The sequence below is a fragment of the Harpia harpyja genome, chromosome Z (assembly GCF_026419915.1).
Source record: "Harpia harpyja isolate bHarHar1 chromosome Z, bHarHar1 primary haplotype, whole genome shotgun sequence".
Lineage (NCBI taxonomy): Eukaryota > Metazoa > Chordata > Aves > Accipitriformes > Accipitridae > Harpia > Harpia harpyja.
The window spans coordinates 106,420,596-106,489,859 of record NC_068969.1 but is presented as its reverse complement, the minus strand read 5'-3'; the positions used below and the strand labels follow the sequence as shown (position 1 = coordinate 106,489,859).

At 57.1% G+C, this 69,264-nt stretch overlaps 2 protein-coding genes across 3 annotated transcripts in view; one reads left to right on the top strand and one right to left on the bottom strand.

Moving 5' to 3' along the window:
* The first annotated feature begins 10,418 nt into the window (after positions 1 to 10,418).
* Positions 10,419 to 37,933, top strand: IL11RA (interleukin 11 receptor subunit alpha). 2 transcript variants are annotated; one of them, XM_052778573.1, is made up of 13 exons: positions 10,419 to 10,607; positions 29,067 to 29,166; positions 29,533 to 29,593; positions 29,712 to 29,878; positions 30,067 to 30,181; positions 31,086 to 31,118; positions 31,505 to 31,668; positions 31,809 to 31,972; positions 32,088 to 32,229; positions 32,691 to 32,786; positions 32,999 to 33,098; positions 33,785 to 33,867; positions 33,964 to 37,933. In XM_052778573.1, exons 2-13 carry the CDS (start codon positions 29,067 to 29,069, stop codon positions 33,978 to 33,980), a joined length of 1,242 nt encoding a protein of 413 aa, XP_052634533.1. In that variant the 5' UTR covers positions 10,419 to 10,607; the 3' UTR covers positions 33,981 to 37,933. The 2 variants fall into 2 exon arrangements, with proteins under 2 accessions (XP_052634533.1, XP_052634534.1); XM_052778574.1 differs by lacking the exon at positions 10,419 to 10,607 and adding an exon at positions 23,732 to 23,811.
* Positions 37,934 to 68,035: 30,102 nt separating this feature from the next.
* LOC128137801 (C-C motif chemokine 21-like) overlaps positions 68,036 to 69,264 on the bottom strand; it is a 3,111-nt gene continuing 1,882 nt past the window's right edge. The window contains exon 4 of the mRNA XM_052778998.1: positions 68,036 to 69,264. This exon is cut by the window's right edge and continues 407 nt beyond it. The gene's annotated coding sequence lies outside the window, so the exon portion shown is untranslated.

Sequence of the window (69,264 nt, the reverse complement as noted above, 5' to 3'; positions counted from 1 at the left end):
AGCAGATGGATCCGCTAAGTGTTTCTTTGTTGCACATTATCTCATACAGTTTGGGTGCAATAAAACTTCCAGGCAGAACAAATCTTCAAGCTTGTGCCGTGCCTTATTTTTAGCTGCGAAGTACGTCTGGTTTAGTGCTCCTAATCCCTAGCTTGGTAGTAATTTATGGAGCAAGCTCTTGGCTCACTTGGGCCAGAAGATTTGTAGTAAAACTTTTATAAGTTGCAGACATAAATCCCATGGACTCTTGCAGTCTCAGGGGACTCTCCTCCAGAAGTGTGTTTTGCTGAGCACTCCCTCGACGTGGGAGCACGTTCGGGTAAGAAAGCATCAGATGGCTGAGAATAAACTGTCCTGGGTGTCGTCATGATCTGCAAATCGCCTGGAAGGAGAAATCAGGGGAGGCCATGGATTCCTTGGCCTCAGACATGCCAGAGTTATGAGAGTCCCTGCTCAGCAGGAGCTGTTTGCCACAGGTCGAGGTCCTTTGCGTGGTGCCTGGCCAGCCCTAGGGTTGAACCACGTATCGGGCTATGCCAGGCAGCGAGATGCCTGAGTGGGAGCATGGTGGCTCCAGCTTTGATGGGATTATTGGAATGACCAACCGCTTGCTCGTGCAGGGAAACCTGCACGCATATCACTTTGGAGCTTTTAGCCCAGACAAGGCTATGGCTTAAGAACATAGTAGCAAATGTCTTTTCCTCCATTGCCTTGGGCTCCCTTAGGGAAGGGGTTGTGCAGGATGGAGCACAAGTTTACATTTCAGTGAAGCAGGGAGATGAGAAAAGTCAAGGAGCAGAGGAGGGGATGGGGACCAAGACATGGGACCCAGCAACAATCCCTTCCAGATCCCAGTGGAAACACAGGCCCATAGCTGTGCTCCCAGCCCACCCATCCAAGGGTGGTCTGCAGCATCAGACCTGCCTTTCTTGGAGCCCTGATGCTTTCTGAAGCTGGCAGGCAGCTCTCAGAGACGCCTCGTGCCCCGTCCCTGAGCCTCGTGCCTCTGACAAGTGGGAGGCACTTGCGTTTGGTCCAACAGCTGGGGTGGGAGCTGCTGTGTAATTGTTGTGGCACATCCCAGCAGGGAGGCTGGTGATTCGCCATCTGCACGCTGTGCTGTGATGGGGTGATACACGCTTTGCCACTGCGTTTAGACTCACACAGACCCATATCCCCGAGTACTTCAAATTCCCAAGAGCACTTTTGCTGAAGAGAGGGAATGTTTCCAGCAACCATAAAGGAAGGAAGGTCAAATCCAGAGAGGAGATGCTGCAGTTCTACATAACTTTATAACCTGAGCAGGTATCAAGCTTAGCTGCAGCTGATGGGTAGATGTTCTCCCTGTGTGCTAGCTCCTCCAAAGATGGAGGAACCTTCTCTGTTTTTGGCATAGGGGTAGCTCTTGGATAGGAAAACCTGATGGTACCATTGCCTGCTGTTACAGTGGGAAGGATGGATGTTCCTCAAATGTTTCCAGGTAATTTAGTCAAGCAGAAAGTTGACTAATGCCCAAATTTAGTGTCTTTGCTTCTTTTTGTGTCTTTTAGCAAATGCAGAGAGCAGAGTCCATCCCATCACAACCTGCTGGGAACTGAGTGGGCTGGGCTGGGTAAGGGGGATAGCCCTGAGAGGTATCATCCTCACACAGTCCTGGCTCTCCTCCCAGAAATGCAGAGTTAGCCCAGTCCCAGTGTCCACCAGGGATATTCTCCCTAGAGGAAAGTCCTCCAGACACTGTCTGGAGCTGGGAAATGTTGGAAAATCCCCTGTGCCTTCCTGTCTCTAACAAACAGTGTCTGCAGTGAGGGTTGCCTACCAGATTAGCAGCAGGATCCTGCACAAACCATGCCTTACCTGCCCACCCTCCTGACTGCCAGCTGGTCCCAAAAGCCTGCTGCTCCCTCTGGCAGCTCACAGCCCACACACTTTCTGCCCTGCCACCTTCCCCAGCCCCGGCCACTATCCCCATCCATTGTAGGAGCAATGCTGCTCTCCTGTCATACCGGAGAGGCTCCTGTCGCCCTGAGCATCCTCCCCTCTGGCCCCCATGGGACTCTGTGGGGGCAGCGGGCTGGGCAGACCCCCCTCCCAGCCCCCAAAAAGTGCTGCCAGCATGGGCACGCTGCTGGCATGGACACATTTCCAGTCCCTGTCCCCAGCATGGTGAGAAAAGGTGGCCTGTGGGTGCACGGGGCAAATTGGTGCTGTTGGTGCACAGCAAAGGGAGCTGTTAGTGCACAACTCCCCATGCAGCTTCCAAAACGTTTAACTTCTTTCAACTTCTCTCATGTCTTATACCCCAATTTTTCCCAGTGAATGAGCAGGATTCCCAAAAGCCTGAGGCAGGTGACATACAGCTGGAGCCACGTGTGCCCAACCAGGCTGGTCACCGCATCTTTCTCCACCACGGGGAAAGGAGCTAAAAAGTTTCCTGAGCCAGCAGCGGGCATTACAGCAGCTCCACTCGACCCAAGCAAGCAAGCAGTGGCCTGCTGCAGGGGGGAGAGCCGGCCAAGGGTCCCCCAAGGAACCTGTGCAGCGAGTCCTCAGCAAGCAAGTGTGCAGGCTCTGGTCTGCTCCTGGTCCTGCTGCTGCTCCTGCTCCTGCTCCTGCTCCTGCTCCAGCTCCTGCTCCTGCTGCTGCCGCTCCAGCTCCGGCGCGGCCGGCGGTCTGTGCTGCCCTCGCACGGCTGCGCTGCGCTGCAGGCTGGGCCGGCTGCCTGCGTCCCGCCGGGCTCCGCAGCCCTCCGGCCCGGCTCGTCCCGTCGCTCCCCGGGGCTGGGGTGTGTGCGTGGGGGGGGGGGTCCGTGCTGCAGCCGCGGCTCCCAGCACACCCGACCTTCAGCATCTGGCTGAAGGTCCTGGTTTGAAATACATCTCCACCCTCCTCAGCAGAAGTCAAGTCCTCACGGTCCAAAGGTAGCCCTGGATGCAGGCTGTGCTGCAGGACTATTGCAAAGCCTGCAGGACCACCCTCTCCCCTCCCCCAAACAGCCATGGATTTACTAACACGTGCCACCCCGCTGGTGATAGGTCTGGCGGGGACCCCCACCTCGGTGACACTGCCTGGGCGCTGCAGTAGGTGCTTTGTGGGGGGGGGGCTCATACAACCCCTCGATGAGGGACAGAGACAGCCCCTAAGAGGGGTTATTTCCCACTCTCCCACACCACCCTCTCATCCAGACCCCAAGAAAGAGGCCCAGACCAGCTTCCAGCAATGAGCTATAACCCATTCAGACAGGGAATCCCAGGGACTTACTGGAGATAGTGGTTTTATGGTACGCGGCATGAATCCCTCTTTTCTGCTCACAGACCTCTCCATCTTCCCCACTGCTTCTCTCCTCCCCGTGCACACACCTGCCATGCTGCTCATGCTCCTGTGAATGGCACCTGCTGCTCCACAGGTGTCATTTCTCATGGGGCAGTGGTTAATGAATCCAGCCATGCTCAGGGAAACATTAGCTTTTCCTGACGTCTCACCTAAATCTCCAGCCCACAGCATCTCCTTCAGGCACAGGGGTGGCTGTTGCTCCCTCCCTTTCTATATGGATGGGCTGTTCTCCATCAAGACCTGCCCCGGCTCAAGGGATTCTTGCTATTAATTGCCAGGTCCTCCTTTTCCCTGGTGCCTCTTAGCTAAAGGTCCATCTTCTCATGACCCTGTGCCATAGAGGCAGATGCCCTGGATCATGCTGCTCCTTCTCTGCCAGGTGCCCCACTCTACTTGGAGCAGCATGGAGCAGCGCCAGCTCAGAAACGCTGGCCAAACAGGATGCTTTTGCCTTTTTCCAGATAGGAAAACTGTTGCCCAAAGCATCATCCTTGGAGGATGTGCCTGCAAAATACAAAACCCTGGGGGAGTTTTGAATAGGGATGGGTTATGGCTTGGCCCCTCTCAGGAAATCTCTGTTTCACAGAGACATCCTCTGTGATGCCTGCCGGTCCCTGAACCCAGGCATGTCCCTGTCCTGCCTGGGATGAGGGCTGCCACCTGCCATGGCCCACACAACACTGCTGCCCTTCCCACCATGGTTTTTCTGACTTTTTTTCTTCCAAAACTTGGCTTCTCAGAGTATTCTTTTGCTCAGAGGAAACTCCAGACGGGTATCCCCAAAGCTCTAAGTGGTTCAGGATCCCACTGCAACAGGCAAGGACATTGAGCACCAGGGACCCAGGAGACCTGGAGCATGGAGGAGACGTGTCCCTGACGCCTGCTGTAGAACAAGCTACCACAACATCCCTGGCATTAGGTATCACAGTGCTCTTTGTCACCAAGGGGGAAGGAGCAGCTTTTGGATATTTGAAGCCTGATGCCGTCCTCACGCCTGCCGTGACTTTCTCAGCACTGAAAGAGGGGTCACACATTGCCCAGGAAAGCTCCAGTCTGATGGGCCGGAGTTACTGGGAGCTCCTGATGCTGTGGAGAGGGAGAAGGGGACAGAAGGGTGCGAGGCGGATGCCGCCCGGGAAGCGAAGCTGAGCCCTGGTCCGCAGCCGGGAGAGGGCAGCCGCAGCCCGAGCAGCAGCGCTGGGAAGGCTGCCTGCAGCCTGGGCCTCCTCGGGGACTATTCCTGCTCCCCCCCCCCCCGCCCCGCAGGTTCCCAGCCCTTGCTGAGCACCTCCTGGTCCAGCATGGGGGCTGCTGCTCTCCCCCGGACTGTTCACACACCAGCCCCATGCCTGTCCCTGGGGTAAACTGCCCCTCCTCCAGCAACGCCACTCCACGATGGAGCAGAGGATCCGTCAGGATGCATCAGGGGTTTGAGCACCGGGCTCTGAGCCTCCCCACCTTGCCCCTATTTCCCAGCTCTGCTCCATGCTGCAGCATCACCCAGAGCCCAAAGGCATGGATCCAGGCTCACAGGGGCAGGAGCAACGGGGCTTTTCACGTCAGCATGAAGACCTTTCCCATCCCATGTGGGCCACAACTAGGAGCAGGCTCCAGGAGCACAAGCATAAGAAAAGATCCCATCCTGCCCTGACACGCAGCCAGTAGCAGGTCCCAGAAATGGCTCCCCTCTGATTTTACACTGGTCTGGGGGGGGCCAAGGAGGCCACTCTGGAGGCAACCTGCCAACAGCCAGAAGCAGGGCTGGTCCAGGAGGCACAGCGGAAGCATCTCCAGCTGGAAAAGGCAGGTGTCCCAGGAACAGCAGCGTCACTTCAGCTCTGCTGAGATTTGCTGGGGCGCTGGGAGAGTTATTCTGCCAAGGGACCAAGGAGCAGGTATGGGAGTGATATATCCCTGGGTCTGAATAACCACAAGCCAGCCAATAGTCAGTAGTGGCTTTGCGAAACAGTTGACCCTCATCCATGGGCAGAGTCTCCTTGTGCAGCACCAAAGGAGTGGCTCCACGGGCAGCATCCAGCTGCTGAGGGCCAGCACCGGGGAGATGCTGCCCGGAGCCAGGAGAGAAATCCACCCTCCACAACAGAGGAGAGGTGGAGTCCAGCAGTGTCTGGAAGGAAACATTCCAGTTTTTCCTTTGTAAATAACTTCTCATGTTCCACTTCTCTGGGTTTTTTTGCTCACTATCTCACGCTATAAATTTCATGTCTTCAGAAAGTCAGACTCAAATATTTTCATGGTCCTTCAGTGAATCCCTGACTGGACTTTCCTTTGGTGGAAAACACAGAGATTTAAGATGCCTAAACACAACACAACTAATACTGAGCTCTGAAAGTCCTCCTTACAAACCCTTCTCACTTAACTCTCTGTGGCTCAAACCACCCTGTCGATTTCAGACCAAGTGCTTAGTCCCGCGTGGTGAGCTCCGGCACATGGCTGCCTGCTCTGGGAGCAGGGCTGCCAAATCACCCTGGGTTTCAGGAGCTGGTTGACCTCCCCCTCTTTATTGGCTCTAGCATTTTCTCCCTTTAATAGCAAGGCAGCCCAGTGAGCCACGTGACTCTGCAGGGACCAGGAGCCCTCCAAGCGCTGGGAGGTTTCATCTCATGTCCCCAGGTTGCTGGCTGGTGGTTTTGGACTGAGCTCCCTAAATGCCAGCCCAGCCCTTGCTGCTGCCAGTCAAGTCCTGGCAGAAGGGTAGCCCCTATAAATAGCCGTGTGTATAATGTCGCCTGTCTCTGCTTCCCTTTGTCAGCTGCGAGTTTGCCCGTGTTCTGCAGCATGCAGTGCTTTGCACGCTGTTGCCCGGGTGCTTGCAGTGCACGGTGGTGGGGAGCAGCTGGGTGGCCCAAGTCTCCATTCAGGCACCTGCCCCCAGCCCCACAGGGAGGGATCCACAGCCCTTAGCAGCGTCCAACCCTTACACCCCATACTTAAAGCAATCATGGTCACCACCATGGTATCCTCTCCAGGACAAGGACCTGACGGCAGCAGGGCTAGAACAAGCTGCATGGAGCTGCTGGCCACAGGCAGTTGGAGTCCCGCAAGCCCAGAGAGCTGGTGAGTCCCAGGCTCTGCACATTTGGGTGGCAGCTAGGTTGTCTCTTCTACACCTCCTTTCCAGGGATGACAGAGGTGGATGAAGAGAAAGCCCTGGAGCAGGGATGCACCTGTGGAGACCTAGAGCAATACTGTTTTGCAGAGCAGAGGTGAAGAGCCAGGGACGATGCGACCAGGCTGGGGCATCCAGGTGCTAGTGCAGGTAATGGCTGTGGTGTGGCATCAGGCTGGGCATCCATCAGCACCTTATCCTGGCATGCTGTGGCTGGACACATCTGGGATAAGCCACCCTGCTCTCCAACAGGATGAACATTGCATGGCACTGAGCATCCCGCCATCCCACTCCAGGAGAGGACTGCTGTCAGCTGCAGGATAGCAGTATGAATCAGAGCAAAGCAGGGCTGGCAGGGCAGGAGCCACACTGCAGCACTTGGGTTTTTTGCTACCTTCTTTTCACAGTGCGGGCAGCCCGAGCTGTGACCATAATAAATAAAGTGACAGCCAGGGAGCAGAACTCTCTGGTTTCCTGTACACCTCAAGCTGGCCAGTGTAAACACACAACAAGTCTGTACTTCAAATGGGGCCATGCCCACGGCACGTCAGCCACAGCCCAGCCACACGCCAAGCCAGCGCGAGCAAATCCACTGAACAGGAGGTTTCACAGGACAGGTCCTGCGTAAGGCAAAAAGGCTGGTGCTGACTGGCACAGCCTGATTGCCCCACAGTGCCCAGCACCCGGCAGGTACCTGCACCTCTGGAACAATCACCTGTGCCTCTGGGATGCCAAGGACAGGCACTGGAGCTGGCCTCTGGGGCATGTGTGAGCCTTGTAATTACCTCAGCCCCATCTATGCCGAGCCTGCATGGTCATGGACCACCCACAGACAGGCAGCGCTGTGATGGGCACTGGGGCAGGAGAGGCTCCATGCCACTGGCCAGCCCTGTACCGGAGGATATACACCGTGTGGCAGTGCCCTCTGCACAGAAACCTTGGGGGACACTGCAGCCTCCTGATGCACTCACCTCCAGTCCCCACAATCCTCTTCCATCCATCCGTCTGCTTCACTCGTGCCATCCAGGCAGCAATCCAGCAAGTGCTAACTCATCCAGCATGTCTGACGACCAGCGTCCCCGTCCCTTGGCACATCACCACGACACGGCACCTGACACATCTCACTTCAAATTTGGTCCCATCCCAGGTCTCGAGCTTCTGATCCCAAACCTCCCAGTCTCTTCACCCAGTCCAGCAAGTGGGAGCTTGGCTTGGATGTGGCTGCTTCTTCCCGGCAAAGAGCTCAGGGCATCTTTGAGCAGATACCGACAGTGAGTCAGGCAAAGCTGTGGACTGGGAGGGAGAGCAATGAACAGCTCGTATGGCCCCAGTTCAGCAGGTCCTGCGTGGGTTTGTGATAGTGTAATATAACCCCCAGCCATCTGCTCATGTGTCCAAGTGTTGACCTGCCTGGACAAGAGCCGGCAGCTCCCTCTCTGGCCTGGTCTCTGCTCAGAGGAGAGGGAGAGGGAAGAGAGACCCTACAGTTGCCAAATTCATTCCTTCTGGGGTCCTGAGAGGGGGACCAGCTGCTGGACGGGATGCTGCAGCCAGCCTGGGAGATGTCCTTTAATACACTCTTGTGCCACGGCAGAATGGAGGAGCTGGGAGGTACGTGGAGGTCATAACCCTCGTCAGAGCCTGAGGATGGAGCAAGGGAAGAGCTGCAATGTCAGAGTTGCCGAGTGTGCCAGTCTCACTCTCCCTGTGCCAGGGACGTGCAGAGGAGTCCTGCCCCGAGGACTCCAGGGTGCATGCAGCCCCACCGAGCACCTTGCTCACCCGGCAGACCCCACACCACCCCTGCCAAACCTACTCCTTCTTCACCCAACATTGCAGCTTGCTAGCTCTGCTCAGAGCTGGTGGCCCATCATACCCCAGAGCCCCACTGCATCCCTTGTCCCAACGCCTCAGTGGGGTTTCTGTCGGCTCCAACGCCCCCGCACGGAGACCCCTCCAAATCAAGCTCTGCTCTCGGCTTCCCAACCTCGAGGGTGGCCCCAGCACTGCAGAGCTGGGGGATTCCCCGGATCCGCAGCTTGGCTCGGCTCTCCGGTGCTGCAGCGGCAGAGAAAGCAGCGTGTGGCTCCCCGCCAGTGCTGGCGCCAAGCAGCCCTGCTCCCGGCGCCCAGCAAGCACCACGAACCACTGGGGAAAGCTCAGGGTCTGCTCCCGGGGGAGGACCCAGGGCCAAATGCTTGCTGCAGCCTGCCCAGCTCCGGTACTTCCAGAGGGGCTGATCCTGCAGGATGCTCAGCCTCCCTCAAGCTCAGGCAGACTGCAGAGCACAGAGTGGTGTGGGGAGGTGGGAAGGGGAAAGTGAGAAGCTGGATGGAGAAAACCTCTCTCTGCTCAGGACCAGCCCCTCCTACATCCCCAGGCTCCCCAAATCCGTGTGAGCCACTAGCTAAGGGCAGATGTGAGCAGGCTGGTGGGACCGGACCCCTCCTGCAAAGCACCTGAGAGGCCACGTGAGCTGACCCAGGGAGGCACATCCCCAGCCCTGGCATGGCCCCAGCTCTTGTAGCGCAGCCGGGACAGATCTGGCCACATGTGGCTGGCGAGGCAGCAGCCCAGGCCATGAGCAGATGTGCCGCACTGGGCTATTCCTCGGGTGATGTGGGCACTGAGCCTCAACCACAGCTGAGCACAACACCCGCAGCGTGGCCAGGAGCCGGTGCGGGTGCTGGGCTGGGCACGCTTACCCCACACGCGGCCTCCACCTCTCCCAAAGTCCGTTATTGCAGGGTTGCATGGGAGGGCTGGGATGAAGGAATACACCAGTTTATTACTGCAGGGTTACACAGGAGGTGAGATGACTCACGGGAGTGTTATTGTGGGGTTGCAGAGATAGGCTAGGACAGTAGCAGGTAGCCGGTTGTTACTGTGGGGTTGCAGAGGTGTGCCAGGACGCAGGTAAGGATCGGTTTGTTATTGTAGGATTGCAGAGGGGGGCTGTGTTTATTCCTGCCAGGCTGCAGAGCAGTCTGTTGTTGCAGGATTGTCAGAGTGGCCCTGCGTGGGTGTGGCACACACCTGAGGCACGTGGCCCTTATCTCCGCACGGGTGCTGTGCCCAGCGGAGAGGGAAACGCTGGGTCTGTCCCAGGGCTCCAGCAGTGCCAGCCCCGATGGCATCGCCCGGGGTCTCCAGCGTCTCCCAGGGGGACCCCAGACCACGCTTGGCCCCAGGTGCCAGGGGAAGAGAAAGTTCCCAATGGGTCTTCACCAGCCGGTTTCCCGTTGCAGACTTCCAACGTTATTTTCCTCCTGAAAATTTTCACTGTGATGAAACTGCAAAACAAACCCATTTCCAAGGGAAAGCAGATAGGGCAGTGGAGGGGTGCTGCAAAAGGGGCACACAAAAACACGCACCAAAAGCCGTGAGGAGGAACGAGGCTTTTCTTCAGCTCAGGGACACAAGCCCCGGGGCCAGATTTCACCCTACGCGTTCCCCATCAAATAAACCACTATAAAAACGAACCCCAAAGAAACGCCCCTCCCAGGGACAAGGGAAACTGAGTCACGGGCAGGACCTGCCTGCCTCGTCTCCGCCGAGATGCTGGGAGAGGGGCGGGCAGGGTTGGCGGAGGCGGGAGGTGCTGCCCCGCCAAGGCACCGGGGAGGGCTGTGCACCCTCGGGGCGGGGGGTGGTGGTGGTTGTGGTGGTGTCCCTGCGCCCCGGGGGGACCCCCACGCCCCGAGGGACACCGTGCACCAGTGCGTCCCGGCGGGGACCCCCCAGCCCCGCGCCCCGCACGAAGCGGGACGGCGAGCCCCCGGGGGGTGGGGGACACACGACACGACGCGGCACGACGCGGCACAGCACGGTGCACCCCGCAGGGGACCGCGCACCCCCCGGGGGTGCGGGGGGAGACGGTGCGGTGCCGCCCCGGCTCCGGGGGGCGGCTCGCAGACAGGAAGCGTCCCGGGGCGGTAGCGGTAGATTGGCAGCGCCCTGCTCCAATGGAACGGCGGCGGCGGCCGCGGCGGCTTCGCACCGCCCGCGCTACCGGCCCCAGCCAGCCCGGCGCGGGCGCCCCGCCGCCGGCCCCGCTCCCGGTTCCCGGTTCCCGGCTTCTTCCCGGCTTTTTCCCGGCTCCGCCGAGCGCCATGGAGAGATAGCCGCGGCACCACGCAGGAAGGTAGGAAACCGTTCCCCGTCCTCACCCCGAGACGAACGCGGCTTCGCCGCCGCCCCGACGCCGCGGTGAGGGGCGCCCGGCTGCGGGCGGGCTACCGGCGCCGCGCAGGCAAAGGCGGCTCCCCCCCCACACCGCGGCTGTTTGCGGCTCCTACGGGGAAAAGCTGGGGCGGGGGGCCGGGGGGGTGCGTGTGTGTGTGTGTCCGTGTGTCCCCGCGAAGTAGCTGGCAGGGATTTGCCCTCCCGCTTCCCCCCGCCTAGCCTGGGGGTACCCGGTACTGCTCCCCCTTCTCCGCCCAGCGCGCCTCCGCCTTGCCCGGAGATGCTCGGGGGATGGACGGTGTTCCCGGGGTGGGATCTCTGAGCCCCTTCCCCAGCCTCCACAGGCGCTCCCCCCACACACACACTCCCCCACCTCCTCCGAATTTGGACACCCCCCACCGTCTCCGGCGGGAGTTTTCTGGAGAAAGGCTGGAACACCACCAGGCAAAGCGCCTCCCTGGCAGGGCCCCCTCTTCTCCTGGGGGGTCCGGGGAGGGAAAAGCTGCTCCCAATTACAAGAGGCGCGGAAAGAGATGCTTTCCCATGCGCGGGCACTGGCAGGGCTCTCCGCCTGCCTTACCCCTCCTTGCCCCGGGATGCTGTCTCAATCACAACTTCTCCGTCCTCTGCCAGCCCCTGCGGGTGCCCAGCCCCGGGCTGTTCCCACTGCCACCCTCGCAGCCTGGCTGTGTCACCCCCCAGGTCCCCTCCAAGCTCCAGCTCCCGGCTGGTGAAGGGTGTCAAAGGGGGCCACGGGGCTGAGCTTGGCTCGGACATTGCTGTCAGCAAACCAAGACCCCGCTGTGACAAGGCCTGGGGGTGCCTTGGAAATCTTGTTTTCCTTGTGCCAGGTCTCCATGGGGAGAAACCCAGAGCTACAGCAACTCGTGGATGTTTGGGCATGGCAACACCAGTGTTGGACCGACCAGCATTGGTGGCGTAGCCAGTGCCGAGCTGCCTGGCGCTGGCCGAGCGCCTCGGGTGCCAGGGGGTGCCCACTCCTTGCAGGCTGCAGCCACGTCTGGCCGCCGCGTTTGCAGGAGGAGGTGGGGTGTTTGCACTCTGCCTGTTTATAGGAGGGCAGGTCGCAGCGTGGTTACACACAAGGCTGCACAGAGCCCAGCACAGAGCAGAGGACCTTCATGGGGAGCTGTGAGCTGGCCGAGGTCCCTCCCGGGGCAGAGATGGGGACAGGACGTGGCCACAATGTCCCTCCAGCCCCCACGCACTCTCTGCTCCACCACCTTTTTTTGGAGAGTGAAAGGGGCCGTATCTCCTCTCTGGAGAGCTTTGAACTGACCTTGGCAGCCAAAGTTGGACTGGAGTCGGGGGGCAGGGGCTGAGCAGTGACAGCGGGGTGGTGCGCAGGGCTGGACGTCACCCACGGTGGATGAACAGGGGATGTGGGGTGCAGTAGGGTGGTGGGGAGGGGTCCCCGGGGCGTACAGCTGAAGGCGGAGGCTGCCTGCAGGAAGGTGGGAGAAGAGCAGCTAGAGTTTTGCCCTGCCTCCTGCTCCATGAACAGGAACCTCGTGGGGAGGGGAAAACTTGACTTGATTATATCTGATAAGCCACTTTTTCCCCATCCCAGAGAGCAGTCCCAGCAGTGGGGGGAGGAGGATGCTTGGCCAAGTGCGGGCCCTGTTTGTGAAGGATGAATGAATGACTCACGGCACGACGAGTCTCCCCGCCGTCTTCATCGTGGCAGCAGCAGTGGTTCCCTTTTGCAGCTGCTGGGTTTATCAGAAGCCGTCATGCTGGGTGGGCACCCAGGCAGCCCACACCTGCATCTCCTACCCCGCAGGTATCCTGCCTCCCCTGCCCTTCTCCCCTTGCTCGCCTGGACCATCCCGAGTGGGGAAACCCCCACGGACGGTGACAGCGCGCGGCACCCTCACCTGCCATGAGCTAGCTGAGCGCTCGGTTCAAACCCTCTCTTTCCACTCTGCTCTTGTTCAAAGGCAACTCCAGACTCTTCCTGCTCATGCAGGGCTCAACCTCCCTCCAGTTTCCTGCCGAATGCGTTCCTGGAGAGCTTATTCCCCCGTGGGTTTGTGCCAACATTGTGCTTTTAGTTCAAGACCTCTTCTCCCTCTCCGGTGTTTACCCTGCTGTATTTATAACTTCCTCATTAGGTTAAACAAGTCAAAGGATTCTTGCCTCCTCTTCTCCCATGGGTTTGGCTCTGGAGGAAAACCCCTCACGAGATGCTTCCCGCAGGAGGGGGCAGGTGCCGGCTTGCGGCTCTGCTTTTCTCCCTTCGGAAAATTTCGGCACCTCTCCCAGCTTGTTTCCCCTCTTCTTGTTCAGGCGTGGGAGAAGGTGGCTCTGCCCCTGCTGAAGATGTAGCCAAGGATGGAGCGTGGATGGGACAGGAGCTCTTCCCTATGGGCGATGTGCTGGGGCCTTGCCAGCATTTGGGATGCTGACACAAAGCCAGCATCAGGAATTAGCCCTGGGATGTCTGAGGTGACTCGCTGGGATGTTTAGAGAGCTTTTGGTTTTTCTAAGTGTTCCTGTGGTTACAACAGCATCGCATGTGTGAAAATCACCAAATCTCTCCGGCTGGGGATGTTGTGACCTTACGACCCGAGTTCATACCAGCAAATCTCTCTGCACCTCCTGGTGATGGTTTTCTCCTCCCATCCAGGCTGTGAAGGTGGGGAAGGGTGCAGATGCCTCACAGTTGTGGTTGAGTTGTCTTCTCCAACAGCCAGATTCCCATGGACCATTTCCATGGAAAAAGGAAAATTCCTCTGGAAATTAGAAGCAGGTTTGTGGTGTCAGGGATCAGCGTGTTAATAGGAATTATCTCTCGAATCTGGCTGCTTCCCAGGTTTCTGAGTCACCCTGGCACGGGAGTAGGATGGGGTGAGCTTCAGGCTCTTTTGGACAGTCACAGCACCCACAGCCCCTGGAGCATGTGCTGGGCGCTCCGGTACAGGCGGAGGGCTGGGCTGAAAGGTGCAATTCTTCCTTCTCTCCAGTGGTATGAGTCTGGAACATGGAAAAAAACCCTGGCAAACATCTCCTTCTCCTCTGGTGTTTGGGGTGGGGGAGGTCCAGGAGAAGAGGGACAAGAAGCCTGTCAAGACCTGATTCACCTCCATCCTACTGAGACCGTGCGCTGTGGTCACCTCTGACCAGCAGAGCTTGGACTTGCTCCAGCGGGGATTGGTCTTTGCTGAAAAAGCTTACGAGGGATTTCAGAAGGGTTTGGCCAGGGGGAGGGTCACGTTTGCCGCTGCCCTGCTCGTACACATTTCCTGAAGGTGCTTTCGGAGAAGGCAAGCAGGCTGGAGGGACCTCGGGTGAGACCTGGCATGGTCGGAGGTGGGGCTGGTCCATACAAGTGGCAATGGCCAGGGGACCGCAGCTAAGACTATGCATCAACCAGGAGAGGGGAGCATGCTGAAAGCATTTTGGAAATCAACCCGGGGCTCTCCAGAGGCTGCTCGGCTCTGGTCCCCTCCTCTCAATACAGAGACGGCCAAAATAGAAACAGCCTAATAAAAACAGTTACAGACCCGCAGAGATTGCCTTATAGGGAAAGGTGGAAAAGTTTAGGGCTCCTTCATCTAATGAAATCCTGATGGTGGAAGAAGGTCGTTTGGGCATCTTCTGGTTTACCCCACCTCCTAAAGTGAAAATAGGGGATGCCAAGCCTTGTTGAAAAGCTAACACTGGAGACTCACTGAAGGGAAGAGGGGATGGGAGAAGCTGCCAGCTTCAGGGGAACATCATGTCTGCGGCAGTTTGGGGAGGGTCTCCTGACTTCAGCAGAAAGGGACTGCACCGGAGTCCTGTCCCACCTTGGGAAGCCCCGAACAGGGCTCAGGTCTGCTGCCAACCATCCTGCTGGCAGCCCTAAGGGGTGTGGATGTCCCCGCAGAAGAGCACGTGGGAGGCAATGGGGCTGGCACAGCGTCCCTGGAGCACGTCTCTGTGGGCTGGTGCGGCGATGCCCATCCAGCTGTTTCCTTCACCTTCCTGTGCTTTGACCAGTCCCTTCCTTTGGGACTGAAAACCCCGCGTGCTTCATTCTGGCCAGACCAATAGCTGCAGCTGTATCCAGGGACCTCACCAGCCCCTCCGATGAAGGTTGGCATGGGCATCAGTGCCTCTTGAATTCAATAACACTGTGAAAGGCGTGATTCAGCCCTTGCCTTCCTGCAAAAGTAGCTAGGAAAAAACAAAAAGTGCCGTCATGCGGGGTCTCCATCATGGGCCAGCCCAGCACTGTGCTGGTGTTGCAACAGAGCTCCCAACAGCTGTGCTGTAACAGCCTTGCAAGGGTCCTCGGGGCTGGCTCGGCCGTGGTGGCCCAGCTTGGCTTTGCGAAAGCTGCTGTCACGCAGGGTGCCCGGCCCAGCTGGCATCTCCCCAGACTTTCTTGCAGGGCCAGGGCCAGTCTCCAGCCCCTGGGGAGGTCTGCAGGAGCTTTTCCTTTGCTTTCCATGAGTTTTGCCCGAGGCCTCAAGGCTTAGGAGGAGCTGGTGGACCCGACAAGCTATTGCTCCATCCTTGTCTTGCAAGGGCCAACACGCAACCCCAGGGGGGTTCCTCGGTGCTTCAGCTGTTTTTGATTTTTTTTAGCTCCTGCGAGGCTCCCAAGGGGCTTTTTCGTAGCTCCCCAAGGCTGCTCCACGCCATCCTGGCTTTGAGTTTTTCAGCTTTACAGCTGGAGCATGGCTGCACCCAGGGAAGCATCCCTTTTTCCTGGCCTCCCTGATGCCGTGCCTGGCTCTGTTTCCCCTCTCCAGCTGGGACTGTGCCCACAGTCCTTGCACCCCAGCACCCAAAATACAGCTTGGTGCCTTGGGCTCCCTGGCTGCTATGTTCCCCCTCCCTGCAGTGCCAGGGCAGGCGGTGCACGCAGCAGGCAGGATGCAGCCCCCCCAGTGCCTGCGACTGCGCAGGGAGCAGCCAGTGTGAACTCTGGAGGGGCTGATCTCCCGGAGCATCCTGTTGACACAGCTCTCAGTCTGCTGCACATCCCCATCCCTCCTTCCTAACCAGAGGCTGCAGATATGCACTGGGCTCTCTGGCAACTCTGACAGCTGGGCGGTTTGCCCTGGAGATGCCTTGGAGGGCTCTGCTCAGCCAGCAAGGCGCTGAGGTTTGGGCTTAGAGTGGTCCGGGAGGAGGATGATGAGATGCCTGGGCTTGGATGGAGCGGCAGCGGTGCTTGTGCTGTGCCTGGGATGGGTGAAGGACATAAGCGAGGCAAGGTCCATGGGGAAGGTCAACTTGGTTTTCAGCCCTGGGGTGCAGCTGGAAGAATGAGACGGGTGCTGGGGCATTGTGTCCTAACTGCATCCCCAGATGATGTCCCCATGAGACATGTCCCCAGGAGGGTGGTTAATGGTGAGCAGGTCCGGCCATGCACAGAGGATTTTCTTCCTCCAGTGCCTGGAAAGTTCCCTGAGAGCTTTTTTTCACTTACTTTCCCCATCTACCAAGGGCGGAGGGACCCTGCATTAGCATTTAACCCTCCTGGGGTGCACAGGGGACCTCAGCAGTGCTGCCGGCGACGTGGCTGCTGCATCTCCACCAGCAGCAGCGTTTCAAGGATGGCAGCAAATGCCTGTCCACCATCCCTTGCCGCAACCAGAGGAGGGTGGAGCGGAGCCGGAGGCAGCATTTGCGGCCAGGTCTATGAATTTCCAATTACCAGCTCGCCTTGCCACCGTGTGAGAGGTTCCTGCACCTAATTTTTGGTGAAACGATCCATTTTTCTCAGTAATTTAATAGCGTGGGCAGGCTGCTTGCTGACGGAGAGCCAGCAGCCAGCACCGAGGAGTCTGTGTGCCGGGCTGCCGGCCGTAACCACCTTCCCTGGGCGACGCAGGAATGCTGACCTAATAGAAAAGACATTTAAAGAGGAGTTTTGGAGTGTGGCTGGGCTCAGATTCGGCTCACACACACAGCTGCCGGCTGCAGCGGGGTCTCTCTGTGCCCCAGCAGGTCCCAGGCACCGGCACAGGCAGAGGGGACATCCCCAATGGGAGCTGGGCACCAAAGTACGAGCCCTCCCGGCTGTCAGTTGGCATAGCAGCTGCTTTATTTTCTCTGGAAGAAAAGGCTGCTTCAGGGAGGCTGTCGCAAGTTGTGAGCTGAGGCTGGGTTCAGCGCCCGGCTGTGGCTCTCCCAGGGCTGGAAAAGCCGTGGCTTTTCGCTCTGACATTTTCCAAATGAGATGTTTTGATTTTTTTTTTTTTTAATTTGATTTTATTCCCCACCCCAAGGTAATGTTTGGAAGCCAAATTTAGCTCGATTTAACTCAAACCATTTTAAAAAAGTAAAACCACCGAAAACTAAACAAGGCCTATCATTTAGAACAAAATGTTTTGGTTTTCATTTTCCTTTTGGCACGAAAAACACAAACTTTTTTTTTTTTCCATTTTCCTCTTGACCCACAAACAATTTTATTATATTTTTTTGTTCCTCCTGGTTGTTTCCCAAGACCACGTTGTGCACCGTGGCTGGGGGACAGCAAGCCCCGGTGCTGTTCCCGATGGGGCAGGGGTCCCAGAGTGGGTACTTCCCTGTGGAGGCGGGAGGGATTTTGCAAAGGCAAGCAGGAGCCGCTCTCCTCACTGCCAGCACTGACTCAGCTGAGAGCTCCTTGTGCAAAAAGGGAGGCCCCCCGGGCGTAGGGTTTGGGTTTGGGTCTGTCCTCTCTCTCCTAGGGCAATGTGAGCCCCGGGGCTGAGCCCCGCTGGTACCTGGGCTGGGCACGGCCGTGCTGTGGGTGCTGTGCCCCACTGCTGGGCATCCCCGCCGGGAAGGGTGAACTCTGGCATTGCCTTCTCTCCTTGTTTATTCAGGTTTAAAATTAATCTGACCTTCCCCGGCTCAGGCTTGTGCAAACATGGTGTGTCCCTGACTGGGGACCTCCTGCTGGCCCAAGGGGAGCCTTGTCTGTCCCCGGCTTGTGCCGTTACTGTCCCCGCTGGGTGAGGTCCCTGCTGGGACCTGGGTGCTGGGGGTGCTGGGTGATGGTGGGGCACCCACTCTTGCTGTCGGTGTGCCAGCTCCCTGCCGGCAAAGGCACCTCTGGCTGTAAATCAGTGCACAGTTAATCCTGCGGTGCAAGCTGCCAGGAGGCTGGGTGCCCAGATCTGGCATCTCTGGGCTGGGTGAGGGGTGGCTGCGATGCCTCCATCCTGGACAGAACCCCACGTGCCGGAGCCAGCGATCGTTCCCCCAGCCTTGACCCCCTCCATTGCCTGGTGACCCAGCCCTGCGTCTTCCATCCTTTGCCAAACCTCAGCTCTCCGCTCTGCCCCAGCCTCACCGGGCTGTCAGCCTGGCAGGGAGCAGGGAAGGAATGATGGGGAGCAGTGCCGGGGCCAGCCCTGGTGCAGAAGCGAGCACCCGACTCATCCGCCACCTGATTTTATTTTATTCCCCTCTCAGTGCCTCGCTGCATACCACAGCCGTGCTTTTTATAGCCCCCAGCTGCAGCCTCGGCGTGCTCCCGGCCAGTTCCCCGCTGTGGCCCCGCTTGCTCGGTGCCAGCAGCCCCGGCCGGCGGCGAGGCGGGGGGGATGGACGACATCCCCGGGGTCCCCGTGGCGGTTCAGCAAGAGGAGAGCGCGGGCTGCGGAGGAAGGCAGATAATTAAACCCTAACCCGGAGCCACGCTCCCGTGCCGGCGGAGGCGTTTAAAGAGCCGCATTAGTCACCCCCGTCGCAGCCGGCGTGTGCTGTGTGCCAGGTCGGAGGCGAGCGGCGGTGGCCCGCCCCTCACCGTCCCCTCTGGTGCTGCCACGGGGTGTTTCCAGCCTGCCAGAGCCACCGGTTCCTTCCCTGAGCCAGTTTGTCGGCAGTCCCCCCCTCCATCCCCAATCGCCTCCCCCCCGCCCCAGGCTCTGGCGGGGTTGCGTTGCTGTGAGAGAGGTTAGAGGGAGGGTAGAGGTTCCTGCCTGCTCCCCAGGAGGGCTTTTACGAGTGCCTGGGGCTTGCCGCCACGTTTCCGCATCCTGCAGCCGTTTCCGTGGGGGGGATGCTGCGCTTTGGGGTCCGGAGCGAGGAGGAGATGAGATGCGCGGTTCTGTTGCAGGCTGAGTGCCTGGAGCATCCCTCCGTCGGGATGCGGGGTTTTGCAGAGCGGGGGGGGGCGGCCGGCCAGCGGGCAGAGAGCGAGCATCCTCGCTGGGAAGCAGCGGCCGGGGGGGGGGGGGGGGCGGGAGCCGGCGGCTCCCTCCCCATACTTTCTCCAGACGTGATTTCACCGCCGCGGGGAGGGAGCGCGGCCAAGGGACGGTTCCTGCTCTCCCCGTCGGCACCCGGCTCGCTTGCCGGGGCATTAGTCATTTGGGCCGTGGCTGGGGACGGGGTGTGCCTGGGGTCCCCACAAGCTGGGGGGACGGGGGGGCTCGATGACCCTGCGCTTTTGGGATGCTGCCAGGGAAAAGGCTGAGGGAGGGAGGGAGGGATGGGGGGGCTTCTGGGCTCGCAGCCCACTGTCCCCCTCCTCGCTACCCTGGCGGGGGGGGGGCAGAGGGCAGCAGTGAAGCCAGATGTGCGCCGGGCATCTTTGGCTGAGCAGGTGGGGCCGGGACAGGGCCACCTTTGCTGGGCTGACGCCTGCAGCTGCTCCCCAACCTCATGGGGTGACTTTTCGGAGCTGGGCATGGCAGCAGGGAGGCAGAGGAGATGCTGTGGGGAGGCAGCATCCCACTTTGGGGATGGATGTGGGGAGGTGTCCCAAGGAGGGGACTTCTGTGGAGGTTTGTGGGTCCCTGGGGATGAGGAGATACTCCAAGGTGCCAGGGAGCCATGCAGGACCCTGCCACGTCCCCTTGCCCTATGCGGGCACCGGGGGTGTTGGGCGCCTGGGGCTAATTTTAAACCTCGGCCAAAACACCGTCCAGTTTGTTCTGCCTCCGGCAGGGAGGCAGGGAGACAGGGAGAGGCCAGGCAATGAAATACCGGCAGTGCTGCCATGTGGCTGCCGCCAAGCAGCCAGGGCTGGGCAGCCTTGCCTGCACGCAGGCAGGGCAGTGGGCAGGGGAAATCAGGGAGCTGCGGGGGTGTGGAGGAAGGGTCGTGCAGGGGTGCTGGGTTTTCCAGAAGTGCCAGCTGTAATTTTAACCTGGTGCGGGTGGTTGTAGAGGGGACACTTCCCAAATCTGCTCCCACCCGAAGGTGCTGGGCTTCACCCCATGAGGGTTGGGATCTCACCAGTAGCACCCCAGTCCTTGGGCAAGCTGAGGGTGGCCGGGGGGGCTGTGGGAAGGGGGAGCTGCTCGTGCTGCCGGCCAGGTGCCGAGCATGCCGGGAGAGGGGAAAGCCTTGGAGACTCGTTCTGAAACAAGGCTGCCCTTTTATTCTCCTTTACGCCTGCATTTTAATATCCACAAACACCCCTCCCTCCCCGGGCTGCTGCCAGTGGAGCCTGTATCGCCTGTGCTTGGCCTGCTGAGAAACCCTGGCCAAACCCTGGGCCCCAGCATGGGGAGAACATTATTTTTCCCCCCTCGTTTTTTTTAATATATGTTTTCTATAGCTCTAATTAGACGGGCTTGAGCCCCAGCCAAGGCAAACACACCTGGGGGAGCCTCGCCTTAAAGACCCCATCTGCTGTGTCGGGGGCTCTGCTCCCTGCACAGCCACTGCCTGGCCCCTTTATAGGGGAGGGGGCTGCTGGGGGGGGGGGGTAGGACCGCTCCCACACCAAGCCACCGAGCAGCCTCTGCGGAGGAGGAGAGCCCAGCAAGGCAGCGTGAGGAGATGGTGCAGAGGCAGCGGGGGCACCCAGTGGAGCCCTGTCCCACAACAAGACCCTTGTCCAGCGTGGAGCTGAGGTATCCCCCCCCAGCCAGTGCTGCAGCGGTGGCACAGGGCTCTGTGCCTGCCAGGGCAGGATGCTGCGGGAGGGGGTGCAATGGGTACCAGAGAGGTTTTGCTCTCCTGGGGTGACAGTATGGGTGCATCAAGGGGTCACAGACCCCAAAATCTGTGTGTTCCCTGGGAGGGAGGATGCAGGGGCTCCCCATCGTGTCCGGGTGTGTGTCGGGCTGCAGGACCACCTACCCGGTGACACCCATCCAAGGACCTTTCGGGAAAGCGAGCAGGGGACATCAGTGTGCCAGGCCACCACAATGGCTTGCACTGACAGCCAAATCCATGCTGGGCTGAGCTTCGGGTGCTTCTTCCCAAGACTGCTGGCTTTTTTGTGGGGCTTTTTGGCTGGGCATTTCTTCCTCCAGTTGTTTCAGGGGCCACCCCTGGTGCCCCATTGCTAGCAGGCGGAGCAGTGCTGGCACCCCCACGCCAGGGTCCCATGGGTTTCACAGCACATCTGTGCTTAGCCAGAGCCAAGAGAGCAACTGGGGGTCTCTGCTTGCTCACATTGAGGTCCCACCTCTTCTGGGACTGGGATGCACACCCTGACAGTGTGATGTGGTCCAGGGAGGAGCAGCACCCTTGGGTGGCACCCAGCACCATGGCTCATCCTTGAGGACATTTCCTCCTCCCTTCCACATGCCGTCTCCACAGGGCTGTGCAGGGGACAGTGCTGTGCACCACTCCATCCTCAGGGACTGATGCAGCACACCATCCCCTCCTTTGCTGTCTGCCCAAGCAGGGAGCAGGTGGCACCGAGCAGGCATCACTGCTGCAAACTGCCTTCCCGGTGCCCGGGGTGCCGTTGACTGCTCCGAAGAGGAGCTCCGGCAGCTGCTTCACCCTCTCCCCTCCGGCTGGCTCTGTGGAGATACCACCTGCAAAGGGAAATACTGTGTGCTTTGGGATGCACACCCACCCAACCGGTGCACCCAAGCACTTTGCACAAGCATCGCCATCTCGGGGCAATAGTAACTGTAGTGGCAGCTTAAAATATAAAAAGTAGGATCCAGCCTCACGAGGACCTGCTGGCTCCGTTCAGGTGATGGGCTGGGCTGGCGGGGTTGTACAGGCTGGGACATGCCTCTGTCCCCCTCTGGCAATTGTGCCAGGCTGGAGGGTTTCCCTGTGCGTGGGGGGGCTTTGGGGCACAGTGGCTGCTGGTCCTTGGTGCCTCCAGCCAGAGCCAGGGCTGTGCAGAGGGCAGTTTGAGTGTTTTGCGAAGGATTTCAGAGCTGCCTTGGCCACCAGTCAGAGCAGGCTGCAATGGGAACATTTCGAAATTCTTTTGGACGAGGAAAATTCCACGGGCAGCCCCCCTCCGGAGAAAGTTTGGGATGGCTGAAATGTTTGGAGTGAGAGGCTGCTTGCTTTTGTTTACTCTGAACTATAACATTGGGCGGGGAGGGATGGGTTGGGGGGGAACCCAAAAGGGGAAAAAGAGACAATAGGAGCCTGTAAACAGAGCTGGCCTGGAGTGGGGCTGGGGCATCTCTCCAGCATCGTGGAAGGAGATGTGTCAGCACGCTCACCGCATTGCCCTGCTTTCCCCCTGCTCGGATACGATCACACTTAATCTTTCAGGAGAACTTGGCTGGTTTTTTTTTTCCCCCAGCAGAAAATGAGCTGGATGATGTTTTTCCAACCTTCTCAACTTAGGCAGGGTTCAGCCCCCAACCCCTGCCCCTGTACTGCAGCCCCCAGCCTCAGCGGTGGGCTTCTGCCCCAGCTTTTCCCTACTTCTTGCCACTTCTCCACCTTTCCTTCTGGCTTGGGGGCTGCTGTCTGATTGACCTAGCATGAGGCGGGGGGCACAGATGCTGCTGCAGCAAGGTGTTTCCCCAGCCTCCATCCCTGCCATGTGCCTTGCACCCTGCTGCATCCCCTGGGCTGCCTCGCTTCAGCAAAGCAGGCAGGGTTGCCTCCAAGCATGGAGAAGACAGGCCATGGTTATCCCACTGGGTGCCAGAGCCTGGCACTGGCACCCACACATCACACATTGCTGGGGGTCTGCAACTGCCATCCTCCCCCCATGCAGGGACACTGCCAGTGGGGTGGAAAGGGTTAACGGGCCACCCTTTGGTGGTGGCTTTATTTGGCCTCCCAAGTGGCCCTTAATGACACCTGAAATCCCTCTCTGGCCCAAAAGGGATGTTGTTTTGCAAAAGGAGTGACAGCAAATTGCTAGCTGGGGGAGCGTACGGTGAGCTGTTTATTTTGGCCCGGCCGCCCTGCAGCTTTTTGGCTGACCCGGGCACCTTCATGCCTCGGGGATGGAGCTGAGCCCGATGGCTTCCAGGCACCAGCCAGCACGGGGAGGGATGGGGGGGAGCACTGGGCAGGGGGATGCTGTGGGGCCCCTCTCCTGGTCAAGGTTCCCAGCTCCAGGCTGGAGTTCATCAGGAGGAGCTGGGCTTGCATGGAGCGTTCACACGTATGTACATTTATATGTCTGCCCCCTAAATATATGGATGCATATGCTTTTGTATCAGCTCCAGGGCCAGCCTATGGAGGGAGTTTGTTCTGGGGGATGCAGCGGCTAATGGGGGGTTGAAATGTTGGGGCGCAGTCTAGTACCCAGCTGCCCCATCGGGCCGGGAGCTGCGGCTTCACCAAAACCTCTGCCAGGCTGGGCTGAGCCCAGGAGCAGAAAAATATCCCAAATCCTAAAACGTTCCTGGGACAGGAAAAGCCTTTCCCACCCTGCTCTAATCACAGGGTGGCCCAGCTCCCTGCCAGCGGGTCCCACCCGTGTCCCTGGATCTGGCACGGTGCCCGTCCCCATCCAGCAACCCTGTGCCGAGGACAGTGGGGATGCAGCCCCTGCCACGACTCCATCCCTCCATCCTAAAAATAATCTCTCAGCTGTAAAGAAACCCACCAGTGCTACAGCTACAGCACCAGTGGGTTTCTTTACAGCCGGGAGATTATTTTTAGGAATTTCTCCAGCACATGGCTTTGCAGGGGGGAGCATGGGGATGGGGACGGGGGCAGGGGGCCCTTCTCTCCCCCCTCCGAATGCAACGCTGCCAGCTGGCATGGTGTCGGGGCTGCTGGCTGCTAACAGAGCCCTCGCTGTTTTGGCCCTTGCTGATGCCTCCGGTTACAACCAGGAGCCAGAGACTTCTCCTTCCCGCAGGATGGAGCAGGGGAGGGTGGAAATTGGGGCATTGGGGTGGGAGTTCCCAGATGGGCTAAGAGCAGAGTCTGACCTCCACAAAGCCACCAGCATGCCGAGGTATGTGGTGGCTCCCTGGCCTCCCAACACCAGGTCCTGCTAGCAGCTGCTGGCCCCACAGAGGAGAGAGGTGACCCTCGGGATATGGGAGGGGAGGGGTTGGGCTTGGCTTTGGACACCAGTGGGGCTGTGGTCAGCCGGGCATCGCCAGGGGATGTCGGGGCCAGGGAGGTGGGTTGGTCTGGGTTGGATGGAGATGTGCGTTATACCTGGCTGTGGAGATGAACTGATTCCCTGGGTAGCGCTGAGGTTAACACTGTGTTTGGGCTGAGCTTGGGTTAACCCCACATTTGGGTTAACGCCACTCCTGAGCTGTGCTGTGTTTAACCCAACATTTGGACTGCATAACCCCATGTTTGGGCTGTGCTGGGTCTAACCCCACATTTTGGCTGAGCTGGGTTTAACCCCACTTGTGGGCTGAGCTGGATTTAAGCATGCATTTGGACTGCACTGGACTTAATCCCACTCCTGGGCTGTGTGGGGTATAATCCCATGTTTGAGCTGCCCTGAGTTAAGCCCCACACTGGGACTGTACTGGACTTAGCCCCACGTTCAGGTTGCACGCGGGGTTTATTGGACTGCGCTGGCCTCACAGGGAAAGGCTGCAACTGGTTTTACTGGTTTAACTGGGATAATTCCAGTGTGCTGGGGTTGCACTGGCTGCTCAGATCAGCCTGGCATAGTGCCCACCCCCCAGCCAGCATGGGGGCCCATGGGTGCTCAGCACCCCACTGAAGCAGTGCAGAGAATAGCAGCCCTTTTTGAGGTTCCCCAAGACACCAGAAGGGGCTGGGGACAGCAAGTGGGGCTCTCCCCTTTGCCTTGGGGAGCATTAACCTGGCAGTGCCCAAGGTGGGCGAGAAGTTGCCCCCAGGTGCTGCTGGTGGTCCTGGGGACTGTGAATGGCCCCAGTGGCCCTGGAGATGGTGGAGGACATGCTTCCCTCCCTGCCAGCACCCATTGCTGGGCTTTCTCCGGGCACCCAGCGGCTGGAAGGCTGCCAGCTGTGTTTAGGGGACAGGCATGGCTGGTTGCAGGGGACCATCCCAGCAGCAGAGTCGAGGGTCCCCCTGCCCCAAAGGTGCATATTGATGCAATGATGATGGAGGTCACCAATGCTGCAGGGGTGGGATGCTGCCAGGTTTCTGGGCAGATCAGTGGCCACAGGGATGGACTCAGGCCCCGCTGCGGCTCCTCAGAGTGGGGCAAGGCACTTCTTTGGGGCTGCCAGGAGGAGAGGGGGTTAGTAGGGCACTGTGCTCCCAACCCTGCAGGAAAGCAAGAACAGGGGAATTCCTGCTGCTTCAGAACGCCACTGCCCTTGCCCAAAGGCAGGGTTTCCCACAGCGGGCACTGACAGAGAGGAGGGTCTGGGGTGCGGGGCCGGGGATGCTCCTCCAGCGCAGGGGCAGGAGTACAGTGTGATGCCATCTCTAGGGCATTAAGAGCCAGCCGGTGTCAGGCATCACCCATTGCAGAGTGGCTTTTTGCAGGTGGGTGACTGAAGCAGCGCCCAGCACGCAGCAGGCAGAGCTGCCAAGTGTTCTTGGATTGTTTTATTTGCCACATCTCTATTGCAGTGAAGCTGCCCTGGACCACTGGGGAGAAGTTAGGAGGCACCCCAGCTTTCTATGCTCAGTGGGCAGCATCCTGTGTCTCCCCGCTGCCATCTTCAGCCCTGCGGCTGGTATCATCTGCTTGTGTGTTTCCAGCCACCACCCCCAGCTCTGCATGCGGCTCATTCTCTTTGAAAAGCAACTTCAAATGAAGCAAAGCAAAAAAAAAAAAAAAAAAAACCAAAACCCACTGTCTTTCAAAGCGCTGAGCGCAATGGAAAGTTAGCCTCCCCCAGGAATCTGTGCTGGGCTTTGCCAGGCCACGGTGGCGCATGGCACAGAGCGGCTGTGCTGGGGGGACTGTCACACCCCACGTGGGCATTGGTACCGGTGCACATGGCTGTGATTTTGGGGGATGTTTTGGCTCACAGTGTTTCAGTTTGGATGCAGGAATGGGCTCACAGCAAGATTACTCCCCACAGCTCCCCAAAACTTTTGGATCGGCTCAAATGATGCCCAGCGGGACAGCAGGATTGGTGCAGGATGGAGAGTGGCACCTTGCATTTCTGGCTTACATCCATGGGTGCCACGCACAGCCTGGTCACCCTGGCCATGGCGGTGACGAGAGCATCCCATGCCGAGGGAGCAGAGTCCAGCACCGTTGCCCTCCCTGCTGGGGCCAAGCCACAGCCCCAGGCTGGGCTGAGTCCCTCTGCCCCGGCTGTGGCCGCGGAAGGTCACCCAGCCCCAGGCGGGCAGCAGATGCCTCTTGGGCTGGGATTAGCATGTGGGGAGGAAGAAAAGCTCCGATTGTTCCTTCTGTCCCGGCTCAGCTCCAGGACCACTGTGCCGGGACTCCCTGTCCCCGGGATGTGTCACTGCTGGTGCAAGCATAGAGGGATGCTTTCTCCGCCTGTGTGCCCATCCATGGGGCTGCAGAGCTGCTAAGGAAGGTGGCCTGGCAAAGCACGTGCATGTGCATTCATTTGCACGTCTGTTTTCCCCTCGGTGAGTGAGTTTGGTTGCAGAAAGTACAGGGATCCTTTCTGGGCAGGCTGTTTTGCAGCACTGCCTGGCCCGGAGCGCCTGGCCCCCTGCCATGCCACTGCACCCGGGGCATGCGAGGGCTCCGGGTCTTCCCCTGCTCTGCGGCTCCTTCTCCTTTTGTTTGTGGCCTTTGGGCAGGCAAGGAAGGGCTTGCCCTGTTTATTTTCTCTGTGGTGATGCTCAGTCATGGCTAGGTTTTGGCAATGCTCAGGCGGGTCATTTACTAAGACAATGTGTGTCTCAGTGCTGCCTTCCCCTATGCAGGGGTGGGCAGCTGCCCAAAAGAGCCCATCCAAGGCAGGGGAGATCATGGGATGCTGGAATGAGGATGGGGAGTGCTGGGTGGGGGCCTGGGACAGAGGGTGCTGAAGGGTGGGAGGGTGCAGGGTGGCCCTCAGGGTGAGCAGTGGGGGACCACTGGGAGGTCGTGGTGGAGATCAGGGGTTGGGATGCAGCTGGGGATGGGGTCTGCAGAGATGCCCTCTGCTACCACATAGGGGTCTGGGGTGCCTCTGGGTCTGTTGGCAATACCACCTGCAGCCAGGCTGGCCAGGCAGGGCTTATGCCATTCCCCAGGGACGTTAGCAGCAGCTGGCTGCAAATCCCATGCCTCCCAGCAATTCCCTTGTCCATGCAGGGAAAGATGCGTTTCAGCATTGTGGCTGCAGGGTCATTTTTCCAGACTGGCCTTGAACCAGTCAGTGGCCCTGAGACCTAGCAAACTCATGTCAGCAGTGAGCCAGTGTCCAGAGCATATCCCCCTGACACAGAGCGGCACAGTGGGCGATGGGTGCAGCAGCTCTGCCTTCACCCTCCGCAGCGTTTGGACAAAAACCCAGGGTGGTTGGGAGAAGTGATTTTATTTTAAAACTATTTTTCTCTCTCCACACTAATACACTCTCCCTTCTCCCTGACCCCACCACCCCCAGCACCATCCTTTTAACTCTGGCCCACATGGTGTTTGGAGTTATTTTCGATTGCTCCTTTTAAATGTATTTTAACTTTTTTTTTTTTCCATCGCCAAAATATTTTACTTTCAGGTCGAATGTTCCCAGTTAGTTACCAGCATAGTTTTGGCAGGGACCTTTTAACTGATGTTTCTTGGGAATGTTTCTACGGATTGTTTGGTAGGAAAAGCTTATGACAGTCTCATGAAATTATTTACATTTAGGGCTTGTGTTTGAGGCTGCCTCACATGTTCAGGACAGGATTGATGTGGGGTGCCGCATGTCTTCCCCCCTGCACTCACTGGGTTGCAGCACACTGCCTTGTAGCTCTTATTTCCTTTGCCATGCGGTTTGGTCTGTGGCCATAGGCACCTGCCCACAGGAGAGGAAGAGGCAGCTGCTCTGGGGTGCCTTTGCAGGGCTGGAGCATCCCTCCCTGGAGCCCCTCGGCTGTTGAACCCTGGGTGACTCGGGGGGTCATGGGTTTACACCCACGAGCTCGCAGCCTGTGTTTGGGGCGGGCAGGGAGCTCACTGCCTCCTGTGCCCTCACACCCTGCCCGCCTGCAGCTGGGAACAGAGCCTGACAATATGGGTGTAAATAAACAGGCCTGCCCACTTGTGAGGGGTGGGCAGGGGGCTCTTCCAGGGAGAAATGACTCAGCTGTCTGTGCCTGCTGGGGGCAGGCAGGGCTGGCTGATAGGGACAGTGTGATGCTGCTGATACGGATGGCATTGTGCTGGTCAGGACGGATACCCTGAGGTGATGCTGGCTGGCACAGACAGGGTGATGCTGGCTGGTACATGCAGAATGATTCAGGCTGGGATTGATACCTCAGGGCAATGCTGGCTGCTATGGACAGGGTAATGTTGGCTGAGTAGGACAGGGCGATGCTGGCTGATATGTGCAGAACAATGTACGCTGGGATGGACACCTCGGGGTGATGCTGGCTGTGATGGACAGGGTGATGCTGACTGGCATAGACAGGGTGGTGATGGCTGTGCTATGGTGGGGAGACCCCAGTCTGTGGCTGCGGTTGACCCATGAGGAGTTGGGTGCACACCCCTGACTCAGCATCCCCCTCACTTCTCACCTCAGACCCACTGGTGATCTCTGAGTGGGAGGAAGGGATTTCAGGGCCTTTGTCCCTGGGTCCAGAGACCCCAAATGGCCTGGAAGGGCACAGACCTGCACAGACCAGCCTTCAGAGGGTGCAGGGATGGGTAGTGACATGGGACCCCCAGCCAGCCTCACTCTCAGTACAGTCTGAGCTCTCACATAGCTGCTCTCCCTGGCTGTGTGAGCCTGTCCAGATCTAACTGCTGTCTCCTGCCATGTAAATACAGGCCAGAATTTCTCCTGGGTCCCTTTCTGCTCCAGCAGGTCCTGTCCAGACCAGTGCAGGTCTCTGGACCACCCTGGGGCTGGGAGCCAGCCAGGGCTTCTGGCACAGGACTGCAATGGCAAAGAGCCCTTAATCCTGCCAACCCACACAGCCCCGAGCTCCTGGTCAGTGTTTGCCCTTTGCATCCCCCCGCCAGGCATGGGGACTTCTTGGCAGCCAGGGACCAGCTGTGACAGTGGCACAGACCGTGCCAGCTGTCCCGGCTGGGGTCCCGGTGGTACGGTCCCTGTGATGTCCCCGGCAGGATGGGGCGAGACAAGAGGAAGATGCGGGGTCCATGGTCCTGCAGGGATGCTCTGTGCTGTGGATGCTGCTGGCCATCCCATTGCAGGGGATAACACCCTCTCCCTCCCCACTCTGCCTCCTCCAGATGCACAGTCCCATCCCAGGCCTGGGCAGGGTGATGGTGTTCCTCGCGGCAGCTCTGGCATCAGCCTCCCTCGCTGTCCCTGAGGACAGAGAAGAAGAAGGTGAGCCCCGCCTCAAGCCCCCCACCCCCCCCACCCCCCCATGTCCCAGGTATGGAGACCCTGGGGGCACCCCGTTCCCCCCAGACAGGCACAGACCTACCAGAGTCAGGGTGTACGCGAAATGCAGCCCCATGGCAAAGGGGTGTCCTCTGGCCAGCACCCCCCTGCAGCTGCCCATTGCCCAGCCCCGATTGGGACCAGTCCTTCCCAGTCCCCCCTGGTGGTACTTGCATGAAGCAAGACCCCAGAGCCAGCACCCAGCTCCCCAGGGGGGTACAGCCCCAGGCTGCCCACCTTGACCCCCAGCCCTGGCATGGGGTGGCATGGCATGCTAACACTCATCTGGGGATGTGTGTGTCCCTCCAGGTGTGCAGTATGGACAGGTGGGGACAGATGTGACCCTGTCGTGCGCCGGTGCCCACGCCGGGTAGGTCTTTTCCATGCACACCAGGGGATTTATCCGATGGGATGGTTTACAGGGTGGGCCTGGGGCGATCCCACCATCCCTGTCCTCTAACATCACATGCCTGGTCTCTCCTTCCCAGCTCGCCAGTGCAATGGAGACGGGCAGGTGCCGCGGCGCTGCCGGAGGGCTCAGCCATCTGGCAGGGAGCCCTGGTGCTGCCGCATGCCAGCTTGGCCACCGCAGGAACCTACAGCTGCCACGGCGAGGACGGTGGCCTCCTGCATGCTGTGTCCCTGCAGCTGGGGTGTGAGTAGCATGTCTGCGGGCTGGGGTGTGGGGGGTATGCGGCCCCACCGGCATGGGCCAGCAGTGCACTCACCCCCGGCAGGGGCTTGCCAAGAAGGGACTTTACGGTGACGCAGGGGTCCCTGCGTGCCGGCTGGGCTGCAGGACAGGGGACCCCTGGCTGACTGTCACTTCCCCCTGGATCTCAGACCTGCCGGGAGTCCCCTTTGTGTCCTGCAGAGCGTCTGACTATGAGAATTTCTCCTGCTCATGGACCTCCAGTGTGGAGACCTTCCTCCCTACCAGATACATCACCACCTACAGGTGATGTAACCCTACAGGGCACAGGCTGGGGGGTTTATGGGGTAAGCCCTGGGTCCCGGCCAAGGATAACCACCAAATCCTGCTGGCCATCTGACCCACACCCTGGGTTCACCTCCTGCCCCAAGGACCATGCTGCACCCTGGAGCAGGTCATGTTTTGGGGTGAGCAGACACCGAGCATTTGCTTGCTCCAAGGGGGGCCACCCAGCAGCATTGAGGGGCTGGCACAGGCAGGGTCCCTCCCTGCCGATGGCTCTGCCAGCTCCAGAGGACCTATAAGAGAGAAGCAGGTCATCTGCAAGCCGCTGAGTGCTTCGGCATGCTTTGGGATGAAAGGAGCCCTGACAGCATCACTGCTTCTAATTATCCCAGCAGGCCAAATTAGCGGGCTGCTTTGAAGTCAGCTGGAGCTCATAAAGCACAGCCATGCTGAAAGCTGCAGAAGGAGCGGGAGGGGGTTGGGTTGGGGGGGGGCAGCGGTGGCGGCGGGGGGGCTGTGTGGAGCATCAGGGGCTTGGGGGGAAGCAGGGGGCTTGGGGGGGGCCGTAGGGGAAGGGGGAAGCTAGTTACCTGGGAGCTGCTTTTATCACTGTTCCCATACCTGTGCTGCTGCTGCGTGATGAAACCCCAGGCAGGGGAGGGGGTCCTCTGGGGAAGACCTTCCTGGGCACTTCAGTGTCTTGTTCCCCTGGGACACCCAGCTCCTACTGCCAGGCTGCTCACTGGCAGGGCTGGGCACTGTTTTATCTCTGTCCCCTGTGCCGTGTCACCTTGTGCATCAGTGTGTGAGTGGGGGGCTGCTCAGCAGTGCAGAGACCCCTGTCCCTCCTCTGGGTCATGGTGGGGTTGGCTTCATGCTGTCCCCTCATCCTCACCGTCTGCTTTTCCATTTCTCTCCATGGCAGGAAGAAATCGCTGACGGGTGAAGAGAAGCGGAGGTAGGACTGACTACCACCCCAGTCCTGCTTCCTTCAGACTGGCCCCCATCCCGAAGGTTCTGCCACTGTCCTCAGCAGGGTCACCAAAGTGAGGGCTGGGGGTGCCCATGGGGGAGCCAGCTACCTGGACCTGGGAGAAGGGTTTGCCCCAGGGAGGGACCTTCCCAGGAGGGACTGTGGGGTGAGGGTGGGGGTCCCTTCAGTCATGCCCAGAGGGACATGCCAGACTCTGGAGGGGTGACAGCAGCTGAGCTGTAACAGGAGCTGCCTCCTCCACCAGGCTCTTGGCATGGGGGTCTCCCTGCATGGCACCTCATTGGCAGCACCAGGAAACTATGCATGGCAGATGGGGGAGATATCTCACCACCTTGCCTCCCCGTCTGCAGGAACAAGAATGGGCACATGGGGCCGTGCCTGCAGGATCCATCCCGCCCCGGCACCTGCACCGTCCATGGGTCAGAGTTCTGGAGCTCCTACCGCCTGAACATCACCGAGGTGAACCCCCTGGGCTCCAGCTTCCGCCTCCTTGACATCACCATGCAAGCCATCAGTGAGTCCCCATCCATCCATCTATCCGTCCCAGTGTCTGTTCGTCCCACAGGCATCCAGCCCTGGGCAGCAGCGAGGAGCCCAACACCCCTATGCATAGCAGTCCAGTGTGACAAGGGCTCCCTGTCCTCTCCCATGCAGTTAAGCCGGACCCTCCAGAGGGCTTGGTGGTGGAGCCCATCCCCCGGGCCCCACGGCGGCTCCATGTGAGCTGGAAGTACCCTTCCTCCTGGCCCAAGGAACCCCACTTCCAGCTCAGGTTTCGGCTCCAGTACCGGCCCGTCATCCACCGCTCCTGGTCTGTGGTAAGTGGTGGGTGAGGAAAGCCAAAGCCAGTGTGGGAGTGGGGTGGGCACGAGGCCAGGGAGGGCAGTGAGGGGTGCACTCTCCTGCCCCACAGCTCCCCTCTGCCTGGCGCAGGTGGAGACGGTGAACCTCTCCGAGGTGATCACAGATGCCTTTGCTGGGCTGGAGCACGTGGTCCAAGTCAGCGCCAAGGATTTCCTGGATGCGGGGAACTGGAGCGAGTGGAGCGCCGAGGCCCGGGCGACGCCGGTCAGAGGTGCGAGGGGGACAGGCTGAAGCCCCCAGCATCCCTACCAGGTTGTGCCATCCCTCCCCAAAGCCCCTCCAGCACCCTGGGCTGCCCTTCTCCAGCCCCTTCCTCATGGCATCCATTCCCACAAATATCACCCAGAGCAAGCCCCCCTTAAAGTAGACCCAGAAAGCTGGTCCTCTGCACCATCCAAAAACTGGCCCCACGGTGGGAGACAGAGCTGCAAGGGGGCAAAGCATCTCCAAGCCCCACAGCAGGCTGCAGCCGTACTGCTGCCATTTGGGGATTGCTCCCCACAACCTCGGGGCAGAGCAGGGCTCCCATAGCACTGCTAGCACCCCAGGGGCACCCTTGGGCTCGTGAGACCCCTGGGGCACAAGGGCACACTTCTTTGCTCCTCTCTGTGGGTCCCTGGGGTGCTGCCCATGATTTTGGGTGAGTGATTCCCGTCTCCCCTGTCCTTCCAGACCCAGCCACTGTGGCAAGTGAAGAAACCACTACAGACACCAGCCTGGAGAGCCTGGCCGAGGAGCCCTCCCAGGCTCCCAACCCTGAGCCCATCAGTGAGTAGACCTGGAGGTGGTGGGCAGGAGTGGGGACTGCCTACAGACAGCTGCCTGCCTCAGCACACGTGTGGCTGAGAGTGACAGGAGGGGTCTCTTGCCCCATGCCTGTGTGTGGCTGGGGTGCTGGGGTGTCCAGAAGCTTGCAATAGGGCCCCCCGGGTGCCCAGGGGCTGTGGCATCCCTTGGCCATGACAGTCTCTCTGTCCCAGACCACAGTGACCCCCTGGAGAAGACAGCCGTCCTGGTGTCCCTTGGGATCTTTGCCTTCTTTGTCCTGGCTGCTGTTCTCGTCATCACCATCCTCATCTGGTAGGTTGGGTCTTGAGAGGGAGTGGCCTGCATGATTGCTATTCCCATCCCACTCTGGCCCCTGAACCCTCACCATGGGGTGTCCCATGTCCCTGCAGCCCTGCTCTGGTCCCTGCCCGAACAGACTTGATGCCAGCCCCATCCCCGTATGATGCCTCATCCCCTTGCACCCCTACCACATCAACGCCTCTTCCCAGCACACCCCACTGGCTGCAGTACTGCCCAGCCTGCCTAGGGTCTTTCTGATGAGCCCACATCCATGGGAGGTTTCTCTGTATCCCCCAAAGATGATGCTGCTACTAACTTTCCGCCAAATGCTCCTGCCTCACTCGTGCTCCAGAGTCAGTGCAGAGACCCCTCCATATGCCTTTGCCCCCTGGGAGTCCTGCTCGTGGCCACTGCCTGCTGGTCCTGTCCCTGGGTCCCCTCTCATCCTGCCATGGCTGGGCTCTCCCTGCCATGCTGTGGCTCTGCTGTTGGTCCCTGTCCCCATCCCAGCCCTGCTCTGTCTCATGACCGGCTCCTGCTGTAGCCCTGGAGCTGACCTGCTGGAGTAGCTGGGCACAGCTGGATGGGGATGCAGAGTGGGCTTGCCAGGGATGCAGAGCAGGATCACCAGGGATGCTGGCAGTGCTGGTGCCCACGGTCCTGCTTGGGGTCCTCAGCCACTGTTGCTCTGTCCCCAGGCTCCGGGTGAGGAAACATGGCAAGGACAAGACCAAACCCCACAACTTCTTGGTTGCTGCCACGCACTTGAAGGCACTGCCGAGTGAGTCAGGGTGAAGGGGGGTAAGGAGGGGAATGGGGGGGGGGGGGGGGGGGGAGGTCAGTGCCCTCCCTGACCCCCTGCCCTCTCTCTCGGCAGAGGCCCAGATCCTGTAGTGAGCCCTGGCTGATCCCCGTTCCCTGCACCCGCTCACCCACGCGTGGGGCTTGATGCCACTGCTGGCACCCAAGGACCCCACTCCTCCTGGGTCGCCCCATGACCGTGGACATTGCTGGAGCCCCCAGCACCCTGGGGGTGCAGGATGAACCCTAAGGAGAGAGGCTCTGCTCCCAGGAGCTTTGGGCTGCCCGTGCCTGCCAGGAGCCGGCTGGAGGTACCTCGGACTCAAGGCGACAAGCCAGACCCACCACCCGGCGCTGCTGAACACATGGGGATGATGATGCTGAGCCAGGCCCACTTCACTGCCTAGTGTCAAGGGGGACCATGGGTGCATGCTTCTGGGGGTGCCGGGCATCAGTGGGCAGGGGATGCTGAGCCCTACCCGTCACCCCCCACCAGCCACCAGCAGGCAGAAGGAACCCCCCTACCCCATCCCTCTGCCCCACGCTGTGGCTGGACGAAGCAATGATGCCAATAAAGGGGATAGCATTGGCACTGCCCAAGCAAGACCCCCTTGCAGATGGTGCTGGGCCAGGGAAGAGGTGAGTGGCACCGGGTGAGATGCCAGCTTGGGGATGGTCCTTGCAGGACGTGCACAGGCAGCAGGGCTGGTCTCCAAACAGGTCGGCCCCCTCCCCAGGCACCTGGAGGGGCTGAGAGAGACCCTTGCCCGGGCCAGCCCTTGCTGGGTGCCAGACGAGGATGCAGGCAGCTGCCTGCGACATCTCGCCTGACCTCGCCAGCCTGGCAGCAGGGACAGGACCCTCTGCACAGCCCCCCTCACTCAGCATGTGGCCCCCTCCCCACACCTCTACCCGGCCCCTCTAATGGCTTCCATGTGTTGGCACCTCCCGACCCGGTGCTCAGCGCCAGCAGCCCAATGAGATCCAGATGGGGCTGGATGGAAATTCAGGCAGCGGTGGCGCGGGGAGTGCAGGGAGCAGAGCCAACGCGGGGTGGGTTCCTGCGCCCACCCTGCCAGGGAGATGTGTCACTCCCGGCTGGGCCCCGGGGCTGCCCTTGAATCTGGGGTGCAGAGAGAGCCTGGAGGAGGGAGACCTCCTGAGAGGGTTCTCGTGGGGACTGGGTTGGAGGGGACTGGGGCACGGCTGTGCCTTTTGCAATGGCTTGTGAGCCCACGGACCCCTCTGCCCTCGCTGGCTGCCCCTGCGCTCCCACCCCGTGTGCGGGGGCATGGGGGCTGCCTGTGCTAGTGCTTGGCTCTGTGGGGTCCCAGCCCCTTGCTGTCCCTGGTGAGCACACTCACCCTGGATGGGGGAGATGGGGGTCAGCCCTCCATTTACAGTGTTCTACTAGGGTGGCATCCTTGGACAGAAAAGGGCTCTCCATGGAGCAAGTAAGGCAGGTCACCAAGCTGGGGAGGTATAAGGGGCCAGATCCTGCCTGGGCTTCTGGGCCCAACAACCACATCCCCTCTCCCAGGTGCATCCCAGAACTTGCCAGCTCCAGCTGTGTCATGCTGCCATCACCTGCTGGACTCTTGTCCCCAGCATCCAACCCAGCCAGCACCCTTTCTGATGTGTCCTGGTCACCCTTTTCTCCCCTCAGTCCCCAGCATGGCTTGGAAATCTGCTCTTACTGCCACCAGATCCCACTCTGATGCCACTATGGAAGGGATCAGGGCTGTGGTTGTCCATAGGATGCTGTTGAACATGGGTGATGTCCATCCTATAGCTGTGGCTCCAGCATTTGCAAACTGAGCTCAGTGTTTTCCCAGCACCTGGTGCTGGTTTAGAGGCTGATGGCTGCTTGAGACACAGGAGCGTAATGGCCAGAAAATGGGAGAGACCATGAGCTGGCAGCTCTGGCCCCCATATCCTGCCTGCTTATAACCTCCAGAAAGTCCAGGCCTTCTCCAAATAAAAGGGGGTTGCTGCCGGCCAGAGGGACTAGAGACCACTGGAGCCTCGCACATCCACAGGGGAACGTGTGCCTGCATTGTGCAGGCAAGCTCAGGTGGGTAGAAGGGAAATGACAGGCAGAGGGTACTCATAGCTGCGCTGTCCCCATGTGCCAAGCCCTGTGTCCCCTTCCTTAGCTGGGGCTTGCCTGGCCGGGCTGTGGGGACACCCAGTTCTGGTGACCAGGGCAGCTTGAGGGTAGGAGATGTACATCTGGTCCTCATCACCACATCCTACTGCCCTTGGCCCTGGAGGGTGACCCCTTTCCTCTCTGGTGGAAGCTTTAGAGACAGGACTTGCCACTCGTTTGGCAGCTGGAGATACCAAGAGCAGGCAAGACGTCTGCATGCCACCGTAAAGTTCTGCCTGCCCACACTGCGGCTGCCTGCTGGGATTCCCCATGGCTCAGCTCCCTGCTCCAGCAGCCTGTAAATGTCACACACGGGCATTGGGAACTCCAAGGAAGCAGCAAGTTCAGCACTTGGGGGGACTAAGGATGCTTGGTGCTGGGTGCTGCACTCCCAGCTGCCCAGGGGAGTGTGCCCTGGTGCTCGACATCATAGGCAAACAGGGCTTTCCACTGGACCAGTGAAGATGCAAGGGGAGGGCTGGGGTGAACAGCAATCTGGGATAAAGGAGAGGGCTCTAGATGCCAAAGTCAACTTCGCCTTCAAGCTGTGGAGAAGAAAAACAGGAAGGGACCATGAGAGCAGTCCCAGCGCCGGCACCTCCCTGTCCCACCGCGGGGCCAGGGCACTTCCTCCAGGGCTCGGGCTTTTTGGTGGCTTGTGCAGCTGCTGAGCGAGCAGGAGGCTTCCTGCTGCAGGCTGGAGCCCTGCCTGGACGCACCCTGCCCGGAGTAGGCAGAGGCACTTCCAAACTTGCCTTGCTGCTGTATCCCACCCTCCCCAGAGCGGATGCTGTGCCAAGATCGCTGGGGGAGCTGGTATAAGCTAGGCCTGGGGATGCTGAGGCTGTGCCAGGACAAAGCAGGCTGTGGGCTGCATCCACGAGGAGCAGCAATTGGTCCAGCTCCCTGGCATGGAACAGGGACCAGCCCAAGCCCAGCAGGAGAAAAGTGCAGCAGAATATGCCGTGGGTCCTGCTGGGGGTACAAAATTTCCAGCAGGCAATGCCACATGCCAGGGAAGGTCCCCACCACTGAGGTGCAGAAAGGTCCGTGTCCAGGTCTCCATCCAGCGCAGAGCGGCCCCATCCAGAGCATCTCTCAGGCAAGGGCTGGGGTGCACCAGCCGCTCAGCTGTGTGCAGGGCTTGTTTGGGAAAGCAATAGCCTGGGCAAAAGCTTTTGCAGGAGGGCACTGGTTGTGGACTGTTGTGCAGCAGTGCCTGGGCTGCTTGACTGCCACCAACCCTGCCAAATAACTGAGCTGGCCCTCAGGCCTAACCTCCTCCTCTCCCTGCCTTGCTGCCAGGGTCAGCCCGCATTTTGCAGGGGAGGAGGCAGGTTGCACAGGACTGTGAAGCAAAACAGTCTCAACTTACCTCTCATGGCTGCTCCTGCTTCCTTCTGCACCACATCCTGAGCCAAGGAAAGAAGTAATAGCAGCTCCAGCAGATCATGGAAGCCATAGGGGCATGAAACATATATATGTCACGAGGCAAGGGAGAAAGGAAAGGGTACATATACAGTCAGTGGTTCAGTCAGGGAGGGAAGGATGCATGGATCGAGGGAAGGAGCTGTGCAGATGTATAGATGGATGCAAGGATCAGTTGGCAGAGGGGGGAAGGGTTGGATATATGGGTGGATGGATGGATGCATAGGCAGTTTGGACACCCAAATACCGTCCTAAGCATCAAAGATGCTCATTATGCAGGAGCTGTCTTGTGAAGATGGCTGGGAGGCCAAGTATATAAGGCTGGCAAAGGGAGGCCCATGGGCAGAGCAAGGACAGTGTTTGGGAACAAGTCCCACATGTGACCCATGCATCCAGTCCCCATGGAAGTGGCATCACAGCTGACAAGAGGAGACAGAGCCTAAATTGTTACCAGTGCAGGTCCCGACAGTGTGGGTGTTGTGGTTTAACCCCAGCCAGCAACTAAACACCACGCAGCCGCTCACTCACTCCCCCCCCACCCAGTGGGATGGGGGAGAAAATCGGGAAAAGAAGCAAAACCCGTGGGTTGAGATAAGAACGGTTTAATAGAACAGAAAAAGAAGAAACTAATAATGATAATGATAACACTAATAAAATGACAACAGCAATAATGAAAGGATTGGAATGTACAAATGATGCGCAGTGCAATTGCTCACCACCCGCTGACCGACACCCTGCCAGTCCCCGAGCGGCGAATCCCTGCCCCCACTTCCCCGTTCCTATACTGGATGGGACGTCCCATGGTATGGAATACACCGTTGGCCAGTTTGGGTCAGGTGCCCTGGCTGTGTCCTGTGCCAACTTCTTGTGCCCCTCCAGCTTTCTCGCTGGCTGGGCATGAGAAGCTGAAAAATCCTTGACATTAGTCTAAACACTACTGAGCAACAACTGAAAACATCAGTGTTATCAACATTCTTCGCATACTGAACTCAAAACATAGCACTGTACCAGCTACTAGGAAGACAGTTAACTCTATCCCAGCTGAAACCAGGACAGTGGGGTATGTCCAGAGGGATTGCATCCCCCTCAGGAGCCGCTTCCATCATCACACTGTCTGGGCACTTGGAGTGGAGAAGCAGCAGGGACCCTGCCCCGCAGACACAGTGAATCCAAACACAAATGCTTTAAAAATGAGTGCTGAGCATTGACCCTGGCCATAGCTTTCATTTCACCTGCACGTGAGATGCTCTGCTTGGGGTCTTGCGAGGGGGCCCAAGTGCCCAGCCCACTGGAGACCCCTGAGACCACCCATACTCCCTCTTCTTCATCTGCCTCCCTTTCTAGCTGCCACAGGCCTGCAAACTCCTTGCCCATCATGCGCTCTTTCCTGAAAGAGAGGAGAGACATCACCTGCCAGGCCAGATGTGCTGGCACCCAAACAGACGTGGAGAGGGGAGAAGCCTGAGACATTTCTTGCTGCCCCATTGTAGGCTTCTCCCTGCAGGAATGGGTTGTTTCTTTCTTTGCTTGCTGAGGTTAGCCTCTTCCTTGCCTCTGTGATGATTTTGGTCTTTCACGGCTGGGAAATGCCAAGCACATGGCCACAGAGATGCTGGGAGGCTAAAGCACTGCTGCTCATGATGATCTCAGGAAATGGCTGCTCCCTCTTCAAAGCAGCAGCAGCAATTTGGATGAGCTCACCGAGCCCAGGACTTTCCTGCCAGCTTTTTTTGCCCTGAAAACAGTCCTGTGGTCCAAGCAAGGGTTCACAGTGTTTCGTGTGCCTGCCATGAAGTGTGGTGGCACTGGGAGACACATGCACTCATATCACTTTTCACAGCAGTGCCCACTGCGTATTCCCTATGAACACATCTCCTCTGCTGTGCAGCCTGAGGACCATATCTCCTCAATGCTGCCATGTCACTTGCTCAGAGGAGATGATCTCCTCCCTGCTCCATGGCAGAAACTCCATCTTTTCCTCCAGCTGCTTCCAGAGCTGCAGGGACTGAAACAGAGCAAGACACACTTTGGGAGCTTCCCTGGGGAGGGACAGGGAGCCTCCCTACCTGCTCTCCTCCCACCAGTTGCACCTTGTGGTCCCCTGTGTCCACTGCCACATCAGCTGCTTCATCTGCAGGGGCAGACCAAGCAAAGAGAGGTTACAGACAGCATGGCTCAGCCCTGTGCAGGAGCTCCTCAACCAGCTGGGGGACTCCAGTGCTCCCTGGGTTTCCAGGATTGCACAGAGCAGGCACTGGGCAGACAGACAGCCCTGTACAGCAGGGCCTTTCTCTGCATCCTGAAAATGATGGGGCAGAGTTAAATGTGACTCTGGGAGTCTCATGTGGCTTTGCAGGGTTACAGCACCCGGGGCCCTCCAAGCATACAAGCAACCCCCAGCTTTTGGTCCACGCTGGGAGATCCACCAGACATGGCAGCAGCTGAGCTCCACATACATGCTGGGCATTGGCATCGTCACCTCTGTGCTGATCGATCTGGAGGTGATAAGGTGCTAAAAGTGCCAGGTCTGTGTGTACACCTGGGTTGTCCTGGAGGATGTTGAGTAATCCCCAGGAGGATCTCCTGACACAGAAGGGAGGGATCCCTAGGGCAATGCTGACCTGGAAGGCACCAATACTCAGGAAGATGCTGTCCTGGAAGGCACTGATGCCAGGGAGGATGCTGACCTGAAAGGGTGCTAATTGCCAGGGGAATGCTGGGGATGCCAACCTGGAAGGGTACCAATCCCCAGGGAGATGCTGACCTGGAAGGCACTATTTATCCAGAACGTGGTGCTTTCTCCCCTACTCCAGAGCACTTCTTTCAGCTCCCCACTTATACTGGGCACCAGCTCAGCCAGGAAACACTCCAAGGGCTTGGGCTGGGGATCCACACTCGGGCAGGCATCCATGGCTGGCTGCAAAGAACCTGGTGAGCTGCCTGCAGAAAGCTGAGCCAGTACCACCTCTCCCAATTTCCCTCCTTCACGGAGCTCCCCACTGGGGCTGGGAGCTGCTGCCCAGCTATGGGCCACGGGGAGCGTGGCCCCCAACTCCTGCCAAAACAACCCCAAGCCCTATCCTGCTGCAGGCAAGAGGGATGCCCAGACCCTGTTTTCCCACTAGATGGCAAACATTGCCTTCAAAACAGCCTGTCGAGGAATTATGTGCCTGCCCTGGGAGGCTGAGAAAAATCCTTCCTCAGGGCAAAGCCCTGTGGGCGAACGGCCTGACACTGATCAGGAGCAGGGCTGGGGGCGGCAGGGACCGCTGGCGTGCTCCTCATCTTGTTTTTTCTGTCATTTTTTAAACTGTTTTCCTTTCCCAACTGCCTGGTTTCTCCGTGGTCCTGGAAGACCCATCCCTCACCCATGCTGGTGGGGCTGAGCACCCGGGGCATGCAGGAGAGGCATCTAGTTAACCCTGGGTAGTACCTTGAACTTCCACAGCCACTGAAACTGAGAAGCTTTACTGGAAATTAATTATGCTGTGGTTTGCAAGCCAAATGTGTGCTCATTCCTCCTTGCAAGCCCCCAGGTCCAAGGGCAAGCCATTATGCTGGGCATAAATAAAGGACACAGGGATGAAGGCTATGCAGGTGGATATGCACACTTGTCTAAGATCTTCTGCCAGCTCAGATGCATTTCCAGGCTTGTGTATGTTTGTTTGAATTCAGCCCCAGATTTTCTCATGGTCTCTGTATTAACCTTGTGCAGAAGTTTTCTGAGCATTTGCTGCTGGCTCTGGCACTGCTGCAATATCTCTGTGTGGTTAAACATGATGTGTCATAGCTAATGAAGGAGCTAACTGTGGATGGTAAATGTTTAATATGGACAAATCAAGCCAGTTAGACAGTGTCGAGAGAGAAGTGTGTCATCTCAGCTGTGTCTGTCCTGTATGGAGGAGAGGGTCTTTGGAAGGGTACAACCCCAGCTGTTATGGGATCAGCAGCTCCCAGCACCAGCCAAGGGTAAAGAGCCTGGATGCAAATCTTTCTGCAGACCCCCCAGACCACCATGTAGGTAGCTTCACCTGGGGGAAGAACACAGTCTCTTAAGAGGAGGATTTTGTTTCTGAAACAAAGACCTCTGGGTGGCTGGCAGGGATGGCAGCCACCTCCAGTGCAGAGCTACAGAATGAGAAGTAGATCATCCCACTCAAAGCACTCCTTGGAGTCCCCCAGTGGGACTCAGCCATTCAACAGCATGCTGCCTGCTTTTGTGGCAACCCTGGGGCTCCAGAGCTCAGCAGTCTTGGACAGGAGCACCAGGGAACCCCAACAGCTGGGTTCCCAAAAACAGCCCTCCCCTGAGCATTAATGAGCTAATGGCAGCAGCTGGATTTGGTCCACAAAGCACTCAGAAGCCCTGCTCCTGGCATCACCCTCTGCCCTTGCTGCCTCCAATGTCTCCTGCTCGGGGTCATTGTTTGATATCATTTACACTTGGGTGAGAAAAGTCCTTCAGGCATCTTGGTCACTTCCTTCAGGAATGGATTATTGCTTCTTCCTCCATGAGGGCTGGGAAGTCCCTGTTGGGGCTATTTATAATCAGAGAGAAAAATGTGAAAAATGAAAGGAAGAAGGTGACTGGGGAACAGAAACTGAAGGAGCTGTCAGGAGCCGGTCTGCAGCATGTGGCTCGGGGCAGCAAGCCACTGAACCATCACGAAACCACTGAACCACAAGCAGAGCAGGTAGAAAACTCTTCTGGCTCCCTCCAGCACAGCTGGGCTCCCTGCCAGCCCTTGTGTTGGCATGTGCTGATGCCTGGGGACATGGGATCAGGGCAGAAGCAGTGACAACATGGATGGTGTGAGCTCTGGTGCATCCCTGTAGCTTGAGGCTTCCCCATCCCTTTGCCAAACTCACAGCCTCCGAAGGCAGCAGAGCAGCACTTCAGCACAGACGTGGGTGCATCGCTCTTGAAGGTGGGATTTACATATCCAGGAGGGTTTGATGCTCAGTCCTAATCCGACGACACCAAGGGATGGACAAGTGCCCTTGCCTGAGGGTGTCACATCTTTGCCTTGATGTGTGCCTGATGCCAGCTTTCCAGTCCAGGTCCTGGGAGCAGTTCTGGCCCTTCCCTGTAGGCTCAAGGTTCTTGGTTTTTCATCCTGGGTAGTTTTCAGCAAGCAAATGCTTCCTGCCTCTGCATGGCATCTCTAAATGGTGGCAGGCTGCCATGGGCAGCAGGCACCCCCTCACCACCCAGCCTTGCTTTTCCCCCCATCTCAGATCCCTGGAGGCTGGAGCCTGCTTCTGTGTCGGTGCTGAGTGGTCCCAACCTAACCAGCAAGCCAGGGGCTCTGGAGCAAACTGGGAGCCATGTCCCCTCCTGCCTGCAGCAGAGTGACACCATCCACATCCCTCCCTGGTGCTGCCAGGCGATAACATCCTCTAACCATGAAGCAGCTAATGCTTCGGAAACACTGGTGGAGATGCACCAAGCTACTCTGAGCACCTCTCTCCCCGTGGCATGTCATGAGCTCTTGCCCATGTGCATGGTGTGGGGTAGTGTTGGCAGAGGCAAAGGGGCTGGGCTGGGGCTGCTGGGGGGCTTTGCACCCCCTTTGTGCAGGTTCAGATCCCCCAGCAGGTGAAGGATGAGAGGCATTAGCAAGCAAGGTAGCTGAGGGGGCTGGGGAAATGCTTTTGCTGTGTGCAGAGCTGAGGGATGAGCCTTTCCAGACCCCACTGACCTTGCTCTCCAGGGGGTAAAGGCAATAACCCACCATACAATCATAGAATCATAGAATCTTTTAGGTTGGAAAAGACCTTTAAGATCATTGAGTCCCACTGTAAAACATGAGAGCCCCAGCAGAACCATTGTGCAGAAACCAACACCCAGGACTGCACCAAGAAGAGCAGGGACATTCCAGCTACATATGTGCTAGGAAATCAGCTCGGGGGGGGACGGGGACGGGGGACTGCTCTCTGGCCCCGGGCCAACAGGCATGTGACAGCCAGAATCCACTCTCTTAAACTCTTTTCACCCTCCTTGGCTGCACGCAAACTGCGTGTTGGGAATGATGCCTGCCCTTGGGGTCAACTGCCCAGGCTAGTTGACCTGGGCCAAAACCTGCCAGCAGTGATGCTGAGGGTGTTCCAGCACAAGGGGACATTTGCTTCAATTACAGTCACCCTCACAGCCCTGATGCCCTGCAGTGGGCATGGCTATCTCTTCAGGAGACACTGGGACAGTCGGGAAGTTAAGACTCCTGCATGTAGCGTGGCTAAAAGGGCCCATTGGGAGGACAAATGGAAGGAAATGCAGTACAATTTGTGTGCCGCCATTGCCAGCATGGCAGCCTGCTGCGGCCTGACAGGAGGGGATCCCAGCAGAGACCGAAGCCTCAGAGTGGAGGAAAGATGAAGGAGTCAGTGTTGTTGGTGGCTCAGATCCTACAGTGGGTTAGCAGGCTCTGCTTTCTGCAGGATTTTAGCTGTTTGCTTATTCCTCTGGCATAAGCACCTTGGCTCTGCTCCAAGGCCAAGTTCTGCAGTTGCTAACCTCTTTCTCTACCCTTTTGCATCACCTTTAAATGCAGCAGTTCCTAAGCTGTGGCCTGAGGATCCATGGTGAAGACCTGACAGGTGATCTGCAGACCTGCCAGGTGATCTGCAGACCTGCCACACCTCTATAGTTCTCCCTGCTCTGCAGGGCTGGAAACACTTAAGAGCTGACCAGGGTCTGGACCCCAGAGGAAGGGTACCAGTGCCTGAAGGGTCATGCTTTCATTTCCTCCTGAAGGCAGCCACTTTGAAGAAAAAAAAACAGAAAAGATCTGCTGTCTTCTCTGGAGCACCAGCCGCAAAGGGAAGTGTAAGTTCCCTTTGCACAGGCTCCAGCACAGCCCGTGGCGACCGCTGCTGTGATTCCCCCGGTATAATAATCCCCATACTCTTCCTCAAAGCACAGCTGGGATCCAGGAAGAAAAGCCAAAAAAGACAGTTGCACACAAGGAGGCTGAATATTGGGATACTGGCAGCAGCAGAAACCCCATGAGGTGCAAGGAGTGGGTGCTGCCCAGACAGCCGTTGGGTTTCGCTCCTGTCACACCAAGGGAAACTCACCCTCTTGGTGTCTTTAGGATCTGGACTGGTGATGTCACACATCTCTCCTGTGCTCCTCAGCTTTGCCGAGAGCAGTAAGGAGACAATGCAACCCCCATTGCCCCTCTGCTTGCTGCTCGGGGCGGGAGGCAGGACACAGAGTGACGAAGTACCTCTCCAGCCATGCAGTCCATCAGCAGCAAAGGACAAATTAGCATCAGCAGTGCAAGAAGACAGAGAGCAAGACTGAGACATGGGGGTTGCAGGTGTCCCTTCAAGGATATGAACCTGCATCCTATCACTGTGAATATTTACGCAAAAGAACCCGGGGCTGCGTAATCTGCAAACCTAACAAATTGTAAAAAGGGGGATAGAGTGCTGAGTTCTCCCTTGATCATTTAGACTGACCTCACTTTTTTTCCCTTGAAGACAGTTACCAGCCTGAGTTTGTTTATCTTGTACCCAATAAAGATATTAAAAGCCCTTTAATCTACTGCTGCATAATCAGCAGCTTATTTTGCTGTAGAGGTAAATGCTGGTGTGAGACATTAGCTGTGCATGGCTCAGAGCTCACTGGAAGACATTGTTGATCTGTGAAGTATCCACTGGCATGCACTTGCTGCAGACTGGGCACGCTAGCCTTGCTCCATCCCTGGCTTTCAGTGCCATGCACAACCTGGTGACAACTGGCCAGGCATGCTAGGAGGGTGAGGTGTATTTTCAGGGTGTCAGCAGGGACGAACCCAGGGAGTGTCACTAGGGAATATGTCTGGAGCACTGATGTGATGCCAGCTCTGAACTGATGCAGGCTTACATGTGCCAGCATGGGAGTTTAAAAAAAGAGTAGCAGAAACCCACCAGGATGGAGATTTTGGCTTCCTCCCATGCTTGCTGTGTGCCGTGCAAGCTCTTTTACCAAGAGCAGCAGGGCACACATGGAGGTCCCCCATGCTCAGCTCCCTCTGCTTCCCTGCAACCACTGCTGGTGCTGATGGAGGTTTGGCAGATGCTTTCTCCTTGCTCTCTCTTTGTGTGAGAAGGTTGCTGAGGGGAGCAAGTCTTGTGGACCCATCCCAGCACATCACAGAGTCCTTAAGATAGTGTCTCCAGCAAAGACAAGCATTATGTGAGCAAAGCAGGGCTCCCCTGGCCTGCAGGAGTGTGGCAGTCTTCTCCTGGTATTTTAGTACAGTAGAAAGGGAAAAAGAGCACTGAAGCATTTGCCATGGCCAGCGCCAGCACTCAGCACCATGGCTTGGGTTTCCTGCACGCTGCTCTCAGACCTCAGGGACATGTCAGCCATGTGCACCTGTCCAAAACACATAGGAACCATGACTCTTACGAGTGGTGTCCAGAGACCCAGACCTACACTGGACCCTGAAGACCTTACAATCTCACCTAAACAGACCAGGCAGGCAATGAGTGGAAGAGTTGATCTGTCACTCCATTACATAGGGAAGGAAAGAGGGACAGTGAGTGAAACACACAGACCATGGCAGGGCCACAGCAGAAGGATGAGCCCATTGTCACTGCAGAGCAGAGCTCTACAGGGTCATTCCCCCACAAGCCAGGTGTTCCTGGGGCTCTGAACTGCAGCCATGTCTGCCTGATAAACTCCAACACAGGCGGGTGGCAATCTGCTCTGCTGGGGCTGCTCCTCCACCATGGGACAAGCTGGTGGCAAGGGGTGTCTTTCCACAAGATGACCATGAACCCTCTTGCCCCTCGAGAAATGGTGTTTGGGATACAGCAACAGTGGCTGCAAGAGATTTAGACAGAAAGCAGGCATATTTCAGAGCAGCCCATTACTTTGTGCCCATAGCTGAGACTTGCCATGTTCACTCCAAGCATCCCTGTCCCCAGAAATTGCTCTCTTTTTAAATTTAAAAAAAAACCAACCACAAACGACCAAACCACAAAATACTTAAAATGTGTTGGAGTGACCCATCAGCAGTTTTTCAATCCACAGTCAGCACCAGATGTGGTCCAGGCTGTTCACACATACTGTGCCAGACCTGTCCCCCACCAACCTCACTGGGCAGCCTGGACCTAACCGTTATTCTCTAAGTGTAAGGAGCTGGAGGAGCCCATCACGGTGAGCAGAGAATGGCACAGGGAGCACACAAAAAGACTGCCCAACCTCATGCCTCATGTCCTGAGCCCTGGGCCCCCCTTGGATACCCTCAGGCAAAGTCCTCTCCAGCTTGTTTTTCTCTGCTGCCAGTTCCTGTGGGTCTCCAAGATGTGCTGGTACACACCCACGGCCGGGAACGGCTCCGTGTGACAGCTAGCCTTGGACTTTGCCTGCCTGAACAAAGACAAGAAGAGGCTCGGCGGTGCCTTCCTCTCCTTCCCGGCAGGCGGCTGCCTTTTTCTGCTGGCTGGGATTTTTCGGGGAGGCAGGGACATTTGGTTAAGCATTGCTAGGGCAAGGGCAGGGAGCCAGGAAAGCTCTTGTTCCTGCGGGATGGGAGGTCAAAGGACCAGCATGCTGCCTCCTGGACAGCACTCACAGCTCCTCCATCTGCAGCTGCTTCCTCAGGATGTGAGAAACACTGGGTAGGTGAAGACCTCTTGGGGATGGGAAGAGAGTCTGCCAGTACCCTTCATCCCAGCCTTGCTGGGGGTGAAGATTGGCTACAGCGAACAGGGTGTTTGGAAAGGGCAGCAACTATGTGGCTTGGTCCATCGGTGAGCTGCCCCGGGACCCTGTGGGGCTTGTCACGGGACATCAACGCGAAGGTGGGAGCAGGTTAATGACACTCTCTGATGATTCAGAGGAGCGGCAATATACCTTACAAGAATAAGTGGATGGCGAAATTTAGCAGTGCAAAGGGCAGAGGGGACAGTCCAAGAACAGCAGAGGCTGTATCACTCTGGCTCTCTCTCCAGCTGAGACCACTAACTACTAGATACATAACAAAAAGCACAAGAAACAGCGTGAACCGGATTCATTCTTCCCTGCCACCCCCTCCCAGCACCCAGGAATCACGAGCACAGGAGTTTCCCCAGGTGGAGCTTGCATGGGACCCATGTGCACCCACCCATGATGGGTTTGTCCAGCCCTTGGCTGCACCACTCCAGCACGCTGCCCTGCAGGTTTCCATGACTTATCTACAGAGGGTGTGAAAAGGACATTCCCGTTTGCTTTAAACTTGCAACCTGATCATTTCAGGGATGGATGCAGCTTGTGTCAGGCCTGGGGACAACATTAGCACAGGAGCAGCTGGGCTGGCCCTGGCAGTGCTGCAGCAGGCTGAGAGGAGGATGTTTCTAATCAAAATTGAAGGGGGGTCCTGCGTCAGCCCCCCTGAAGGAGAAGGAGGCTTTGAAAGACCTTCAGGGTTTCCAGGGGGTGCAGTGCACTTCTAAGGGGACCGTGGTAGCATTAGGAGAGGGGACGGAAATTCAGGGGCTTAGCAGGCTTCAATGGTATACTCCCAGCCTGCAGATGAGCAGAAGTCCCGGACCTGCTGCCCAGGACCTCCCAACAGCTTCCCCATGCAGTTTAGGAGCCCAGCTAACACCACGGCTGTGCTTGGAGCTGCCTGAAGGAAGTATCTGGCTGCCTTTTCTTTTCCCATCTTTCTGACTGCTATCCTAATGACTGTCCTCTCCGTTTCCTGTAAAAAAGGATCCAGAAGCAAGTCCTTCCTTGGCAGGGCATGGAGCCAGCCTGCCTTATCAGACACAGGAGAGCCAGCCAGGGACTTTCCACTCTTTGCTGCTGTGCCCTGGTAGGAACACCAGCCTGGTACATTTTACTTGCTCCAGCGACTTCCCCAGCTCCCTTGCCCTGTGCTGCCTTTGCACTTTTGGCAGCTCTGCCCCCACAGACCCCAGCTTTACTCTCTTTGATGGCTTTTTCCTGACCCCGGTCATCCTCTGCCTGGAAATCCTTGGACAAAAGCATCCCACAGGAAGGCTGGGAAGGAAGATGCTGCCTCTGGGGCAGTGCAGACGCCTCTGCTCCATGGGGAAGCCCCCAAAGACCTAGCTGCCGTGGTGTCCTCCAGCTCCCTTTGCAAGCAGCTAAGGAAAAGGCTCACTTGGGAATTTCTACATTCAACTCCTTGCCCATCCTGTCCCCGATGATCCACGCAAGTGTGGCACAGAGCTGCAGCCTCTCTTCATACCACAGCTATACCTACACTCAGTCCCTTGGCTTTCAGAGAAAGCCCTTCCTAGCAGATCCATGTCAAATCATTGCAGAACTACATGCCCTTCATCTTCACACACACTGTCCAGAACAGGAGAGCAGCTTCTGGAAGAGAAGCAGCAATGCTGAGCAGATTGGGACTGTTCAGACTGGAAAGTACTGATGCAGAAAGCTTGTGTGAGTGCAAGCAGAAATACTCTACCAGGGGCAAGATCCAGACCAGAAGGAATTCCTTCTCAGACTGCGCTGAAGGGGTTCTGTGAGAAGAGAGAGCAATGACCTTCCTGAAGGCCAGCCAGAGCCCTTGTAGAAAAGCACCGCAGGGCCACATTTGCAGGGGTTAATGGCCTGCTGAAAGTTGTTGTTCTCTTCCTCCATTTGCCTGCATGCAGCACGGGAAAGGCTGCAGCCTCAAAACTGATGATGCAAATGAGGCAGAGCCCCTCTGGATAGCTGGCAGCTTCTGCCCGTCATGGACTTGTCCCAACTGCCAGCACAGCCCATGATGAATGGCCCCAGCATGTTCTGGCACACCACGGCCCCCCAGCATTTACTTTAGACAGTTGCAGCACAAGGAAGACAAATGAGATCCAGAGAAACCCAACCTGTTGTTGGCCCCCTCCGTCTCCATTTACATGCCTGTTTTCTCCTCCAAGGCCATGTATCTCCTTTGTTTAGGAGTGTGTGTCTGGCTTCTAATCTTGTTCCAGCTGTTTTCTGCTTGAGCCCGTCCTCATTCTGTTAAAGCACTGAGCACAGACACTTTAGGGCCAACTTTGGTTAAAACTCCGTTGACTCAGATGCTTCAAACCTTGCAACAACTCAAAACCACAGCCTCCATTTGGTACTGGAGGGTACCAAGGGGCCAGGCAGTGCACATCCCCTGCCCGCCAAATTCTCATGGCTGCCTCCCACTCACAAATCCTCAAAACCTCACAAGGGTGAGGATAAACCACCAGGTGGAAAGGTCTTCAGCTCTCTCAGCTCTCCAGAGAGAGAAAGGACCCCTCGAGGGCTTCCCCCTCCCCAGGACACCCTGAGTCCTGCCCTTGCTCCAAGCCCAGGCTGAGCATCAGGATGCTGGCAACACACCCAGCCACTCCGCTGGAGCATGCAGCACCATGGCAGCTCTGTAGGGAACCCAGCCCTGCAAGGACAGGTGGTCCGGGAAGCATTTGGCAAGATGGGAACAGTGTGTCCTGCCAGCTAGATCTCCAGCTTCAAACCAGCCTTTATTTATCTCGGAGCAAGGCTCCACAGCTGCTTTCAAAAGGCATTTGATGCTAAACTCTTTGGCTTCATGTTTGCCCTGAAGAGCTCTTTTCTCTGTTTGAGTTTGTCATGGTTTAACCCCAGCCAGCAACTAGGCACCGTGCAGCCGCTCACTTACTCCCCCCACACCCAGTGGGGTGGGGAAGAGAATCGGAAAAAAAAAAGTAAAACTCATAGGTTGAGATAAGAACAATTTAAAAACTACAGTAAAATAAAATGTAATACTAACAATAATAATAATAAAATATTATAATAGTAATTAAATAATCATCATAATTGTAACAAAAAGGAATATAATAAAATAATTATTAAAAAAAAAAAAAGGAAAAGAAAAGACAGACAAGTGATGCACAATGCAATTGCTCACAACCCACTGACTGATGCCCGAGCAGCGATCCACCCCTCCCGGCCAGCTCCCCCCAGGTTATATACTGAGCATGACATTCTATGTATGGAATACCCCTTTCGCTAGTTTGGGTCAGCAGTCCTGGCCATGCTCCCTCCCAGCTTCTTGTACACCACCTTGCTGGCAGAGCATGGGAAACTGAAAAATCCTTAACTTGGGATAAACACTACTTAGCAACATCTAAAACATCACTGTGTTATGAACATTATTCTCATCCTAAATCTAAAACACACTGTACCAGCTACTAAGAAGAAAATGAACTCTATCCCAGCTGAACAGGAGTTGCTTTCTTTTTTCCTCAAACCCAAACTCAAATTATACTGGCGAAACAGAGCCAAGGCTGCCAAGGCCCTTGCCAGGAGCACACCAGCCTGTGGCCCAGACGGTGACAGCAAGGACGTTGTTTTTCACCACTGATGGTTCACACTCTACTATTAGCTCTGCACAGCCTGCTCCACTTCAAATGGGGCTCATGGATGCCACACAAGGTCTGCTTCCTTTGGCTCAGCTTGCCAAGCTTTCCCCATGCTCCCAAGGCATGGGTACTAGGTCAGTTCCTGGACCTGCACCCAGGGACAAGGGTTTCTTGTGGCCATGGGCAGCCTCACATCAAGCACCCAACAAATGACTGGGGACTTCAGAGTGTGACTCCATCCTCCCACCTCCACCTTCTAGAGAGATTCCCAAGGTCATGGTCCCCATGACTTCATGCAGCCCTCAGAGGAATAGCATAAGGCAGAGGAAGCCCACCTCACCCACTGGGAACCTGGTAGGCCAGAATAGCAGGGGGAAAAAAGGGTTAGGAAGGACTGCCCCAGGACATCTAATTCATCCTGTGCTGAGCCAGGGCCAGCACTAATTACAGCTTTCCAGCAGGCACTGGTCTAACTGTAAAAGTTTCTCGCAGTGGAGATGTAGCATTTCTTCAGCTGCCTCTTCCTGCTAAATGGAATTTCCCCCTAAAGTCTAACCCCAGGCACCCCTGTGGTTTCTTGACCTATCAGAAGTAAACTCAGAGAGTACTTTTTTCACTTTCTCTTCGCAGTATCCCTCTGTGTACTTGGAGACCATCTTACCCGTTCCTGGAAGCAGGGTAAACCCAAGCTCCTTCAGCCTGCGCTTGGAGGCCAGATCATCCAGACCTCTGACCAAACTCACTGCTGTCCTCCACACCCCTCCCAAGTGGGTGCACACCTTTCCAGAGCCCAGTTGTCCCATCCAGGACCACCTCTCCCACTGACACTGACTTAAATAACTCCTGCACAACAGGATCGCTCATGAGTGATGCCCAAAATCCTCACTGAGCAAAGCTCAGAGATAAATTAAAACAGTTGTCCCTTCCAGAAGGGAACAGGACAGCGCCTGGATGAAGTGGCAGCAAGTTGCAGGATGTGTAGCCCCTTGTCCTCATCCCAACAGCTGCAATGCAGCCTCCATTTCTCCCATTACCACTGCACCAGCTGCTAAGTCGGGCTGGAGATCTGAGCACCTCTTGGTATAAGGCTGACTCACAAATGGCTCTTTGTGGTGATTTTTTGCTTTAGTCTACAGTAACACAGTTTTAAACACCAGTTCTACAGCACACGAGCATGCCAGGAGATGCTAATTTTTGCAACAAGCCACCTGCATTGGATTTGCTAGCAGCAGGGCTAGTGAGCAGTTTAGCTTGAAACCAGGCCAAGGTAGAGAGAGCTTCCCTCCTACCATTCCCTGTCATGCTGCAAAATATGTAGCTCCTAGTGTCTGTGTAGAAGTATGGGGGAAATGCAACTCAAACAGGACAGAGCCTCCCTACCCGAAGTGAGAAGTGCAGAGCTGAGTGCCAGCGTCTCCAGGACCTCCTGCCCTGCCCAAGCCAACCAAATCCCACAGGCTCAGCAAAGAGCCATTGCACAGCACAGGCACAGCCTTCGGAAACAGAAGGGATCAACCCAGCGGACTTCAGTCCTGCTTTCATTCCAGGCAGGCAAAGAAACCCACAGCCCTGCAGCCTCTGACACCGGGAATTCCCTGGGGTAGATGGCCTTGGCAGTGGCAGAGGAGGATGCTGGAGCATTGCGCAGTAGCTGGGAAATGAAACCAAGCACTCTGAGAAGAGGGTGAATCTGTAGCTGTAGAGTATCTGGGACACTTCTGCTTTTGTTCTTTGCAATACAGTTGCTGTCATCCATCACTGTAAATGCTGACTGGTGCTTTTCCAAAAGCCATGTCAACTAAATAAAAGGTGGGAAAATACAAGTTGCAGGATCTTTCAATGAAAGCACTTGGTTTCTTCACCAAAGACCACCTCGGCAGCTCACAAGACTCCTGAAAATAAATGCTGCTTTTCTGGAGCATTGTGCCCCCCAGAGACAGTAGAAAGCCATGGCTTGATAACTTAAACAAGATTAAGGAATGTGCATGTAAACACAGTTGTGTGCTTGCAGTGTGGGGACAGTCAGTGCACAGCCCAGCAGAGAAGGGGTTTTCCCAGCCAAAACATCTGCAAGAAAGAAAATCTTGCTTTCTGTGGGAAAGTGGAGAAGAGTGAGATGTGTTTGTGGAGGAAGCAGAGAGAAGGCTGCAGAGGGTGAACCTTATGAGCCAAGCAGCCATACCACACCTGGCACACCGACAGTGACACAACACAGCTGCCAAATCCCTCTGGACAGGCACAGAATAGCCACCACTGAGGTAAAGCCTGGGACAGAAAAGTCATAGGAAACTGGGCAGAAACCAGGCAGCATGGGGCCAAGCAGAGGTTTGCACTTGATAGAGCTAAACAGGTATCACAGGAAGAGCCTCTGAGTCTGCCTTACTGCTAGCAATCTTCTGGCTCTCCCTTTCCACCCCAGACAAGGAAAGGTCTTTCACACTTACGGGTTTAATGCATCCCAGCCAGCCTTGGGCTACACATCAATTTCCCAAATTCATGAGAGGCTCCAAAATCTTCTCTTTTTTGCTGCTGTCCTTGCCTGGTTCTCACCCCATGGTTGTCCCTCCCATCTGTTCCCAAGAAGAGCTAAGGGAGCTCCCAGATCTTCATTAGTCCCCTCCAAGCTCCATCCCTGCAGTCTGAGCCGGGTGGTGCCACCTCACCCCAATCTCCTGCAGATCCAGTTCTGTTTTGCCATGCAGCCATGCCATTTTGCTGTGGTTGCAGAGCAATTGAGAAAACGAGGGAGGGCAGGTTGCCCCCCAGCCTCCTGGCCAGGGGGCACAGCATGGGGAGCAGAGAACACCTCACCTGCACAGCTAAGCAGGAAAACAGGAGGGAGAGGTGGGGAGTGCCACAGAAATGACACTAAGCCTCCCATCACTGCCTACCGGTTCATTGGGAGGGATGGGTAACGGGAAAGGTACTTTCCAGAGATTTCTGGCAGCAGGATAAGTCTCCTGTTTGCTTGTCCTCCTGGTTTTCTCTTTAATCTCCAGTTTTTACTGCTACTGTGCATAAAGAGAAGGTGGGTGCATCTGAAGGCAGAGAGGATGGGTCACCCTTCCCTTTCCAAAGGGTGCTCTGAGCCCTGGGATCTGGGCAAGGGTGCGCCTGGCTCGTGGCTGAGCCTACACTGCAATGAGCTGTAGTACCTGCAACTTGTAAAAGCACCGAGCTGAGCCCTGTGTGGGCACGAGGGTCCCCATGTCAGACAACTTCTGGGCTCAGTTTGACTCCAGGGACCCAGGCCAGCAAAAGCACACTGGTCCCATGCTCCAGTCCTGGGGATCAGACCTAAGAAGCCAGACCATGGAGGTACAGGCTGGGCAATACCACCAGGGAGAGTTCAGCTGCAGGAGGAGGGCAGGCAGGGATGGCACCAGCTCCTGCTCTGAGCCCCACAGCTTGGCCAAGGGTGCTGGCATCTTCCCACAGGACAAATCTCAGCAGAAAGTGTCCGGACAAGCAGCACTGGTGATGACATGCTGGGAAAGAGAGGGGAGCAAGCAGGGGCCTGAGGAGGATCCAGGCCTGGCCTGGATCCTCTCCATCACCCACACATGTTACTGTTTAAGCAAGAGCAAACAGCACAATGGGATGAGACTAAAGGGGCTTTTCCTCACCTGGCTTCCCAGCTTTCCCAATCGTCCACATGTCTCATTTCCTCACAAAAACCCGGGCAGGTCCCTGAGCCCCTGCCAGCCAGGTCCGGCACTGGTGCCAAGGGAGCTGTGCCCATGGAGAGCAGCCCCTTGCATTGGCACCAAGCAGAGGAGACCACCAGCGTGGGGCACAACCAGCCCTTGCACTGGCAAACATGCCCAGGGCATGTTCACAGCTCCCGTGGACTCCTCTGCACCAGGGAACAACATGCGAGGGCTGCAGGAGGGGGAACAGCTTTTAGCCCCCGCGGTGCTGCTCACCTTGCCTGCCTCTGTGCAACCGGTTCCTCCCCAGTCACTCCAGGAGCAACATGTGCAACACATGGGGGGTGCTGGTGACAGAACCCCCACCCGTATACCATCTCTTTGGAGGCAAGGGACAAGACCAGTTCCAGTAAAGCCCCTGGAAGGGGTATTACGGCACCAAGTGAGACCAGCATAGCATTTCCCTTTGGTGCCCGCTCTTGCTGCAGAGAAGCAGAAGGGTGTTTTTGCTATAGACTTTCAATCCTACCTCCTGCCTAGGAATGCCCATGCCAGCTCAGACCCTGAGACAGCAGCAGATTGTGCCTGCTGTGTCTTGTGCCCCTTGAATGCAGCCTGGGAAGCATCCAAGACAGCTTTCACCATGCCTGGGAGAGACAGGAATGTTCTCTTGATCCCAGCTATGAGACCTGGCTGCCAGAGAACAACCTAAAGCATGCTCAGGTTCTTTGCATAGATGCAGTCTTGTCTTTCTTTCCTGGCCTTGTGCACAGTCACCAAGAGGACAGCTGTTTTGTCAGCTCCCTAGGAAAGCTTTTCAGTTATAATGTCTTATTATTCCACAATATGTGAAATGCAGGTCCCAGGCATGGATAAAGGACTGCAGGTGATTCAATGGATGCTCCAGAACACCTCAGACCAAAGTGATCCTTGCATGTAGCCCCAGACCTACTGAAGGCATGTCCACATCGTACTGCAACAGATACTGATCCTGCTCCACCAACCCCTGAGGATGCAGTGAAGGTAGGCAAAGAGCAGGAAAAACACGGCTGGGGAGAGAGAAACAGGAGGACTTGGAACATTTTTTATTGAAACTAGCTCTTGGCTGGGACTCAAGGTTTTTGACATGGCAGTGGCTAGCTGCTTTCTCTGAGGAAAGTGGTTGCTTCCCTCTAAAGAGATCACTGACATTTTGTATCAGAAAAACCCACTGTAGTTTATGAAGTATTGAGCCCTGCTGTTTTTTGACAGATTTCCAAGATTCAGGCTCTGGAGTAGGGACAGCTGCTGCAGGGCTGGAGGAGAGACAGCCAGCCAAGACCACGTACCTGGCCCAGGACAGCATCTCCTCCTGTCCTTCACTGGCGGATGAGGACAGCCTGCTGCCTCCCCCTTGAGAGCTGCGGAAGACAAGGACCTGGCAGGGATCTGTCATGAATGGCTGCATTGCTCTGAGGAGGGTGCATTTACTCCTTCCAGAAGAGATGGCAGCTACGGGCTTTGCAGCCACGCTCTTACAGGCAGGTTGGCCAAGCCATGCCTCAAACTGATGGAAATAGGTAAACCTGCTTCCAACATCCAAGAGATCAGCACAAGCCTGTTCTCCCTCAGCTTCCCAAGGAACCAGGCCAGGACACCATGCTCCTTGTCAGGGTAGCCTTCAGCCAAGGATGAACGTGATTAACCCCAGGCTAAGCCCCTCCTGCAGCCCCTGACCTGCACAGGGACCTGCATCAGCCGCAGCAGCTCAGCCCTGGTGCAGATCCACATCGAGCATCCTCCCCCTCCACAGCCACAGCCCCTCGCGGGTCACTGAGCGAGCAGCAGGAAGGCTTCTGCCCAAGCAAGCACAAATTATCCTCATTTCCCACTCATGCTGTTTGTCTTGGCCTCTCTTCCCATGCCAGCCTTCCTCCTCTCCCTCCTCCTCCTCAGGATTGTATTGCTGGGGCTGTCACTATAGTTAATGAGCTGGGACAGAGCTGGTGCTCTCAGAAAGTCACACCCAGAGACAGCCAAGCCCAGGGCATTGCGTGTGCAGAGATACCAGGGAGGAGGACCCCAGAGGGGGGAACATCTGGAAAAGAAGCCCCAGCCACCAGCCAAGGGACCCAGCAGACCAGGGGAGGAAAAGGGCCAGGGCTAAGTTTGCATTCAACAGGTCTCAGCAAAACCCGTCGGGTGCCTGGACATCCCCTGGCTTGGATAGCCCAGCCTCTGCACCACCATGGATGCCATCCCCTGGTGGGGGCTGGTGGCCACATCCCCCCTGCCGTCAGGAACCTGAGCCATCTCACTCCCAGCCTGTGCTCAGGTTTGCTGGCTGGCACCAAAACCAGGCCAGGGACAGTGTAAATAATTTAACGATGTGGACAGTCAGGTATGACACCGTGGTCTTTGGGAGGAGAGCATGGTGCCTGGCTGTTGGCCATGCAAATCCCACTCGTGCATGTTCAGCCCATGCTTCAGCTGAACGGAGCGACTTTGTTCAAACATTGCATGGCCTGGGCAAAAGGGCAGTTCCCAAGGGTACATAAGGCCACTTTGGGCAGCAAGACTGTTGTCCCAGTGCACAGACCCAGGAGACCCAAGGCTTGGGAGGAAAAAGGCCAAGGACTCTCAGCTCATCAGTGATGAGGGGCAGCAGCCGGTGGGCTGCCCTCTATGCCTTATCCATGGATGTGCCCCAGGAGCAGGTGTCTTCACCTGCCTCCATTTCCCCAAAAACTCTTTCTCCTTGCCTGTACCCCAGCTGCTAGGCAAGCACCGAACTGGCAGGGCAATTGGCAGACCTGATCAGCCACACTGTGCCTCAATTTCCCTTCAACACAAGGACAAAGCTCCTGTTTCTGCAGCTCTTCATCCATGTCCCATGCCCCCATGGGAGCTGAGAGCTGGGGAGCTCCAGCCCAGCAGCCGCGCCAGAAGGACTGAAGCAGTTTGGGCTGGATGGTGCAATGGCCTGAGACCAGTTGTATGAGGTTCAACAAGGCCAAGTGCCGGGTCCTGCACTTGGGTCACAACAACCCCATGCAGCGCTACAGGCTTGGGGAAGAGTGGCTGGAAAGCTGCCCGGCAGAGAAAGACCTGGGGGTGCTGGTCGACAGCCGGCTGAATATGAGCCAGCAGTGTGCCCAGGTGGCCAAGAAGGCCAATCGCATCCTAGCCTGTATCAGGAACAGTGTGGCCAGCAGGAGCAGGGAGGTGGTTGTTCCCCTGTACTCGGCACTGGTGAGGCTGCACCTCGAGTCCTGTGTTCAGTTTTGGGCCCCTCACTACAGGAGAGACATGGAGGTGCTGGAGCGTGTCCAGAGAAGGGCAACCAAGCTGGTGAGGGGTCTAGGGAATGAGTCTTATGAGGAGCGGCTGAGGGAACTGGGGTTGTTTAGCCTGGAGAAAAGGAGGCTGAGGGGAGACCTTATCGCTCTCTACAACTACCTGAAGGGGGGTTGTAGTGAGGTGGGGGTCGGTCTCTTCTCCCAAGTAACAAGTGATAGGACGAGAGGAAATGGGCTCAAGTTGTGCCAGGGGAGGTTTAGATTGGATATTAGGAAAAATTTCTTTACTGAAAGGGTTGTCAGGCATTGGAACAGGCTGCCCAGGGAAGTGGTGGAGAACTGGAGGTGTTCAAAAAGCGCGTGGACAAGGCACCTCAGAACATGGTTTAGTGGGCATGGTTGATGGTTGGACCCGATGATCTTAAAGGTCTTTTCCAACCTAAATGATTCTATGATTCTATGAATACTGGCATGCTCCCTCCCACCCCATCTCTGCCATACAACTCCCCAGGGACCCGCTCCGGCAGCCAGGCTGAGCACACAGAGCAGGGTGCCCACCTTGCCATGGTACTGAGAGACTTCCAGGACAGACTTGCAGCCCAGCTGCTGTAGAACGTGTCCGTCACCCCTATGAAAGCCCCTTTCCCCAGCCTTGCACCCCAGCACAGCCCCCTTGCCACTGTGGCATCGCAGGCAGTGCTGGCTGCACACCCCACACTCCGTGCTGGCCTTCAGGCTCAAACACGAGACAGGTCACACTACCCGCTGGCTTTTCTTTTTATTTAACAAAATCACAGCACAGTGAGAAAGATAGAAAAGAAGCAACTTACACACGTAATTGTTGCATCGACCAGATCTAGCAGCAAATACCTGGAAGTAGTGTGAACACTGCTGATGCATCCCTGCCCAGGCAGGAGCACCGGGCAGAGTTTGAACATGGTGGCAGCCTAGGGGACCGAGAAGGAGGGCAATGTCCCTGAGGAGAGCAGGGGCTGAGGGCAACATCGCTGCCCGCTCTGCCGCCGCCACTTTACTGTGCAAGGAAAGGCAGGAGGGGAAATAGTGCAGGGAAGTCAGGGCGTGAGAGAGGGACTGCATCAGCCACACTCTGCCCGAGAGCCTCTAGGTTGTGCGCAGCAAGGGAGCAGCACAGTGCATGGCCAGTGAGGAACATCTCCATCCTTCCCCTCCATCCCCACACTGTCCCATTCTGGGATGCAGAAGGACTCAGGCTTGGGGCTGATGATGGAAGCCAAAGGGATCAGACTAGTGCTGGAGGTCACAGCTGCTGCGCTGAAGGGAAGGCTGAGGTGCCCCAAACTCATTTCACAGAACAGTCCATCAACCAGCTTCCAGGCTGCAAAGGTGGCGGAGTGTCTGGTCTAGCAGCCCCTGGCTCAGACTGACGCAGGTTGCTGGGTCACACCGGCAACAGAGGGAAGAAGGGAGAGCAGGCAGGCCTCTGCCCAGTCCCATACACTGGCACAAGTCCTGAGGAGTGTCGGCTCTGTGGCTGGAGGTGGAAGCAGGTCAGCTCCATTAGCTTCAGATTCACAGCTGGGAAGCAGCCCCACTCCAGGAGCTACTTGCCCCAGGGTTTGGCCTGGAGAAGTGAAAAACCCAGCTGCGATGAGTGTGATCCTTGGGGCAGGAGCCTTCCCAGAGTCCCTTCCCAACAGTCAGGCTGGTCACCAAGGGATGACCTGGCCTGGCCAAGCCATGGTGGTGAAGCAAGGACCTGGAAGGGCTTGCAAAGCACCCACCAAACTCATTGCAAGCCCTCCTCGTGAAGATGCGCAAGTTACAAACTCCAAACTTGCAGGGCAGAAGTGGGGAGGGGTTTGCTCCCGGTGTCATTTGCTGCGGCACCCATTGGGCTCAGCCCAGGATGGCACTGGGTGGGCAACAGCCCCAGGGCTGCATTTATTTGGGGTGGAAGAGGGATGCAGAGGAGCCAGATTGGTCCCAGTTGGAGGGAGGAGGGATGGAGACCAAGACAAATTATTCATGCCTCAGTAGAGCATGTCCCAGCTCTTCCCAGCAGCCCAATCACACTGTGAAAAGCCTGTTTGGTGGTGGATAAACCAACCCCTGGGATGCCCCCATTCCTGGCAGAGAACAGGGATGGCTCCTACCTTCCTGGCAAAGCTAGCATCCAGCTTCTCTTGGAGGCGAACCACCCATGGAGCTTGGAGGGGGGCACAGAGACGCTTGCCCTTTGCAGTGATGAACCTGCCAGGCCCATGGGGAAAAAAAACAAGATGAGGTGAGCAGGACACCCTGGGGATGTTCAAGCACAGCTCAAGCTTTCACCTGCTGCCTCCCTCACTGCTCTCCTCTATCTCTACCTTGAGATGACTTTCTTCCCTGACTTTTGTCCCGAGTTTTCCCCTCCCGGCAAGTCCTGCTCTGATTAAGCCTCTGATCTCCAGGGTCTCTTCCACAACCCTCCCTATTCCCTCACCCCCAACTCCAGCTCAACATCCCTCCTCCACTCTGCCTCTCTCCCTGCCTTCCCACAGGGTCCAACCCTTGGCCATCACAAGCCTGGGGCTCTTGTCCCTCAGACATCACCACCCTGGGGCTCTTACACGGCAGCCGGGATGTTGCAGCCATCCTGCACCAGCTGGAGCCGGTAATCCTGCACTATCCTCCACGGGATGGGTGTCTCACTTGTCCGCAGGCAGCAGTCGAGGACGTTGTTCCCGCCGTGCACTGGAGGAGGAACACACCATGCAGGCTGAGGATGCTCTCCCTGTGTTGGCTGTGCCTTCACCCAGCCTCTCCAGAGGGTGAAGGGGCTGCGGGGCCGCCCCAGCAGAGTGGGGTGGGATGGTGCCCACCAGTGATGCCCACACACCACCTCAGAGGCACATGTGGGCACCAGATTTATTGCTCCCACGCCCCAGCGCCGGGAGCCCTTCACCTCCTTCTGACAGAAAGCAAAGGAGGTGAGAAGCGGCAGATTGGCGGAGGGCAGCCCTTCTGCGTGCCTGAGTTCCTCCCACTTGCCCCGGGGCCAGCACCGGCTGGCAAGCAGGGCAGGATGGGAGTCTTCACCCCGCTTCAGGATGCTGCGACACTGAAGATGCCCATTCCTGAAGGGCTGGGAATGGCTTCAGCTGTATTTGCTGAAGCAGTCATAGGTTTTGCAGCTATCCCATCACCAGCGTGCCCCGCACCAATCAGTCCTGTGACAGCTGAGGGATACAGATGTCTGCACTTCACTGCAGCATAGGCGAGCTCTGTCACCCTCCAAGAAAATGCTGTATTCACTGTTAATGCCCATCAAGGCTGGGAGTGCCCAGGGTTGCCTGTAACCTCAGGCAGCAAGGTGTGGAGCAACACAAGGTGTCTGAACTTCCCAGCTGCCCACAGCAGAGCAGAGGGCCTGGTGTCACCCACCCAGACAGCTATGACCTCTGCAAACCCCATGTCCAACACCAGCAGCCCCTCAAACATGGGCTCTGCCCTAACACACACCTTCCCTCCCACTCCCAGCCCTGCCACTTGCCCACAGGCTGCCTCACACCAAAGGGTGCCAGGGATGCTCTCCCAGTGTGCTGGGGAGAACGGGACCAAGGCAATCCCAGCCCAGTGTGCACAAGCTGGGCTAGGGCACTGGGAGGCAGGATTGCTCCACGGCCTTTCCCAAGTGCAGCTTTCCAGCCCCAGTGCCCTGCAGGATCCTGCCTGGACTTCGGACAGGAAAGAGTCCCGCTGGGATGGGTCACAAGCAGAGGACACAGGAGGGCTGTGACAGAGCCCCAGCCATGGGTCCCTCTAAAAGTCTGCTGGAAATGCAAAAAAGAGCAAGAAACTGCATCCTCTCCCTTCTGCAAGAAAGGCAGCCCAAGAGGTTCCCTCTTACCATCTAGGATATGTCCCAGCAACAGGAGACTGAGGCAGAGAAGATGCAGCCGCTGCATTTTGCTGCTGATGCTGGCAGAGGATGGGCTGGAGGCGACGGTGCTCTGGGTGGGAGAGTTGAGCTCTGCACAGCTTCCCTGTGCTCTGCTGCTGGTGCTCCCCGCTGCCTATTTATCCTTCCAGCCTGTGGCTTTCACTTTCTTTTGGGAGAAGGGGTGGGAAGTTGCAACAAGTCTTGCCACAGGCTGAGTTTTAATCTTTGAGTAGTTCCCGAATATCCCTGCTGCTTTTCCTTTAGCCAGCTGCTCTGCGGTCCCAGAGCCAAACACCCTCCTGACCTCTCCACTGCTGGCACCTGGGCCACAGGGGCTGCTGGTCAGGGCCAGAGCAGCTCCAGGGTCCGTTCACCCTGTGGAAGCACCCTGAAGCCCTGGGCAAGCACATGGGGGGGGGTGTCACCCCATACATTTCCCAGTCCATCCTCTGAGACACTTCTGGGACATTCCCGTTAGATATTGCATAGGCTCAACCCACTGATACTTGGGGGAGAACTTGCCTCAACCCCATTTTCGGGGTATACACTGGTATTGGGGTGATGCATGACTCCTCCTGAGCCACCCCATCTGGTTGCAGCAGCCTGGCTGGCTCCCCCTGCCCCCCCCATTGCCTGTTGGGGGGACACATCCGAAGCTGGTGGATGGAGGGGAGCCCAGCTAGCATGCTGTGCTCAAGGGCTGTGATCTCACATGCCAAAAGACAACCTGGTTTCCAGGTGTCCCAGCAAATGGGATCTTGGCCAAAGGTAGCTACAGAGCTTCCTGGAAACAGGTTTTCTCAGCACAAGAGCAGAAATCCCCCACGGAGGCTGTGTGCACGGTACAGAGTGTCAACAGCTCACTGGCTGCGTGGGCACTGCAGGGAGTGAAGTCCCATTGCAAGCCTTCACAGAAGCGCAGAGACAGGGGCTGTTTCTCCTTGGGATGGCGACTTACCACCATGCCAGTGCCACCTGCAGTGATGTCCCTTAACCAGCCTGCTTCAGCCCTGATATGTGGCGTGTGGGATGCTGAGAGCAGTGGGGTTGTGCAGCCCGGGGAAGGGACAGTGAAGAGGGTCTCACTGCTGCCAGCAGCTGCCTTGTAGGGGTTTGGAGAAATGCCAGAGCCAGGCTCTTCTTGGAGGGGCCCAGTGACAGGATGAGAGGCAAGAGCACCAGTTGCACCCAGGGAAATTCCCACTGATAGTAGGAAAAATATTTCCCCACAGGGGTGAACAAATCCTGGAGCGGGTTCTCCACCCCTCCACCCTCTCCCATGCTCCAGCTTCACCCTGTCCTGGCACCTCAGCACAGAGCAGTCCACAGTCCTTCCACAGGGACAAATATCTACCTGGGGACAAGACAGAGGACTGGGACCCGGGGACGTCAGTAGGTCCCTCTGCTTCTCTCAGCAGTAGGAGATAGAGAGCTCTGCCCCTTCCCTGCTCCACAGCAAGAAGAAAGAGGACACTCCAGCTGTGCCACCAGCCAAGGTGCTCCATCCCTGCACTGGCACTGGCACTAGCCTTGTGCATGAGGTGGTCTCCTCCATCATGAGAGTATTGTGTCCAGCCGTTCCTGTGCCCCAATAAGCCAGGGCTGTGCCGAAGGGGGTTAGGCAGGGGCAAGTTGGCAGGATGAGTGGCCCAAGCAGGATGTGCCAGCTTAACATCAGTCAGCACCTGCCTTCTTCTAGCACTGACAAACTATTGAAGAGAAATCTTGGCTGGTGGAAGGGAAATTTAGGTGGCAAAAGATTAGTGTCAGTCATCAGCCCTGGCCTCCCTGTGGGTTTGGGGATGCAGGCTGGCTCTGGGACCTGGTCTCCACTTGGTCTCACTGCAGCACTGCCAAAAAGATGATGCAGCAGGGGGGACAATGTCTCCTGGCTGCTGATGCTGGTGGCCCCCGGGTATAGCCACTCCTGACCTAGAGCCGGCTCCTCCCCAGGTGCTGGACTGACAGAGTGAAGCCCCCTGCAAAGAGGGAGCCCCAAAAGCAAAGCCCTGACCCACCAGTGAGGGATGCTGGGGGTGCTGCCTGACAGCAAACCCTTGCCTCCTTGCACCTTCAGTGAGTTTGACAGCTACCAAAGCATGCCTGAGGACTAGCAAGGGGAGCTGGGCATCCCGTCCTGTGGGACCCCCCTCCAGGCACTGCTGGGGTCCTGGTCCCCACAGCAAGCTGGGGAGTCCCCGCCACTTTCCTGGCACAAGGGTCTCCCACACGCTGCTGGGTCCTGGCTGGCCACGCACTGAAAGCAGCGTGTTCGGTGTTGGGAATACATCCTTCTGGTGATAAATACCTTCACAGCCTCTGGCTGCAGGGGACCCCTTGCTCTCACTCGCAGTCCCTGCTGACACAGGGGTAGGAAAAAGAGGCTCTGCCTCCTCCCGGCAGCTGTCTGGATGCCAAGTGGGTGAAAGCACAACTGCTCCGGTCACCTCTGCTCCCCAAGAGGGGTACTGGAGGCTGAGGAAAGGGGCTTTCCACTTGCGTTGTGAAAGGGGAATGTGACGGGTTTCCCCCTCTCCACTGGGGTCAGTGGGATTTCTAAGAAAAGAGTGGTCATCTCTGAAGTGCATCCCTGTGGCATGCAGGGAGGCTGCCCCTTCCCCCTCGCAGGGCTGAGCCTCGGGGACCAGAAGAGACAGCGCATATGGGTAAGAGGAGATATTTTGGGGTCCAGGCTCTTCAGACAAACACAGGCAGGGAACAGTCAGGGGATCCAGCGCGATTTGGGAAGAGGGGAGAACATCGTGTGCGCTGCCCCATTTAAGCCTCATCCAGAGCAATTTGGGAGTGCTGGAGCTCCAGCCCCGAGGACACCACAGGCAGCACGAAGCATCCCTGAGCACTCACCGCTGCAGAAGCCTCGATAATGTAGCTGTTAACTAAAGTGGAAACCGTGCATGGGGGGGATCCTCATGGGAAATCCAACCCATCAAAATGTAAATGGGCCGTGTGAGCATGACCTCCATCTCCGGGCTCTCCTGGGGGAGCACCAGCCACGCTGCCACCCTCCCAGAGACCTGCCACCTGTGGAAGCACCCGGGGCAGCTGCTCCCCGCTGGCTCATGGGCTCCAGCATGCTCCCTGGGGTGCCTTGTGGTGGTCTGCTTTCTACCTCCCAGCTACGGAGCCGGAAAGGGCAAAGGGGGAATTTCAGCAAATTCCAGGCACAGCCAGTCCCTAGGGCAGGATCTGGCCTGCATTCACCTCATTGGGAAATACTGGGCAGGCATTGCAGCTGTTTCAATTTCCCTTGCAACCCCCAGCATGAGGCAGCCTCCCTCACAGCTCCCACTGCAGTCCCAGTCCTGGTGCAGCACTGGGACTGGGGCCACCACTAACCCACAGGGCTCAGGGCCCCGCTGCATCTCCTCCAGCTGAGGGAACCCAGTCAATCTGATTTAAATGGAGTTAAAGAAAAAAAAGAGCAAGCCATGTTGTTGCCCTAAGGGAGTAAAGATGGTCCTGAGAATCTGGCTGAGAGGGATGCAAAAGGTGCCAATTCCTGCTCTGTTAGAGCCCATCTGTCCCTAACACTTGTTGCCTTCAGTGCCATTGATGTTGAGGTCACTGTAGGTGATGGGCAGCAGAGCCAAGACCCTTCATCTGGGTACCACTCGACCCCCCCAAGGGGAGCACCCATCTCCCGGGGTTTCTACAACTCACTTGTCCCTCAGCATCATCTTTGGGCTGCGCAGTTTCTCAGTTAGGTGCTTCCTGCAAATGTCCTTGGACATGCTGTGATGGCACTGAGATGGCAGTGGCCAGGTGGGATGCCCCCAGCCCTGGCTCCCTGCCGTCACACCGCCTGTCCTCCTCTCTGCAACTTCTCCAGGGGTTTCAGGGGGGGATGGCTGGGGAACAGCTTGGAGATCTGTGCAAAAAACAGTCTGTCAGCAATCTCCTTGTCATCTACCATGTGGTTTGGCAGGAAGGATGCCCGGTGAGGCTGCACCCCAAGCTCACTTGTGGACAGATCTAAAAGCACATAGGATGGACCAAAAGCCCTGAAGCCTGCTATCTTTCACTGTTCTGTTGGCTCTTAGGCTGACACCAGGCAGAGGAGGCTGCGGGGTTCTTGATCTGGTGCAGCTCTGGGACACAGCTCACATTGGCCCTGCTGCAGGACATCCTCAGAGGAGAGCAGATGCTTTTCCACCACCCCTTGGAGATCTGCAGCCCAGGAGCAGGTCTGCAATCCCCAGCAGGATGAAAGGCAAGAGGAGGGATGTGGGGTCTGGGCAAGCGGAAGGAGGACCATTAGTATGAGGACATACCAAAGCCAAGTGGCTCCAGCCAGCAAAACGGAGGATGGGGGAAGGAGGGCACTTGGGAGCTATATGTAGGCAAGGAAAGGGTTGAGTGGAGCCTCTGAGCTGGGGACCTCTAGGACAGGATGGGTGCCAAGAGATGGCAGGGCCTGGGAAATACCTTTGGGCAGGAAGGATGGGAGTCCCTATTGCCCACCAGCCACTTCTCCAGCTCCTCTTGGCTCTCAAGACCATGGCAGATCCCAGGAGGGCAGTCTTGGTGGAAAGAGCACCAAAAAACCACTTTGAAGCTTCAGTTGGAAACCACACCCCCTCTAGCACCCATGCAGCCCCAGAAACAGCCCTTGGTGCCCGCAGGGCTGCTGCAGTGCAGCTGGCTCCTGCTTCTCGGGAAGAGCACGGGGCAGAGGGACAGAGCTGGTGCACGTGTCTCCAGGTGAGCCTCGCTGGAGCTCAGCCCAGCATTGCAGCCCAGCACGCTCCGCTGCCGGCACAAGCCCAGAGCACCGTCTGCGCCAGCTAACAACTGGAGCTAAATGTTTGGCCCGGGTTCAAGATTTCCCTTTTCTTCACTGTACTTTGTGGTTTCTGTCTTGCCTGGCTACTTTCTGCTGTCACTGAAGCCTTTCTGCTTCAGGGTGGCCAAGATCTCCTAACTTTTTGCTCTGCCTAACACAGTTGCAACTTTCTTGCCTTCCCTGCAGAATGTCCAGTGAGGCTTGTACAGCCCTTGCATGCCCACTGCCCCAGCACATGCTCCATTGACACTGCCTTGTCTTTGCAGGTGTGGTGAAGCAGAGGGTTTGCCCTGCCCAGGGGTAGGACTGTGTGACTCCTCCTCTGCTGCCTCACTGTAGCATCATCTTAGAGCTTCTTTACATCACTTTTCTCAGCTGGGGTCCGTGGATTCACCTCCTCCATGGGGAAGGGAGTTTGGCCCCTGCTGCATGTTCCAGATCCTAGCCCATCACCTTTCCCTTCAGCCTCTCACAGGGAGTCTCCTCGGAGGTGTTTCCCTGGTGCCATCTCACCGTGGCAGCACTGTGGCCACCTGCCTCACCAGCAAGAGGCTCCCACTAACCCCGACACCTTCTTTTTCTTAAAAGCAGCATTCTGCAGTAAAGCTGGAAGTGGTGTGCAAACACCCGTGCATGTGCAGGCACAGGCACGCATGGGGCTGCCTTTGTGCATCCGTGTCCATGCCCATGTGTGCCTTCCTGAGCAGGTATCTGTGCATGAGCATGGGACAAACTCCGGCGCTCTTCCACAAGCCCTGCTTTTAGGGTAAATTTTAGGGTAAATTAGAGCACCCCCATGGGCATGTCTTTTAAACCTGTTTTAGCCTAATGCCTACCTAGCATTTGCAGGGGGAAAACCACCTGTGCGGTGTTTACATCTGCAGCCACAGAGGGATCAGGATACATTTCACATGCGGGCTTGCTCCTGCCATCTGCTCATGCTTGCTGTTTGTGGCTGCGACATACTCGTCTGGGCCTCATTTCTAGGGGGTTTTTGCAATCATTTCACAATCCCCAGACACCACAACCAGCACAACAAGGAGTCCTGCAGAAGGCAGGGCCAGCCTCACAGGGCTGGATGCAGTGCGTCCCCAACAAACCTAGGGTTGCCTCCAGCCCTCATACAGCAGCCCTGGCTGACTCCCAGTGAGCGGGTGTCAGTTCCCAGGCTCCCAGCAAAGCCCAGGGCAGAGCACAGCCTCATTAATAACTCAGTTTAATGTTGTTTTTCCCAAAGCAGCCAGGAGCACAAAGCCCCAGCTTTGAGCAAGCGGTGCTTGTCCAGGGAGGTTTGGAGTCAGAGGGAAAGCCATGAGCAAAAGAGACCATGTAGTAAACTGTTTTGTGCCCCTGTGTTTGCTGGATTCTCAGGACCTCTCCGTGGGGACAGATGAGCAAACAGGATGGCTTCACCTTGCTGGGTAACACAGCTGCAGGAGAGGGGACTTGCACAGTCCCCCTCCCCTATGCCAGCAGCTCCCAGCCCCGGCACCCCAGGGACGCAGCGTCCAGGGGGTCTGCAAAAGCCAGGACCTGGGGGATGACAACATGTGGGGCAGGAGAGCAGCCCCCCCCATGCAGCCCGTCCCAGCCCACCAAAGCCCATCACAACAGCCAGAACAAGTGATTTTGGTTGTAAAGGATATATTTTATTGCCTCACATCCTGTCCAAAAGCCGATCTGGCAGACAGCCACATGCTCCCACGTGGAGGAGAAAGCAGCACAGAGCCAGCTCAGCACTTGTCCCGTACTCAGGGCTGGTATCTTGGACTTCACAGTTTCTTTACACAGCCTTAAAATAATAGACCTAAATGCCCACCTAATAAAGCACTCAAGCCAGATAAATGTGCTTGATAGAAACACTCAGCTACAAGCTTTACTCCAGCCAACACACAGCCTTTGCTGATACTGTTAAGCCCCGCAAAGCCTATTATTGCAATTATATGACTAACTAGACCTCTACTGACCAAAGTCCACGTCTGAAGTCTCCGCAAGCAGACAGCACTACAGATGCGGTAGAATTGTTCAGCCTGCTCCTTCTCAGCATGCTGGTGGGGGTTTGCAAGCACAGGAGAGATGCCATTTCCCCGCTAGCCCTGTCCCAGAGGTCTGTCCCCTCCGCTACTTGCAGTCTCACCTAATGGTGTCCTTGGGTTACTGACTTCTCATTTTACTAAAGGTTTGGAATAGAGCTACTCTCAAACGGCTGCGGCGTGTCTGCAGTGGATTTTGCAAAGTCTTCTATTCCCCCACCTGAACAGCCTCACGTGCAGTTTTCACCATGTGGGCTTTTCAGACGTGGGAAGAAAGTATATGAGGGTTTCTTTTTTTTCCCAGAAAACTAAGCGTTTGGCTTAATAATATCTGAATCTCTGATAACAGCAAAACCAAGGGAGATAAAAGGGTAAAATTCCACTAGAATTAACAATTTCTTCTGATTTCATTGCAATTTTGTACCTAAAAAAAATTAAACAATCCGAGGTACAAATCCTGACTATCTTCCTCCAAACTACACTGCAACAGTGCTCTAAAATCTGAAGGGAAAGCCTAGAACAGCCCAGATATACAGCCACACTGTCACCCCTGCTGTCTCCAAACTCCCCATCTCAGCTGCTATTAATTGCCCTGCAAGGAAGCGCCCAGCAAGCAGCCCAGGCAGGACCATGGGGACGTGGGATCTGTCTGGCAACCCACAGCCCTGCAAGCTGAAAAGGAGCAAACAGGTGAGAGGGAAATGAACTGCAGCCATCATTTCTTTGGTAGAAAAATAAGAGCAATCTTCCAGAAAAGCCAGCCTGCAGCAGAAAGGGTACTCTGTGAAGCACAAGGAGCCAGAAGTAGAGCCTTCCAGGAAGA

Coding starts and splice junctions, on each gene's coding strand:
- IL11RA (XM_052778573.1), top strand. CDS start 29,067: ATGCACAGTCCCATCCCAGGCCTGGGCAGGGTGATGGTGTTCCTCGCG. Junction 29,167..29,532: donor TGAGGACAGAGAAGAAGAAG/GTGAGCCCCGCC, acceptor GTGTCCCTCCAG/GTGTGCAGTATGGACAGGTG. Junction 29,594..29,711: donor TGCGCCGGTGCCCACGCCGG/GTAGGTCTTTTC, acceptor TCTCCTTCCCAG/CTCGCCAGTGCAATGGAGAC.